General features: G+C 40.1%; 1 protein-coding gene across 1 annotated transcript; it reads right to left on the minus strand.

The window, feature by feature from the left end:
• Window positions 1–8,516: 8,516 nt before the first annotated feature.
• LOC148027924 (2-isopropylmalate synthase A-like) lies at window positions 8,517–57,780 on the minus strand. Its single transcript, XM_087689620.1, has 12 exons — window positions 56,942–57,780; window positions 48,513–48,726; window positions 48,345–48,425; window positions 37,799–37,891; window positions 37,606–37,692; window positions 37,252–37,352; window positions 37,116–37,149; window positions 10,733–10,807; window positions 10,103–10,186; window positions 9,891–10,025; window positions 9,319–9,464; window positions 8,517–9,226 (listed from the first exon to the last, which is right to left on the minus strand). The coding sequence occupies exons 1-12, from the start codon at window positions 57,640–57,642 to the stop codon at window positions 9,088–9,090; spliced, it is 1,890 nt and encodes a 629-aa protein (XP_087545746.1). The 5' UTR covers window positions 57,643–57,780; the 3' UTR covers window positions 8,517–9,087.
• Between the last annotated feature and the right edge of the window lie 14,309 nt (window positions 57,781–72,089).

Here is a 72,089-nt window from a genome sequence, read left to right on the forward strand (position 1 = left end):
TATTTTTCATTTTTTCCCATAGGAACACATTTCACCCACCTGAAATGACAAAACCATCATTTTACCCTTAAAAACTACATTTCGGGTTTTGCGGGATTTAAATAGCACATGTAAATCATTATAAAATCAGAATTTTTTTATAGACAACAATTAATCATGATGCAACCAGCACTCAAACAATTTTTCATCACATAAGAACATCATTTCCATCATAAAATATCAAAAACACTTCATTTCCTACATAAAAAATAGACATATTGTGTTTCTACGAAACCCAAGATGCATTAAATGACTGTGTGACCAGCGACGAAGCCTCCATTGCTCTCAATTCCATGCTGCACATCAATCTTCAGCATCTCCATTAATCTCCATCATCAATTTGCTTCTATCTCCTTCCCGATTCTTCCTTCAAGGTAGTGTGCATGAACAGCCCATAGAGAGGAGAGAGAGGGAGGAGAGAGATACTATTTCTGTTCTTAGCAACCAAGTAGCCATTGGATGACCAGAGAATGGCGATGGAAGGCAAAGGAAGAGTCCATTAGGCTGATAGGATCAGATTACATAGTTGTGTTGAGGCAGCAAATGGCCTATAGCCCCTTCCATCTCCAAAATTCATCGTGCAGGAAGAAGACGTCGCCATTTTTTCTCCTCCCAAAAAAAACGGCGCCCCCCTTCCCCCACGAAATCATTTTTTTGGGGGGTGGCCCCAAAGGTCGGCCACCCCCTTTCACTTGTCATTTTGGGCCCCTTCTCACCAAGTTTGGCCATTTTGCCCAGTCCGGCATCCAATTCGAGGTCCGAAAAATTTTGCGCATCCATCTCAAGGTCCGGCATTGCTTAGCACTTCCCAGAGTCTCATCTAATAGTCGAAAAATTTATAAAAATTCCCCAACCGTCGCTCAGTGGGTCTTTAAAGCACTTTTGGCAACCGCTCTGACTTGCTGCTTTAAAATCGTACTAACTACAGCTGCTGCCTTCGACGAAGTCTATTTTTCTCTTGAAATTTGGATTTTTTGGCTAATTTTAAGCACTTCTCGGAGTCAAAAATCACCGCTCACTCTTTTATGCTATTCGAGTATTCTATTGGATGTATTGGTGCATGGCATTGAAGCTCTATGCTTGGTTATGCTATTGAATGCATTTGAGCTTTCAATTGAGCTTAGCTATTTTGACATTAGTTGTCAGTTACTTCATTGGATGCTTCAGAGGTCCATGATCTTGCGGGCTTGAAGCTTTTATTGGGTCATATGCTCCTGGCTATGTACTTGATGTATCTTCGATGCTTTGATGCCATCAAATAAGGATTCGAGCTTTGATTGAGCATCTGGGATTTGACTTTTGTTCCAGTGGGAGCTGCTTATTTGACACTTAGATATTTCATTGAGCTTTGGATTTCATTTGGAGTTGAGCTTGAGCTACTTAAACTTCTGCTCATGGATGTAGTTTGTTTTGTATCAGTGATTGCCCTTGTTTAGCATTGATTTCTTCCTACTCTATCTCATTTTTTGCATTTTTTTATCGCATACTAGTGTATTATTTATGAGAATAGTCCCCTCCATTTGATGTTATTTTGGTCATAGTTTATGGGTAGCTCATTATTTGGTCCATACGTCTTGTTTTTAGCTTGTTTGGCAGTGGTTTTGGGATTGTTTGTAGGTATTACAACAGATTGTTTGGTCTATTGTGCCTCTTTTTCCTATAGCATGATTGATCGTTCAAATGATAGTGCCATCTTCAACATTGAAAAGTTGGATGGCAGTAATTATGGTTATTAGAAGATCCACATTTGGTAGGATTTGATGCAGAAATCTCAAATTAGGGCAATCAAATGCAAGATCATTAAGCCTGAAGCTCAAGATCTGGATGTATGAAATGACTTAGATGAGCTTTGCAGGTCCATGATTATCATGTCCCTCAACAAGTAGGTTTATTATAATGTTGTCACACATGGACAGTCTGCATGGGATCTTTGGGAGAAAATCCATAATCTCTATGATAAACAGAGCCCTAGTTCTCAAATGTATTGCCTAAAGTAGCTTATGGACCTTTGTATGAAGGAAGGTACCAGTGTTTCTCAACATTTAAGCAAGTTTCTATCATTGGCCAGTTGTCATCACAAGGTATTGAGTTTAAGGACAATCTTCCACCTTTGTTCTTGTTGGAGACTTGGGACACATTCCATACTATGTGTATAAATATTCCTAAGAATGGGCTAAAATTGTCTAATCTAGAGGTACAATCTTGCAACTTATGGACCTTTGTATGAAGGAAGGTACCAGTGTTTCTCAACATTTGAGCAAGTTTCATGCTATCATTGGCCAGTTGTCATCACAAGGTATTGAGTTTAAGGGCAGTCTTCCATCTTTGTTCTTGTTGGAGACTTGGGACACATTCCATACTCTATGTGTATAAATATTCTTAAGAATGGGCTGAAATTGTCGAATCTAGAGGTACACTCTTGAAGAGAGAAAAACAGGAAGAATGTAGATGCTTCTTATACTTCTCATGCTTTGATTATTCAAGGTCGCCATGATGGCAAGAGTGAGAATGACCATTGTGGTAGAGCCTCGCAGAAGTCTCATTCTAAGTCTCATGTATTATTTTGTTGTAAGTACCATGGACATAAGTTCGATTTGACATGCCATTATTGTGGGAAAGAAAGACATATCATGCTACACTGCAATAAATTGCGCTATGACAAGCACAAGGAAAAGGGCAAAGGGAAAGTGCATGACAAGTTTGATTATTGCAGCATTGTCCCTACTAAGTCCAATGTTAAGATCAAAGAGATCAATGTAGTGCAACAACCTGACTCTAATGATGATTACATACTTGTAGCTTCTTCTTTGGATGAGTCACATCTGACTGATGTCTCACCTGGTTTTACTCAGTATTGGTTGATGAATACATGGGCTTCCTTTCATGTGACTCCTCATAGAGAGTGGTTCCACTCTTATTCGCAGATGACTAGGTCTGTCCATTTGGGGAATGACTTGGCATTGCAGATAGATGGTATCGGTGATTCCCGATTGTAATTTGGTTCAAGCACTATGTTTACTTTGCATAATGTTTGACATGTACTGGCTCTCATGAAGAGTCTTATCTCTACTGGCACACTAGATAAAGACAGTTACTTTTTTTCCTTTGGGGATTCTTCTTGGAAGATCAACCCCATGGGAACCTTATTCTAGCATGTAGTGCCAAGTCTGGCACTTTATATCCCTTGGTTGTATCTAGGACCATGCATCATGCTTTGTCTGTGGGCTACAGTTCCAGGTGCATCTCTTTGGCATCGTCACCTTGGGCACATGTCCTTAAAGGGAATGAAAATGCTTACTCATTTGCAATATCTTCCATCCCTTGACCATATGTGTTTTGAGTCATGTGATCATTGTTTGTATGACAGGCAAACATGTAGTACACATAAGAAGTCTAGAACTTTGTGCATGGGTGAATCTTTGGCTCTTGTTCATTCTGATGTATGTGGACCTATGCCCTGTCAGTCATTAGGAGACGCAAAGTACTTTTTCACATTCATTGATGATTACTCAAATAAGGTCTGGGCATATCCCATAAATCTTAAATTTGATATTTTGGCTACCTTTCAGTGTTGGCTTACATTAGTTGAGAACCAGATTGGGTATACGTTGAAATGCCTACGGTCAGATAATGGGGTTGAGTATGTCTCTAAAGCCTTTGAGAAATTTTGCAATGAGAGGGGTATTAAGCGTCAATTGACTGCCCCGTACACCCCACGTTTGAGTGCATGAACAAGACAATACATGAAAGAACACAATATTAGTGAGTTTGGGAATCTCCCAATTACCATTTTTTGAATACTAAAAAGGTGGCACCCGGATAACATGCCCATAAGTTTCTCAAAACCATATGATGTGATCTATCATTGGAAAGCACTTGAAAAATGAAATCTATTGAGCTATAGACAACTCGATTTGGAGTTATAGTGTTCAAGTTATGACGAATCCAAAGATTTGACCACGTGTCCCAAACTTATGGAAAATTCCCATATTCCCTAATATGGTGTTAAAGGGTCCATAGTATGCTTAGCCATGCAGGCTTATCACCACAACAGTTTTGGGTTGAGACTGTGACTACTACAGACACTTGATCAATTGATCTCCCTACAGTACTATTAACTTTCAGGTTGCAGAGGAGATGTGGTCTAGAAAACCTCCCTTGTATGCTTATTTGTGTATCTTTTGATGTGAGGCTTTCTACCATGTACCCAAGAACAAGCGCACAAATCTAAATCCTAAGTCTATGAAATGCATCTTTCTTGGTTATGGAGATGCAGGTGAGATAGGCTATCACCTCTGGGATCCATAGGATGCTGCTCGAAAAGTCATCCATAGCCATGATGTAGTTTTCCATGAGGAAAATATGCATAAGTAGCCTGAGTGAATTTTTATGGTCATATTATGACAACTAGCCTAGGCAAAGATAGAAAAGTGCTTTCAGTCATGCCTATGGTCATATTATGACAAGCACACCTAGCATGCTATATTTTGGGATGTTGTTACATCTAAGAAGAGATGGGGTGGACTTGGGTACTGAGAAATTGAATGACAAGGGTATCCTTCTATGCCTTTATCTAATAGAATTAACCAAGTTCAAGATGCTTAAGTTTTGCATCACTTAAGCTTGTGTAAAAGGTGGCATCTAGTCTCAAATGAGGTGAGAAGATTCAGTTTGACAACGAGCATATGGAGATTCAAATTCAACAATTTGAACTAGCCCAAGGAGTGGCATGGAAGATTTCTCTTTAAGACATTAGGATTCCTAAACATTTTGGACATAGAAACAAATAGGATTTCTTGCCTAAATTCCTAATGTTTAGAATCGAAAAATGTCTTTGGAGTAGCAAGACTAGAAAGTGCCTCAACGAGCCCACAAATAGATATTTTATGCACATATGGACCTTTAAAAAGATGGAATTCCCACATTCCAAGCTGAAAACATGAAAAAAAAGGGTGAGGATAGTATGAAAGCCCACCAACTTGCATAGCTCAATCTCCTCTTCTGGAGGGTGGTCATGCTCAAGCTACCTCAAAATACAAGTTGGCCAAAAGGATGAATGCCCCCCCTCAATGCCCAATACACAAAAGGCATGTGAAAATGGCTATGCATGTCCTTTGGGGTGCCCAAAAATCAAACCCATTTGGGGCTATACTAGAAGCTGCCTAAGGGAAGCAAGTTTTTTAGATGGCCTAATGGTGTTATATTGGTCATTTGATGAGACACTAAAGGTCAATTTGATGAGGATTGTTACTCTTAGGTTCCTTTGGAGATTTAGAAATATGTTGTCATTTAGGAGAATATCCAATCATAGAACCATCATGGACAAGTAAGTCAAGTTTAAGAATGAGGTAGCTATAGCCCTTAAATGTGTTAAATTCCTAGCTCTTATTTTCAAGTTCATGAATTGAAACATAGGTTTAGCCTAGACACATCTAGATATATTTCTACAAAAAAATTGCTCTAATCCATGGGATAAACATTTTGTTGTGATGTTTTTTTATCATAGTACATTTTGTACATTATTCAAGAAATATAGAAGATAGATAGCACTTAAGCATTACCTTGGTAGCTTTGGAGTAGCTTTGCAACACATTCGTTTTGCCATAGGTACAATGGAAATAGCATTCACAGCTTTGGAACATATTGGTGGACCTCTTCCAAAATCCAAGGTATCAAATAATGTGCAACTTGCTCCTAAATAGGCTCACGCTTTTGCAAAACTAATCTTAAAAACTACCTCCTAAAAATTTTGTAAATGTTTTTTAAAAATGCAAATAAATAAATCCCTACCAATGAGCTCACGTGCAACACTTACATATTTTAAGGTGAACTTCTCGAGGATGTCGAACCATTCAAGCTAGTAAGGTTGTTACTCTAAAGCCTAAGGACTTGTCAAACACCCCTCCATCACTTCATCTCTTTGTCCTATAAACTTTTGAGACATCTACAAGGACATTAACAACTTTCTTTCTCTTTGTGTCACCATCATTCATACTTATGGACCTCTCATTTGGAGACCACCTTCATATCAAGACAAAAACATAGAAGATTTACAGGCACAAATAGAGCTTTCTAGAGGAGCCATGTACTCGTAGTGTTTTAAAAACATGGTCCAAAATGGTGGCACTATCAAATGTTTTTGAATGTAGATGCAAGGAATTAGGCAAGAGTAGGCACACACAAAATTGAGCTTCAATAGGGGATGCTCTCTAAAATTAGAAGAACTAACGAGATGTACAACTAAAAAGTATGCATGTGCTAGAAAGGCATTCCCTTAGGATTCATACGAGTCACTAGGTTCGAGTGGGGTTCTCCTAGTTAACAATGGATGATTTGACGAGGATCATCATGATGAAGTGGTAATGGCCTCTCTTTTCTAGTATTGACCCTCAAAAAACAAAGCTACCTTTTCAACTATTTCAAGAATAATAACAATAAACTATCTATGAATGCCACCTCCAAAGTCTTCTAAGATAGGTGGTGAAAGGCATAATGACTATTAAGCTAAACATTATGAGCTCACACTTGCATCATGCCTTCTTTTATGCGAATTCACTATGGGCACATAAAACTCTACCTAAAAGACTTGATAATTTTGTATGTCAGATTGGTCTACATGACTTGAAGAAACACTTTCGCATCTCATTCATCTAGTTGTGGAGTTGCAACCAAGAACAAGCTAGGGTGATGTTTACACCAAGTGCTTCTAGAGGATGGCTAGTGAGGAAACAAACTAGATATAAAACACAATTATATATACAAAGTTAATTAACAATATTGGTGCACAACTCACTAGAACCAATCTCAAAAGTGTGCTTTTACTTATTGAGAATCTTTATTTATGAGCAATTTGCATGTTGCCTTCAAAAGTGCCATTGTTGTTTATGAAGTTCCCTTGTTGGTTGCAATGATTTTCGTCTTTGAGTTCCACATAGCTCTTACTTGAAGTACTACACAAGGAATAGATCAAAGTAATGATGGCCACATTTGGGCTAAGTATAGCACTAGCTCCCAATATATTTTTCCCAATGAGGTCAAGATGAGATGTTGTGGACAACTTGGATGCTACAACATCAATGTTGCATTTGTTGATAGAATTGGATTAGTGAATGACATTCCATAGAGAGGAAAGGTGAAACAATCATCTCTTCTTGGGCCATCATATGTAGAGAATGGTAAGCTTCAACCCAAACATTAGGATCGACAACCTAAGCATCCCTTATATGATGGTTCGTCTCACAAATGTCTCAAATGCAAGGTCAAATGCAAGCTGATGACATGGTTACAGTTCAAACTCAAATGAATCCATTGCTTCCTATAACAATATTGAAGTTGTAATGGGCCAAGTTCTTATGGAGATATTATCGCATGCAAGATGTAATTTGCTTAATTACTTGTTTATTTATTTATTTATTTATTTAAGCATGTGCATCCACAAATTATTTGCATTCCAGCCTATGCAAGAATTGAGCCCTATTGTACGACATTACCAAAAAGACAAGATACAAGCTATTAAACAAAGAGGCAAGCTTACAAGATAAACTTGTGTACCTTAACTATAGCCGTCCTTAAATGTTAACATCCATCAACACTATCCAAGCCCCTTATTTGGTTTCAATTCCCCTAATATTAGAATTTTATATCCCCAATGCATGTCACAACAATGCTTCCTTTGATACACAATGCTAAACCACTCATTTAGCAAGGTTAAATGTTACAATACCAAGTGTATGAGATCAACCAATGATCAAATAGACATTACTTCCTTTAATGCCTGGTGCCAAAGGACTAACACTCATCTAGTAAGGTTAAATGTTATGATACAAGTGTAGAAGAGCATCCAATGATTGAACAGAGCCATAGCTATAGTATCAAGAGCGGCAAATGGAGCACAACACCTTTTGAATCAATGTCTCCAATTTACAAGTTACCAAAACAAGTTTATGTAAAATCCAAGCATGAAGCTTACTCCCATGCAAATTATAAACTCTTACGGGCAAGTCGCAAAGGCCTAGAGCAAAGAGCCATGGAAAATGAAAATAGGGAGAAAAGGCTAAATGAAAGGGTAGATTGGTGACCCATTCCAAACTTGTATACAAAGTCTACAATGACACAACAAAAGAATAGAACTTTAACACATTCTCATGAAGCTTGCTATCAGCCCCATGCAAAAGAAGAAAATATTCTAGCATTGCATTGACGATCTGAAAGGAGCTTGCTATCAGCCCCATGCATAAGAAGAAAATATTCTAGCATTGTATTGAAGACCTTCGGATGTGATACTCCACATGTTTTCATGTAGCATACAAGAATGAAATAATCAATGGCCCACTTTCACAAAACATGCCATATTGTAATGAATATATCAGTTGAGTACACAAGGCTTTGTTACCAGTAAAATAATTAAGTACAGAAGGCTTTCAGACCTACATAATAGAATAACAACCAAACCCAAAAATAAAGATGTTCATAGATAAAAGTTGATTCCTCTTAGTAACAGACTAGACTTTGTACTTCTTAATAAGATAAAAAAGATCTATCCTGACTCTTCTGTCCCTTTACTCTCAAAGTCAATCATTTTCAGGGTGGTTGCAAGCAGTTCTACTTCCTATGCCTCACTCATCATCAGGTTTTCAAGCTTGGTTCAGCTCTATAGCTTGTTACTCGATCTTTCACTTCTATACACCTTGCTAAGTCATCGTTCAACATTAGTTGCCTGGGCAGCTGCTAAAAAACCTCTACATGCCTCTAGTCATGTGCAAAATTGAATTCTTCAGAAATCCTTACAAAAGGAAGCATTGCTTACTTATGTTACAAGGTTTTCGAGAGTTGATCTACATCAGAAAGTTGTGCCATGAATTTCCTCAAGGACATACCTTGCAAACAAAATTGGGGCTGCACCTTTGTGTGCACATAGTAAAGACTACAACCTCTCTGTCCTCAGATGGTAAAGTTACCAGGGTGGTCAAAGCCCCCTGAAAATTTCACCAGCCAAAATGGAAAACACAGCTTTTACACCAAGGACTTTACAAATACATCTCTGTCCAACTAAACTGAGATTTTAGGTTCTTGAACAACACCACGAGAATTTTCTTTCTGAGAGCTTTTGAAACCTAACATCTTGTTGAGAGCACTGATATAAGCCCTGACACTAGAAACCACCACATCCACAGAAGCCCCTGTCCCACTGCACACAATCACATTCTGTTAGTATAGCATGCACACAAAGGTTGATTTCTTGTTGCTACTGGATGATTTGATTGAATGCAAATATATTACCTGAATGTGCGCTGCACATTTTTGCCAGTTTGTGCATGCATTGAACTATGTGCATTATCACTATGAATAACAACTCTGGTAGATGCAATAGCATCAATGCCTTCAGTCACAGCATTTAATGAGTACTCTAAAAGGGTTACAGGTATCTGCTCATCACAAAACATCAGTTCAGATATGGTTACTAGAAAATGCTGCATGTCCTAATTCAGCAAATCACCTCAAAATGCATTTGAAGCCAGCACTGAATGCGGCACAAACATTCATATGTCAATACTCTGAGACTCTGATTGAAAAGGACCACTACAAGTACCTCTTGCATGTGTGCTGTGATATAGTTAACAGTAGTAAACTAGTTAAAGACGCAAATCATAACTTGAGCATAATTAAAGCCAATGTCATTAGCATCAAACAACAATTAAATAGTACCATTGAAAAATTACATTGGATTCTACAAGGGAATGCATTCAAAACTATTAAGTATCTACAAACCTAATGACATTTGCTTTAGGATAATAATAGAAGAGCAATCATAAATTCAAAGTTGTTGACCGAGTGGAGAATTTAACCAATACCTTGACTATACTATCCACTGCCTTAAGGGCAGCATCTACTGGACCAGTTCCAACAGAGCATGCAATATGTTCAATGCCATCTGCATCCAGAAGTTTTACAGTGGCAGTTGGCAGCTCCAGTGTCCCACAGACAACCTGTAAGATATAAGAGATTCAGAAAAACAGTTCCTTTCAACACAAGACATGCTTGAGGACCACAAAATATTGGTCACCTGAAGATCCAGGAGTGACCAAACGACATGTGGTTGGAAAACTTCATCAGAAAGTAATGCTTCTAAGTCTTCATCTAACAATTTCTGGAAAAGAAAGTACAGCTGGGTTATTGCCAACACTCAAGAACTAAAGAGCCACAACTTTTTGCTAATAAAGGTTGCCTGAAGTGGAGATATCACTAGCAAAGTCCGCAACATATGTGCCATTGTGGATTCCCTCATTAAGTTCTAGCACAGATTATACAAAACACTCCTCCAAAGTCACTAAATAGCCAAAGTTTGGCAAAGGCAAAATTTTCTACTTGACAATCAGGTGTGCATACAGAGATGTCTAAACTTCGCCGGCATAGCCCTTACGGAAATTGGCTATAACTGAAACCAACATTTTCTTTATGATAGTTGGAAAGAAGAAGAGGAAGGAGGCAGAAGGGGAAGGCAGGGGGGGATGAGCAGAGAGAGATTTTAAAGAGAGTATAGAGTATCAGACACTACCTTGCTTGTCTGAATGCCATTCGTTGTATGATTTTTGCAAGAGAACGTGTGTATGTGTGCGAGTACACATAGTATGGATGGAGTTCTTTTACCTAAAATTGCCTTTGATTAACCACAAAAAGAACTTTGTAGCCTCACCTTCTTTTTCTCGGCCACAGCCTTAAACCGAGTGAAGATGTCATCAAGATCCTTTCCCTCCAAATCATAGCCAAGCTGTTCAAGTGCAATACCAGTTTAAGACTTCTCCCTCCCTCACTGATTGATTCAGACACAAACTAGCAAGTAAAAATACTCTGCATAATCCTCCAAAAAAGAAGATATGGCAATGCTCTTGTGACAAAAGTATTTCCTTATTTGATCAGAGAAACAAAATGTATTTCCTGAGAAGACCTTAAATTAGAACTCAAGAAAAGAAAAAGGTCATGCATGGATCTTTATGTTTGCATGTCATGGCCCAAGCACTGCATATGGTAAATCTTTCTTAAGCAAAAGAATGTCACTCCTTAGAAAAGCACATCTTAAAGAAAGTTGCATAGCTGCCAAAGACCTGTTATGATTTGGTTGAAACTGCAGGAAGGCAAACCAGGGGGCAAAAATAATGACCTTATGGTTTAACACAGTCTTCTGTCCCCTTTCATCTCTTCAAATGTTGGATTTGATGTGTTGGGGCAGATTTCCATAATTCCAGTTAGGATCAGAACCTGTAATTTTTACTGGACCTGCTATCTCTTTTAATGGCCACTCTGTTGTCTTTCAGGTTGCATTGTCGGAAAGGGCATACAGGCAGAAAAGAGCAAACAGAATGAGAACCTGAAGAGCTGAAGAAGGCAATGAATCTGGCAAAGAGACATAGAAGGCTGATACAATTCAGGCCACCCGGCACATGGTATAGATGTGCTTGTAGTGAGAGCACTGAGAGTGAAGAAGAATGGAAGGATGAGACGCGCAATGAACTGAGTGGATAGTTGCCCACCTGACAGGGTGTCCTCATAAGGTGCACGTGACTGAAAAAACCTCAATGAGTGTGATAGTTGTCCAGTGCTTAACATTGACTGGGGGCCAAAACTGTGGAGACTGACCAAATTTGGACCACAGTTGACATGACTGGACAGAGCTTCTAATGTCCCTCACTGACTCAGTGTACTACAGAGAACTGGACAGAGCTCCTTATGTCCTTCACTGACTCAGTGCCCTGGCTCACAATAAGAGATGATCAATGCCAATGCCCATCTCAAATCCCAAGGTGCCTAAACTAACAAGGAGCACAATTGATGAAGAGCTGATGACAATGAAAGAGCCTCCATGAAGATGACCATCGTCCATATGGGACAATACCGAAGCCCAAACTCATGATCTACGATATGCTGTTGCACATAATGGAATTGGACTCAATGTGTTTTGTGCAAGCATGAAATGCATGGTTCCTACCATGTGGCCAAAGTAGCTCTGCTTTTCACACCAAAAGACTGTCAGCTTTCTTTGTAAGAATCTGATCTCCGCTATGCTGCCACAACCATACGACAGCTTGAGAACAAACAACCTTATACTCCACCTTTGCAAAAGAAAGAATGGCAGTCAAGCTAAAGCACTTGACCCCAAGGTAAAACAAAAAGGTATAGTCAATCTTCAGGTGTCAATGTCACCTTGAAACCAGCCTTCCTCCTTAAATAGGGTGGTAAATAACATGATTAAGCACTAACAATAGCAAGCATAAAATTCAAGTAACCTGAAAATGCACACTTTACCATTTTAATCTTGGACATTGGACACCCTTTTAACCCCAAAACTAATGCCCTTTGCGGTATTTATTTATCTTATATTGCAAATGAAAGGAGTACAAGTGAGATCTTCTGATCTCCTCCGTTAATCCAAGTGTCTCTTGCTGTCAAAACTGACCAACAAGACTCCAAACCAACCTTAATTTGCTTGGTCATTGGCCTTCACCCTTATCCTTGAAAAATAAATTCAGCCCCAAATCTAATATTGGTTGTTTGACCTCTTAAGTCTCCCTAAAATTCCTCAATTTGAACTGCTAGGATTCAAGTCCTAGGCCCTCAATTTTGAGAATGCATCCCGAGGTAGTTGTCAAACCCTAATTTCTACTACAAATTAGGGTTTACAACAGAGATTGACTGAAATCTTTTCCTCTGATGGCTCAAACTACTAGAAAATGCTGAGATAACTTGAGAAAGGGCTAGGGGATGAGAAAGAATCTTGTAGAGAAAAATTTTAAAGTTTCATCGTGAGAAACGCTGAAAAGCTATTGCTGCCTTGCTCAAACAACCATGGAAGCTATCACCTAAAGCTTGGGACCACCAGAAAGACTGCTACCCCGTCCTGTATGCTGTCATTTGCACCAGAAGGATCTTGGACTACTATCAGCTACTCCTGAAGGACTTCAAATTGTTGTCACATGCTGTAGGACTGATCCCTGGTGGCTGCAAACCACATCAACAACCTCTCCTTGCTCTCTAACAGCCTCCTCTCTCACAATGGCTGGAATAGACTTCCATCAGTCCCTAAAAACGTTTTCCCTAGTTACATGGGCAAGTTTTACCAAGTAGCAACCTTCTAATCCCATTTTTTCCAACATTATCTAGCTTATTAAATTGAGATCCAACAATCAACCAATAAATTGGAAAATTTGCCCTTTGATTTTCACCCAAGACTTGCTCTAACTAGACCCCATTTGGCCAAATGTTGCCCCAAATTTGCAATGGATGGCTAGGTATCAGAAATCCCTGACAGCACAACAATGCAAGAGCTGATTTCAATATATGATGCCTTATCCTATAGACACAGGTCCCAAGGTAGCTACTAAACCCGAGTTTACAGCAAAGATCCCTCTGTTGTCCACCAAATTTGGTAGAGATCTACGCAAATTGACTAAGAAATGTTGAGATCTTTTGAGAATTGGTTGGACAATGTGAAAAAAGGCCGAGATGAGAGAGAAATATTGTTTTCTTCAAGCACATTTGATTAATATCATAATTACATATTATCGACAAGATTAGACCATCTTAAAATTTCCTGTCACCGTGAGCACTAATTATAGCAAGTATGATTCACATAAACTGAAAATGCACACTTTATCACTTTAACCTTGAATATTGGACATCCTATTGGCCATAAAATTGATGCCCCTTGCCGTATTTCTTTATCTTATATTGCAAATGAAAGGAGTACATCATGAGGACATGAAATTTTATCACTTTTCTTAGCATTTAATTAAAATTTAAACAAATGTGCTAATGTGACTTAAATATGTGAGATGCAAGTTAATTATTTCACAATATGGAACCCAAAACCCCTATTAGCGAAGTGCAAGAGGATCGAGATACATGATGCTGTGGTTTGCACAATGAGAGAGTGAGTGCAAAGTAGAAAGTCAAAGAGAAAGAGAGAGAGAGAGAGAGAGAGATAGAGAGCAGCAGTACAAGACTCGATGTGGGTACAATCTCCATGTACCACTTTAGGTTTTTGATAATATATATATATAGTACATATGTAAGGGTGCGTGTACACCCGAACACTGTAAAAGGCACGGTGACCCTTTATTCCCAACAACCTCCCACCTAGAGGCAATGTGCTTGAAAAAAGAGGAAAGAATGAATTAAGTCTATGTATATACAAAGCTAAAATAAACATATAACATCTAACCCCCATCACCTCGCAACAATGAGTAAACCGTTCTGTAGAAAGTTTATTGCCAACACCCATCTATGTGTAGAAAGGCAAATGCAATGTCAAGATGTGTAGCAACCATAGCATACATCAAGCTACCAACAACTGAGAAATAAGGAATCTTGGCCATCTCAATCTTTCCATCATCAAATGTAGAGCTATCATCTGCACTAAGTTTCACATATGGAGGTAACGATATACCAATGTGTTGAGCTAAAAATGCATTAGCTTCACTTAAACGGCCCCAAAACTTGCTTAATTAATGAAGAAACCTTGTTTATTTAAAAGAAACGAGATCCTAGAGAGTTTCTGTGTCCCATAAGCACAAACTTTCTATAAATACGTATGCTGCCCTCCATTCAGTCCTCAATCTCGTTTTTGCAAATTTGAAGTGTTTCAGCTTGCTGCCCACAACCCGTTCGCAAAGGACATCTCAGCCGAAGCTATTCATTGCTGTCTACATCAGTTGGCGCCTGATTTCCAGCCCTCTTCTCGCATTTTGGAGCTGATCCCAGCCATGCGACTGCTGTTCCTGCACAAACCTGCTGCCGTACTACCTGCCATGTCATCTGCAGCCTGCGTTTGGCAGTTTTCTCTCTCCTCCAGCTGTCACCTAGCTTCCGCAAGCTATTTCCAAGCTGTCTATTTGGCAATTTTCTCTCTTCTGCAGACTTCTGCCTACTTTTTTAGTCTTTCTCTCTCCTACAGACTGTCCTCCCTGCGTTTTTAGTATTTCTCTCTCCTCCATGTTGTCTGCATCAATCTAACTTCTCACTGCTATATTTACTGGTGTTCGACATCCAAAGGCTACTTTGCTGCGATTCGAGATCCGTTCAAAATACAACACACTCTCCAGCTCATTACCCCTACCCTGATCCTTGAGATACAAGAGTTTGAGGTTCAATATTCATTCACTGCATAGTGTGTTTGCTGCATGAGCATTGTATATTCAACAGTTATATCACTTCAATTATTTATTGTGTTCATTGTCTCTGAGTTACCCTAACCCTAATTGTGTTCTTTTATCATTCTGTGCTTTGTCGTACAATTGTTATTTGTGTTTCTGTGTCAGAGTATTTCTTTACACAATGGCTTTTTCTCCCCTCTATATTGAAATGTTACAAAACCTTAGTAACATGCTCCTGCTATGACAGATAGAGAAGACCCTTCGATCTATCCCTAAGTATACACATGCCAAGAATATGATTGGCCTCACCAAGATCCTTCATATCAAATCTACTGTGTAAGCTTTGCTTCAAGGAGTCCAAGGCATGAACATCCCTTTCTGCAATCAACATGTCATCCACACACAAAACCAAGAGAATAAGACTGCCATCTTGGTGTATAAGTAGTGATCGACTTGTTGGGTGTAAAGCCCCTTTGGGTGTAAACTCCCGCGTGTATAAACTTACGGATGTGAACACACCCTTTACTTGTACCCTAACATATAAATACATTTTTGTTCTTTGTGTACCACAAAACACACCGGTACATTCTAACACGATTCTCAAAGTTCTCTGCTCTATCTCTACTCACTCCGAGCTTGCATTCTGGTTAGCACTCAAGTGCAACAAACTGGCATTAGAGCTGATGGTGCAAGGCGGTAGCCACTGCAAACAGTGCTCTCTTCATCATTGGGATCAATAGTCAACAGCTCAAGTAACGCCTACCGCAGGCATAACAATCTGGCGGGCTGTTGAAGAGTAGGCGACACGACTGCAAGTCAATCAAAGCCCGCACAACAAGACAAGCATGTGGCACTGGGCTGACAACCAGCACGGGCGAGAGCAAACAAACGTGAGGCAAGCAGTCGACAGGGACCAGTGTAATGGGCACCAGGCGTAACTGGCCAAGCGACGGGACTGGTGAGTGACGGGCGCCAGGCGTAACTGGCTAAGCGATGGGACTACTGCATGACGGGCGACGAGGGGCTGCATGAGTGACACGCCGTCATGCGACGTGACTGCACAGACGACAAGCAAACCAACGGCCCAATATCTTTTTTTTAAATCAAAAATTTTCAATCTGATTTATTTCCCCTCATGCGGATGTTCATGCGAGCAAGCACATAGCACAAATTTGTGCCAATTTGCTCCTAAAATTTGGGCCTTTTCCCAGATTTGGTGCTTGATACATATTTCAGTGATTCTTGATCCACAAATTGCAAACATTAAGTGTACGGGCCTCGAAAATTTTGGGAATTTTCAGATGCAAGTGAAATTTTTGCTTGACTGAGCCAATTTCTTGGAAATTTGTACACTCCTCGACCCCGAAATTTGGGGCTTTTGCAAAATTCGTGAAATTTCTGTAACATTTGCCTGCACTTGATGCTCAGGATGATGTACTGATGCAATCGGTCCTAAAATGATATCTGAAATGTACATTGGAAACACTGTTGATGCAATCTTAGTGCTGTAAGCAGTGAGATTCGTTCCCACTTATGAAACATTGAAGAAATTGCAGAGCATATTACAAAGAATCTTGGTTTCTTTTGTGTATCAGAAGTATTTGGTTACATATGTATGCAATACATATGTTGGGAAGCTTCCATATTGCTGAACAGTCATTTTGCAGCAGTCTTAGTGATCATTTGCAGATCTAGGATTATTGCAGATGTACTTTTGGTGATAGTGCTGAAGTGGGAGTCACCTAGCAGTGATGTATGCTTTGAGTACGTGCTGAAATTTCAGCTATACTACTGAAAGTCATCAGTCCTACTGCTGTACATGTACTTGGACTAAACCTTGCACTCATTTTCTCAAAATCTGGGCTGAAATTAGCTGAATATTCAGCTCATTGTTTGCTGTCACAAATTGCAATATTGATTTTTGGTGCATTGCTGAAAAATGGCTGCAAATGCTTCTAGCAGCAACGACACTAAATCTCTCTTTGAAATCAAGAGGTTTGATGGCACTGGCTTTGATTTGTGGAAGGACAAGATGCAGGGCATTTTGTTTCTCAAGGACTGTGAAGATGCTCTCTTGGAAACTAAGCCTGCAACTATAGCAGATGTGGATTGGGCTAGACTCAACAAGAAGGCCATTGCATACATTAAGATGGCCGTGTCTGATGATGTACTTACAGACATTAAGTGTCTTGATACAGGTTATGCTATATGGAAAAAGTTAAAGGACACTTATGAAAATACAACTCCAGTAAATCAAGTGTATCTTATGAGCAAGCTTGTAAACATGGAGTTGGATGAGTCTAAGCCAGCAGCTGAGCATTTGAGTACTTTCACAGGGATTTTGAGTCAGTTACAGGACTCTGGTTTACCGGCCTTCGATGATAAATTAAAGGCTATTTTCTTATTGATGACTTTTTCTGATAGCTAGGAGTCTTTGGTTGTTTCACTTAGCAACAACCCTGCTTTAACCTTTGATGGTGTTAGAGGCTCTTTTCTCAATGAGGAGATAAAAAGAAAATCCAATGGTGAAAGCAGTGGCTCAACCTATCACCTTAGAGGCAGGTCAGAAAAGAAGGGTAATGCAGCAAATAAAGGCAAAAGTAGGAGTAAAAGCAAGGGCAAACAGCAAGATGTTACTTGCTATCAGTGTGGGCGTAAAGGGCATAAAAAGCCCGATTGCCGGTACTTCAAGAAAGAGCAAGAAAGAAAGAAACAACAAGGTAAGAAAAAGAAGGATGACAAGAAAGATGATGACAGCTCTTCCTCAAAAGAATTAGCAAAGGCAAATGTTGCATCAAGTGTGGTCATTGAAGATTTCTGACACTGAAGAGATACTTGTAGTAGCCTCATGTAATGATGCAGATATTATGGCAGCAGCAAGTGATATGCACATCACCAAAAATGAGGTAATTGACGACTTACTTTCAGCTCATGATGGACTGTCACAATCATGGATAGTGGATAGCGGTGCCTCTTTTCATGTTACTCCCTCTTTGGGGTCATTTTCTGAATACACTGCTAGTTGCCTAGGCAAGGTTTACTTGGGCAACAACTATCCATGTGAGATAGAGGGTGTAGGTACCATTCACTTGGCTCTTGAAAATGGCCAAGAGCTGATTTTACATAATGTCAAATATATACTTGGCATAAAGAAAAGTCTACAGTCAGTTGGGCAGCTTGATGCAAGAGGATATTTTCATACCTTTGGTGGTGGATCCTGGAACGTCCACAGAGGCTCTATGCTAATTGTTAAAGGCAGCAAAAGGGAGACTTTGTATTATTTGCATTGTAAAGCATTACCTGGCAAGTTCTTGGTTGTGGCTGAAGTCCATTCACAAATGGAACTTTGGCACAAAAGACTTACCCATATGAGCCAAAAAGGTCTTCAGGTTCTCTCCTCTTTAGGGAGATTTGATGTAAAAGGCTCTGGTCTCAAATTTTGTCATGATTGCATATATGGAAAACATGTGAAGTCTTCTTATTACTCCGGTGTCGTTAAGAGATCCAATGCTCTTGATTTAGTACACTCTGATGTGTGCACTATGCATGTTAATTTATATGGGGGTGCACGGTACTTTGTTACTTTTATTGATGATTTCAGTAGAAAGTCATGGGTGTATGTGTTAAAGAGCAAAAAGAAAGTGTTGGATGCTTTTAAAAGGTTTCATGCTTTTGTTGCCACATAGAAAGGGCTTAAGTTGAAAGCTATAAGAGCAGATAATGGGGGTGAGTATGTCTCTAATGAGTTCAAAAAGTTTTGCGAGATGCATGGTATTAAGAGGGAGTTAACAGCCCCTTATAATCCTGCATCAAATAGCATGGCTGAAAGACTTCATCGCACACTTTGTGAGAGAGTTAGATGCATGCTTTCCACAGCTAATCTCCTACAGCAATTCTAGGGAGAGGCTCTTAAAACTACACTTCATGTATGTAATCGCTCTCCCAATCGTGCATTGGAAAATGGCCTCCTAAAGAGGTTTGGTCTAGCAAATCTGCTTCATATGACCATTTACGTATCTTTGGTTGTGATGCCTTTGTACATGTACCTTTAGATCAAAGGACCAAACTAGACATGAAATCGATCAAGGGCATTTTCATGGGATATGGAGATAAGGGAGAGATGGGTTATAGAGTTTGGCTTCCTCAGGGCAAGAAGATAGTACGCAACCGAGACGTAGTATTTAATGAGGCAAAGTTGCTGAAAAATGCTACACATGGTGACCTTGACAAAAAGAAGGTCAACACAAGAGAAAGTGGGAGCTTGCTATGCAAGAAGAGATGAAGTCTTTGTATGCAAATAACACATGGGAGCTTGTAGCTTTGCCCAAGCATAGGAAAGCTATCCCTAATAAATGGGTTTACAAGGTGAAATGTATTGATGGGAAGCCCAAGTACAAGGCATGATTGGTTGCTAAGGGCTATACACAAAAGGAAGGCATAGACTTCCAGGAGGTCTTTTCACCAGTGGTGAAGATGACTACGCTCCGTGTTTTGTTTGCTCTCACTGCATTCTTGGATTTAGAGTTGGATCATATGGATGTGAAGATTGCTTTTCTTCATGGTGACCTGGATGAAGAGTTGTACATGAAACAGCCCAAAGGTTTTGAAATTCCAGGCAAAGAGCATTTGGTTTGTAAGTTGAAACGCAGCTTATATAGACTGAAACAAGCCCCTAGACAATGGTACAAAAAGTTTGATACCTTCATGCTCAGCCATGGTTTTAAACGCAGTCATGCAGATCACTGCTTATACACTAAAAAGGCTGATGATGGAAACTTATTGTGCTGGTCTTATATGTGGATGGCAAAGAGCATTTGGTTTGTAAGTTGAAACGCAACTTATATAGGCTGAAACAAGCCCCTAGACAATGGTACAAAAAGTTTGATACCTTCATGCTCAGCCATGGTTTTAAACGCAGTCATGCAGATCACTGCTTATACACTAAAAAGGCTAATGATGGAAACTTATTGTGCTGGTCTTATATGTGGATGGCATGTTGATTGCAGGAAAGCAAAAGAGTACTTTGAATGCTCTCTTAAAAAGTAGTTGGGTTTAGCCTTCTCAATGAAAGATTTGGGGACAGTTGAACACATTTTGGGCATGCGCATTAAAAGAGATAGAGGGCAGCACTTGTTGTTTCTCTCACAGGACAAGTACATTATCAAAGTACTTGACAGGTTTCATATGGTTTATGCTAAGCCTCTTGGTGTGCCTTTACCACCATATACAAAGCTTAGCAAAGTTGATTGCCCAAAAGATGATGCAGCTGCTGCTACTGCGATGAAAGGCATACCTTATATATCAAATTGTAGTTCTTTGATGTATACCATGGTTGCGACTCGTCCAAACATTGCCCATGCAGTGGGAGTTGTTAGTAGATTCATGTCTAACCCTGGCAAACCACATTGGGAAGCAATGAAATGTATCTTTAGATACTTAAAAGGTACACAATATAAATGTATATGCTATGGAAAGGGTACACTAGAGCTGCAGGGGTTTTGTGATTCAGATATGGCAAGAGATCTTGACACTAGAAAGTCTACCAATGGGTATGTATTTACTTTGGCTGGTGGAGCTATTTCTTGGTGTTCAAGGTTGTAGAAAATTGTAGCACTGAGTACTACAGAGGTTGAATATATTTCAACCACAGAATCTTCTAAGGAAGCTATTTGGCTTGGCCGTTTAGTCAAGGATTTTGGTCTTTCTTCCCGTGCTCCAGTGCTTGGTTGTGATAGCCAGAGTGCAGTATGTCTGGCTAAAAATGCCATGTTTCATGTTCGTACCAAACACATAGATATTCGATATCATTTCATTCGACAAGTCTTGGATGATGGCCTTGTCACACTGACTAAGGTCAAAACCCAAGATAACCCTGCAGATGTTCTCACTAAAAGTCTTGCAAAGGCTCAACATGAGCATTGCATTCGAGTAGTGAGAGTTGGATAGTTTACCAGCACCACTTTGGGCCTTTAAGTGGGAGGTTGTTGGGTGTAAAGCCCCTTCGGGTGTAAACTCCAGTCTCCCACGTGTATAAACTTTCAGGTGTGAACACACCCTTTACTTGCATTTTTATTCTTTGTGTACCGTGAAACACATTGGTACACTCTAACACAATTCTCTAAGCTCTTTGCTCAATCTCTGCTCTATCTCTACTCACTCCAAGCTCACATTCTGGTCAGCACTCAAGTGCAACACAACTTAAGATCTATGGAATCCTTGAGATTGCATAAATGTATTAAATTTATAATATCATTCTCGTGGTATCATGAGGATATGTATTTTTGAAACCTCACTTAATATGTGGATTAATTTTTAATCACATGGTTAAGTGAATGTTACACATGTGAGGTGTAACTAGGGTTAGAGTAGATTTACGAGCCTGGGACCCAAGGAAATCACGGGATGTCAAAGGCAAGAGTTACTATAAGTTATGCCGCACAAGTACTTGGTGGTATCTAGTGCCAGTTGGCCTAGGTCATTTATTTCGCCATAAGTGTTAATTAGTGATACTAGAAAAGTGGCATTTAATGGTACCTAATGCTAATCTGATGGTCAAAGATGGTGCAAAGAGACTCGGGAATGGAAGCTGCTTAGCCAATTTAATTATTGCTTGGTCAAATTATTTTTCTGGGCACCAAAATAATTCTTAGATTAATTTTCAGTATTTAAAGATTGAAAATTAATATTTAATTATGGATAATGCTGAAAAAACCATTTGGAAAGGCTACCACTTGTCAAAAATATCCATGCAAGACTGAAAAACGTCTTTAGAGGTTAGAGAGAGGTTCAGCGTCCTGCAACAACAGAGAGAGAGGAGATGTTGTTGGTCTAATTTGCAGCCATTGGAGGACCTTTTGAGATAGCCAAGGGTAGGAGAAGACCAATCAACAACAGATGACAAGATCTACAGGCTGTTGAGACAAGGCAGCAGCAATAAATGACAAATTTTCTTCAATTCTTTGCATCTACAAGCTGTTGAGATAGGGAAGCAACAATGAATGACAGATTTTCTTAAGTTATTTGCTCATGAAGAAAGTATGAATTTTCTCTCTCCTCAACATTCTCTCTCATCTCCCAATCTTTCTACAACCTTGCTTCAAAGATTATAGCATTGAGATCACCAAAGGTTGAGAAATTTTATAATTCTATGCTGTAAACCCTAATCTGCAGCATCTACAGGCTGTTGAGACAAGACAGCAGCAATAAATGACAAATTTTCTTCAATTCTTTGCATCCACAAGCTGTTGAGATAGGGAAGCAACAATGAATGACAGATTTTCTTAAGTTATTTGCTCATGAAGAAAGTATGAATTTTCTCTCTCCTCAACATTCTCTCTCATCTCCCAATCTTTCTACAACCTTGCTTCAAAGATTATAGCATTGAGATCACCAAAGATTGAGAAATTTTATATTTCTATACTATAAACCCTAATCTGCAGCAGAAATTAGGGTTTAGCAATAGCCTCGGGAAGTGTGCAAAAAATTGAAAGCTCCAAGACTTGGATTCAATAAGGCTAAAATTATTTTCAGTCAAATTCTGGTGGGGAGACCAACAAATCAATGAATTTAGGACATTTTCCATCTCCATCAAAGCAGGTAAAGGCCAATTGACTATCCGAATCAAGAGGCAAATCAAATCAAAGACTTGCTAATCATTTTGGACAGCAAGGAGAGTTGGAATACCGAAAGAGATTGAGAAAATCCCATTGTACATCAACTTCTTTTTCAATTAAGTTAAATAAATACTGAAAGGGACGTCAGTTTTGGGGCCACAACAGGGTATCCAATGTCCAAGATTATATGGTAAAGTGTGCATTTCAATTTTGTGAATTTGTTAATTGCTGTAAATAGTGCTTAATCAGGTTATTTACCACCCTATCCGAGGAGGAAGGCTGGTTTCACGTGGTGCATGTTTCAGCCGATACAAACTCTTGTTGAGTTTGCATACCATGTGCTCTTTCCACTTAGCAACAAAACCCTCGTGCTGCTGCATATAGATCTCCTCATGTAGATCACCATGTAAGAAAGCTGTCTTGACATCTATCTGTACGAATTCCATATCTTCAAATGCAACGAAGTCCCAAATGGATCACAAACTAGTCATTTTAACTATAGGAGAAAAGATTTCATCGAAATCAATTCCATTTTCCTACTTGTACCCTTTAGCAATCAATCGTGCCTTGTACCTTGGCAAAGAACCAAAAGTGACTTTCATTTTGTAAACCCATTTGTATGGTAGCACTTTCTATCCTTTAGGAAAATGCACCAAATCCCAAGTGCCATTTTTCATAAGAGACTTCATCTCTAACAACATAGCCTTATGACATTTCTTGTTGTCTTTTCTATCCATTGCTTCCTAGAAGCATGACGGCTCGCAACAATTCGTCAACATGGCATAATCAGCCACATAATTGACACCAATAACAAACCTATATGGCTGTCTTTGCACTTTGGTCGACCTATGGACCCAATGATCAAGATTTACTTGTTGTTCAGCCTGCAAATCTGCATTAACAGCTTATTGTTCTATAGGTTCAACATGTTGTACAGCTGGTTTTGGTTGTTCCAAAGGCATCTGTTCATACTAAATTTGTGGTACATCATGGGCAATATCTTGCTTATCATTTTCAGCATTATTCCTTGCATTTTCAGGGACATTTACAACAAGTATTTATTGTTGTCTAATGGGCATTCTTTGTTGTTGTATCAGTACATCGTCCCGAAATACAACCCTTTTGATCTCCTCTGTCTTTTCAGGCTATTTGTGCATGCGATCTTTCTGGAAGACAACATCATTGCTGCGTATTACTTTCCTTTTCTCAAGATCCCATAGTCGATACCCCATTTCACTCTCATCACTATATCCTAGAAAAATACATTTACAAGACTTTGGCTAAAGTTTGTTGCGTTTTTCCTTACAAATATGCACAAATGCCTCACATCCAAACACTCTCAAGCAAGCATACAAAGGTGGCTTGCTCGACCACACTTCTTAAGGGACTCCTCTCCCCCCCCCCTCCCCAAAAGACCTGTTTGGTGACCGATTAATGAAGTGTACGACTGTCATAACAGCCTCTGCCTAAAATCCATGAGGTAAAGCACCATGTGATAACATAGTACAAAACCCATCTTGAACGGTCCTATTTATACACTTTGCAACACCATTTTGGGGTGGATTGTGAAGGGCGGTGAGCTCCCTTTAAATCCCTTTGTTGTCACAAAAATCCTAAAAAGCTTTGGATACATATTCCCCACCATTGTCAGAGCGAAGACACTTTAATGTCTTGCTAGTCTGATTTTCAGCAGGTGCCAAGAATTCTTGAAATTTATCCAAGGCCTCATTTTTACAACAGATTGCATAAACCCATACTTTGCATGTGGCATCATCAACAAAAGTAATGAAATACTTCTCCCCCCCCCAAGAGATAACCCTAGTATCTCACATGCATCTAAATGTACCAACTCAAGGGTAAAGACTTTAGAGAAAGAGATTTTTTATGTGACATTTGAGCATGCTTACCATAAATACAATGATCACATTATTCAAAATCACCATACCTTAAATACAGCAAATAACCCAAACAAGAAAGCACTTTCATTCCAACTGGCTGTGCCACAAAGAAACACTTGGCTACTCGGTTATGACGATTACATGGTCATGCAAGCTAGATACATACAAAGAATACAAAGTATCACTTTTAGATCCCTTGGCAACAATACAAGAGCCCTTACAATTTGCTATCCCCAAAGGTGGTATGATAGCCTTTGTCATCTAGTTGCCCTGTGCTTATCAAGCTCTTCTTGAGCTAAGATACATGTCTCACATTATGCAAAACAAACACGGAGCCATGCTGAAATTCCTATTTTCTACTACCAATACTTGCAATTTGACATACGTAGTTATCCCCCAAGTGGAAAACACCACGTGCACCACCATTGTAATCAGAAAACCACTCATGATGTGGTGTGACATGAAAAAATGCACCTGAGTCAAGTATCCAAGCGTACATGTCATCATCAGAATCTGCAATCAATAGATGTGCAATCAAAGAAGAAGCAAGGAGTACATCACCATCACTATCATTCTCATGAGCAACTACATTTACCTCCTATATCTTCACACGGTTTTTCTTTGCGGGTTAGTTGTCCTTTTTCTCAACCTTGTTATCTTCAACCTTTCTCTTCCTTCAATTGAAAACAATCCTGTTTGTAGTATCCTTTCCTGCCACAATGATGACACTCCACATTTTTGCCACGAGACTTGTTGCGTGCTCTATTTTCAAAACTGCCCTTTTGATGAAATCTACCCTTAGCATGCAATGCTAGAAGACTTGTTTGCTGAATTATTTTGCATGTTGAGTTCTTCCATCAGCAAAAAATTCTCCACATTAGAATATAACAGCTGAGCATTTGAGTTACTCAAAGTTGTCCTGAAAGTATCCCAACTTCCAAGCAAAGTGCATAGCAAGAAAGTACCCTTGAACTCATCATCAATGTGGAAATCCAAAGCAATCAGCTGACTAAAAATTGAGTTGAACCCATTCAAATGTACAAACATGGTTGTACCTTCCTTTTTTATGCAAAGGTCCATCAACTTTTTCAGCCAATAAACCTTGCCATTGACCATACTTTTCTCGGCATACAATTCTTCAAGTCTTTGCCACATTGCATATACTGAATTCAACTTCTCAATGTTAAAGAGCAAGCTGTCTAACATTGAGGGCTCAATGGTAGAGCGTGCAAGCTCATCCAAATCATCCCACTCTTCTTCTTCCATACCTACTAGTTTTATTCCCTTCACTTTGATGGGCTTCACTTGTTTCTTCTGCACCAAGACATTGTAGCACCATTTTTGCCATATTGCAAAATTGTGTGCACCTTCAAGCTTCTCGATGTGCAAAAGGTTGCTGCTGTCACTATTCCCAGCCATGACTTGCAACACTAAATTGACTCAAAAGTCAACAAATGCAAGCCCAAATGTCACACAAATGACCACAGTACACTGGAAGTACCAACCAGCAATGAAAATCAAGAAATTGCAAAAATTTCAGATCTGCAAATTGATTTTCAGTATTAGAGAGTGTCTGCTACTACACTCCACAAGCAATTACAGACACATTAGAGACCAAGGCACCAATTACATGTGAAATCCCCAAAATTCGAATGCAATTTCTGCTCGAGAAGCATTTTTGGGCACAAATTTGACTATTTTGGTCAAAACCCCCAAATTTTTAAAAAGGAAATCCATCCAGATGGCATCAATACATGTACCCAAGTGCATATCCAAGCAATTCTTGCACAAATTGAAGAAATCCTGCAAAAGCCCCAATTTTCTTGAATCCAGTGTGCACAAATTTAAATGAAATTCAAAAATTAAAAAATGTGAAAAGCCCCAAAATTTCTTGGGCAAACGTGCACTAATTTTGCAATTTCTCAGTCAGATTGTCCTCTTCTGCATCCAAGTCCCCAAATCTAGGAAAAGCCCTAATTTTTTGGTTCAAGATTACACATTGAGCTTGAGCATGTGAGTGCCCAATAATGAGAGAAAGAAAAATTGCAAGAAATAATTAAAAATTGGCACAAATAATCTATCATGTGCTGCCCATCTGCGTTGACCTGCCTTGTTGCCTGCGACCTGATGTCCATCATATCCGCCAGATTGTGCCGCTTGCCTCTCGTCTGCCTAGTCACGTGTCACCTAGTCGCTTGCTTGCTACACCCCCATTAACTATTGGATCTGTGCCTGCCGGTCCGATTGCCTTCATCAGGCAGTCGTCTGCTCACGTGCTGCCCACCTAGTCACGTCGACCTGCTCCACCAGCTATCCACTCAATAGTTGCATGTGTCAATTGACCAACTGTCAAGCTCCTTCTTGCCGACACTGATACTATTGAGAATAGCAAATGATGCTTGATATGTATGCCCATAGAGGTTGGATGTGTGCCCAAAAGAGGCTTGCCCATAAATGGCTTTATATGGGAGATAGGCAACCATACATCTGTACTATCTCTGGCATACATAGAATAGGCCAATTTTGCCAAAATAGAGCAATTTCAATAAAACCCCCAAATTTTTTGAAGTGCTAGATGTCCAAATTGCATGAAATTAAACCCGTATGTACATAAAATGACCAAATGGAGCACAAATTTTGCCCAAACAGCAAAAGCCCCAAGTTGCACGGTATCCAATGTGCATCAATGTCAAGAAATTTGGTAAATTTCAGCCCAATTCTTGCATGTACATGAAAAGCCCAAAAAGTTGAAGGCAAAATGGCACAAATTCATGCAAATTCTGAGACAAATATCATTGTTGTGTCTTGCTCGCATCAAAACTGGACAAATCCCCAAATTTTTTGGCACAAATCTGCCCAAAATTTTGAACTATGCTTACATGCACGAACACCTGCCAATGAGCAAAGGGCTTGCTTGCAGGGAACCTTTGAAAAAATAAAAATTTTGCAAAAGAAAAGTGATGAATTTGCCTCGGTTACAGTCGCCAGCCCGTCACCTGCTCGCGTGACTTGCTCGTGACGTGGAAAAACAACCTTTGACCTGCGTCTGACTGCACGAGTGATGTTTTGACCTGCACGAGTGACGTTTTGACGTTTTGACCTGCGCCTGACTACACGAGTGACCTTTTGACCTGCTCGCAACTTGAAACTATCGCTTGAATAAAAACATGGAAGAACAATGATGAGCTGACCTGCACGGACTCCGAGAAGTGCAAACACCTTAGCCACAACTCTGATACCAGTTTGAAGTGAGCGATGCGCACTGGCGATGCAATGTCCGGCGATGAAAATTTCAGATAAAGAGCAAAACGTGAGCAAGAGTAGCGAGTGAGAGTCAGAGATAGAGATGCATGATGTTCTTGGGTACAATTCTTGTTGTATTGTACCTCTTTAGGTTTTAGATAGATATATATAAAAGTACAAATGTACTAAGGGTATGTTCACACCCGTGCACATATAAAAGGCACAATGGCCCTTTATTCCCAACACAATGCATCCGAAGGTGGTTGTCTGACCCTAATTTCTGCTGCAAATTAGAGTTTACAATAAAGATTGACTAAAATCTCTTCTTCTGATGGCTCAAGCTGCTAGAAAATGCCGAGATAACTTGAGAGATGGCTGGGAGATGAGAGAGAATGATGTAGAGAGAGAAATTTTAGAGTTTCATCGTGAGAAACGCTGAAAAGCTACTGCTGCTCTACTCAAACAACTATGAAAGCTATCAGCTACTATAGCTTAAGACCACCAGAAATACTACTACCCCCCCTATATGTTGTCATCTGCACCAAAAGGAACTTGGACAACTATCACCTACTCCTAGAGGGCTCCAAATTGTTGTCACATGCTGTAGAATTGATCCCTGGTAGCTGCAAATCACATCAACGACCTCTCCTTGCTCTGTAACAGCCTCCTTCTCTCTCACAATGACTGGAATAGACTTCCACCAACCCCTAAAAACGTTTTCCCTACTTGCATGGTTAGTTTTGCCAAGTAGCAGCCTTCATCACATTTCCTAGCATTATCTAGCTTATTAAATTTATTTTTAGAATATTAATTAAAAGTTTAATAACTATTCTAGTGCTCAAAAATTTAATTTCACCAACCGATAAGTAAATTGACTTGACCAATTTGTCTTGCAAGCATAGCAGCTAAGAAACGCGTTTCTTTGAATTTGAAACTTACAAAACGTTTCTTAAAGTACGAAATCTTTCTAAGAGTAAAAAACCGGGGTTTTTTTTTTTTTTGTGAGTTGGAACCCAAAACGTGGTTTTTTTTACAAAAACTATTGAGCAATGTTAAACATGATGATGATGATATGTAATGACGTGTGAGGGCTCAAGATTTTGAACAAGAGATGATTTTTTTGTGATTTTGTTTAGTTATTAGACTTTGTCAATCTAATATCTATTCTTGTCTTGAGAGTTGAATATTATAGGACTTTAACCTCATTTATAAGTTATTGATGATATATTATAATTCACTCTCAATTTTGACATTTTGTCAATTTGTTTTGAAATGAGAATCATGATGTTGCAACTTGACTCAATCCATATTGTAGATAGGCTATTTACATATTAATTTCAACTTTATTTGTATGATATATATGAATCATAATGTTTGAGTTCTAAACCATAGTATAGCTTGTCCAAAGACTAACTTTGACATAAGTGACAAGTCAATAATGGATCATGGATATGTAACATATTGTTCTCGATTGACTCTATTATCACTCAAGCTCAATTGGCCATTCTTTGTTTAAGAGAGAGTTCCATAGAGGTTTAGAATCTCTTTCCTTAGTCAAAACTATTAAAATTTTCTATATTAAAAAACCCGTGTTTCTTATTTTACCCCCTCTTGAAAGAAACTTGCGAATCACATTTCTGATGTTCCGTTTCTAAACGTTTCTGGCCGCTATGCTTGCAAGTATCCCCAAGCAGTTATTAGCGCTCTAATTGGCATTAATTAATTAATTAATTAAATTAATGCCTAGTCTCTAATGTCACCACTAACATTAGTGGCCAATAAATTGGTCTAGGCCCAAATTTGACACCGGATACCACCTAGTACTCATCAAACGTAACTTATTATAACTTTTGACTTTGGCACCAATTGATATCTAGGGGTCCTAGGCCCCACACTGTGAAATAATTGACTTACACCTCATAGGTGCAAGTCACATTAGCACATTTGATTAACTTTTAAAGAAATGCTAAGCAAAGTAATAAAATTTCATGTTCTCATGACACACCTACCTAATTTGATTATGTCAAACCTTCTTAGTGAAGCAAGATATCTAATCCCAAGGTGAAACAAAAAGCTATATTAAATCCTCGGGCGGAACGTTGTCGGAGCGCGTAGGGTGGAAGGTCACCACAAGGGTTTGGCAAGAAAATTGAACAAGATAGATGGAGATGTGTCTTCAAGAGATAAGTTGATCCCAGTGAATGTTAAGGGTTCAAGGGGAGCTTCACGGTCAAACACAGGGGTTTGAGAGAGAAGAATGTATGCAGGTTCAAGATCTTAGACTCCGAAGATGGTAGAGATAAGAGAAGGGTTGAAGGTTTCAAGCCAAGTTCTCAAAGATGTTAATAGAGCTTTCAATTGCATGCTTTTAGCAAAGATCACAAGAGTATTACCTCATAAGATCTTACTCAAATCAAGCTTGTTTTATTGACTGTAAGAGCAATCACGAGATATGTATTTAAGTACAATATGTTGTCATATATTATAAACAACTCTGCATCCCATCAATCATACATGATGCCAAAGCATGAGTCAACTTTGCATGATTACATTTAATGTAGACTGATAATAACAAAAGATTATGAGTCAAATACAAGCTTGTAGAGCAAAAGAGACTTGCTTCAAGATAGCTTCAAATAGAGTTCCTGATAAGAATAGGTTACTTTAGCCAAGAAATAAAGGGAAAAAGCTCCTCTTAATCCAACTCAAAGCATCTATGAATGATCTACAAACATTGCCCTGCCATAGGGGCACATAAGCTAAGTGTATAAGGAGGTTGGGTGAGTTTTGAGGGTCATGAAGGACGCCGTCAATTGTGAGATGGGTTGTTCTTTGACATCAAATACCTTCCTCACATGTGTCAAATGATCTTGTAGTGATTTGTTGTAGATGAGTATATAATCAAAGAATACCAATGAGTATGCGCTGAAGGTAAGGAGCATTGCAGATGCCTTGGCAACGATTGATGCAATGCCTGATGATGATGATTTGGTGTTGTCTACCTTGGGTGGACTTAACAATGAAAAGGCTTGGAAGTCTTTTGTAACTTCTGTATATGTCAAAAAGCCATTTCCAGATTTCGATGAGTTGGTCTCCCTTATGATCACTGAAGAGATCAAGATGCAGAGTGAGACATCTGAAAAAAGTGGTGAACAGGTCCAAGCTTTCTACTCCAAGTTGGTATTGTTATTATCAAGGCAGGGAACCCCATCATTGTTACATCATGTCACAAGCTAGTGGAATTACGCGACTTAGGGTATTAAAGTAAGCAAATCATCTTGTATCATGTCTGAGTTAGAAGCTACAATGAGCTATATGTAGAGAATAAAAGTTTTATTTTTAGACCATGGGCGGAGAACCTCATGACAACGTCACCTGCCTAATTTGATTATGTGCAACCTTGTTAGTGAGACCCCTTCTCCATACATAATCGAATGTTCCAAGTGACCTATCAGTATGGAATACTTGTCAGGGGACCTACAAATGAGAAATCTCTAGCCCAAGGAAACAATGGGGTAGGCCAAAAACTGTCATCTCAAAATCCCTATTCATCATCTCTCACAGATGATCAATGTAGTCACCATGACTATTCAGATCATCTACATGATGATAAAGGTCACTAAACAATCTGCCAACTTGTACTAGAGGTTGGTGTCAAGCTTGACCCCCAAAAGCTGTGGTGATAAAAGCTGTCAGTCTGTTGATATCCAGCTCCAGATTTGCCTATTTCAGGCCATAGAGAGCCTTAGTAAGCAGTAGACACAACCTAGGAAATTGAATCCTCATGGCTGTTCTACACAGATCTCCTTCTTAACAGCACATTACCGCTAGACAATTGTCATGGACTCTTAACACCACTTTCTCAGCCTCAATCTTATCTTTGAAGCTTTGAAACTCCTCATGGCAATACCACATCTTTGACAAAATCACTTACTTTATATTGAAAGGTGCATTGAACATTTTCCGTGCATTGTCAAAGAAATAAGTTCTAGCCATATAAAGAAAAGAAAACAGTTTCTTAGATGGTGATTCCTTTGCATTGACAATAGTTTCTTTTGCATTATCCTAGATCTCTAAGGCTTCTGTACTTACAACACTCTTGGCAGGTGTCAGGGACCAGGGTCCTCTGATGTTTGAACATCAACAATATCCTCTTCTCTGATGTCCAGACCCTGAATCATACCCTGCACCCCTTGTGTTTGCTTTCAGCACCCATCTCCCCTGCCTTTCAACCTGTTGCGCCCTGATCTCATCCACCAGCCCTGCCTCAATAAAATCGTCCAACAGCCCAGTCTGCTCAAAAGGATCAATGATGGATGACAATAGAGAGAGGGCAGGCTACCTATATATAGGCAAACTAGGGCCACAACTGGTAATAAAGGGGCTAGGCCCATAATGTGGGCACCCAAGACAGCCTACAATGCCCAAAAAGAAATGCATTAATGTGCCCTCCATCTAAAGTGCCTAAAGCGCATAAAATGAGAGACAAAAACAATGTCAGAACTCCTTACATCCTTGTCTAACTCGATTCCTTGATGATCCCTTTGACTTTATATTTTTCTAGAATTTTTTGTAGTCCTTTTGTGGCATTCTCCATTCCAGGTTAATAACTTTTGTGTCTCCTAGCATGACCTTCTACTACTAATACCTAGGGCTTTTTGATGGTTAGTAACATTATCTGCCATTGCATTTGTTGATAAGGTATATCAACTACTCACCTCATCCAAAACCACAACTCACATGCAAGAGACAATACAAGACACACATGCTTGCAAACGACCCCAGACCCTTTCTTCGTCATATAAGAGGGTAGCAAGCTAGCCTAGGATAGAAGGCAACAGGTCCCAACCTTCATTGGAAGAGAATCCATGTCATTGGGCTGCAAGGGAAGCCATGGGAGCTAGGCCCAAAACTTGCTTGATGGGACAATCATGAATAGCAACTATGAATGTTGAAGAGTTAAGCCTTGAACAAGTGGGGCTAGGATCCACTATGGTGGAGCCAGCCAACTTCATTTTACAGACTTCAGCAAGTTCCTTCGCTTACACGGCACAAATCATTAGACATGTACTAATGCAGGATGATATGGATTCGGTCCCCCAACTAGCCGACATTGGGCAAGAGAGAGCATCACTAAGCCCTTCAAAAGTACCATCTTCAAATGACTATGGTACAGCTGGCAGCTGAGAAGGGTATCCTTCCGTCCTTTCCTCTATGGCTGGTCACCCCTGGAGATTGTGCAATAGGCAACTAGTTGGTAGAAATACAGCAAGATGGGGTCTGCCAACATTACACGTGACACTGGATGGAGACCTCAAAGCCATGTGAGGCAAGAAATTGGTGTGAAGAGGGCCTTGCATGATCCTCCACCAAGTAGAGCCCATACTCAAGTGTATTACCTAGAGAGTTTTCTATTGGCAGTCTGTTGGATACCAATGCCATCTACTCTATGAGGTGGAGATACATGACACACTCATCATTGAGGTTGGTTCATCTATTGGGTGGGAATGGATACCTTGCCCAACTAGCAAGTACTAGAGCCCTTAGCATTGCAATTGGAGATGTGAAAGCTCGTTGAGAATCTCATAGAGTGGCACATTTGGAAGGCCCACTATCAACTAATCTTCATACTGAAGAGAACCTCATTGTACATGCAACCTTGAAAGAGAGTTGGTTTTCCATCGTCTACTCCCTTCAAGACCATTGGAAGTGAATTCACAAGGATAATTAGCAATGAGAGAGCTTTGACAGTCGTTCCTTCATAACTAAGGCTACCATTGCCTGTTTTTCCCATGAGGGGATGATACCCTAGTGATGTTACAACCCCCAAACTTGGCTTTTATCACGAGGACATGTATTTTTGAAACCTCACTTAACATTAACATGTTGATTAATTTTTAATCACATGGTTAAGTAAATGTTACATATGTGAGGTGTAACCGGCATTAGAGTAAATTTGCAAGCATGGGACCTGAGGAAATCATGGGATATTAAAGGCAAAAGTTGCTATAAGTTATGCGACACAAGTACTTGATGGTATCTAGTGCCAATTGTTGGCCTAGGTCATTCATTTGGCCATAAGTGTCAATTGAAAACACTAGAGAAGTGGCGTTTAATAGTACCTAACGCCAATCTGATGGTCAAAGATAGCGCAAAGACACTCGGGAATGAAAGTTGCCTAGGCAATTTAATTATTGGCATGTTAGATTATTTTTCTTGGCGCCGAAATGATTATTAGATTAATTTTCAGTATTTAAAAACTGAAAATCAATATTCAATTATGGATAATGATGGAAAAACCATTTAGAAAGGCTGCCACTTGTCAAAAATGCCCATGCAAAACTGAAAAACGTCTTTAGAGACTGGAGAGAGACATTTTTAAATCAGCCTACAAGAGAGGAAGGAGATGATACTGGTCTGATCTACAACCATTGGAGAACCTTCTACGGCAGCCAGGGGCAAGGGAAGACCAATCAACAGTAGGTGACAGCATCAACAGGCTGTCGAGACATGGCAACAACAATAAATACTAATTTTCTTCAGTTCTTCACGAAGAAAGTCCGAATTTTCTCTCCCCTCTCATCTATCAGGCTTTCTATAACCTTGCTCCGAAGTTTACAATATTGAGATCATGAGAAGTTGCAAAATTTCAAATTTCTTTATTGTAAACCCTTATGTACAATAGAAATTAGGGTTTACCAGCAACTTCGGGAAGCGTGCCAAAAATTCAAAGCTCCAAGACTTAGATTCTACAAGGTTGAAGCTGTTTTCAATCAAATTTAAGTGGATGGACTAGCAAATCAATGAATTTGGGGCATTTTCCATCTCCATCAAAGCAAGTAAAGGCCAATTGATTGCCCAAATCAAGAGGCAAATTAGATTGACGACTTGTTGGTCATCTTGGACAACAACGAGTTGGAATACTAAAAGGGATTGGGAAAATACCATTATACATCTTCTTCTTCTTCGATTAAGTTAAAGAAATACCAAAAGGGGGCGCCAATTTTGGAGCCAATATGGTGTCCATTGTCCAAGATTGTAAGTCAATTTGTATTTCTCAGTTTTGTAATGAATGTTGTTGCTCTAACCAGATTGTAATTAGGGAATTACCACCCATCCACGAAAGGAAGGCTGGTTTCAACTTCTCTCCCCGCCGCCTTGTATTCATTTGATTCAGTTTTTATTTTGCTCAAGCTAGACTATCAAGCATTTGTACTTCCTTGAGTTTCTTCTAAATAATATAATTAGGCACTTCATTTTGCCCAAAAAAGAAGTAAAGAAAGAAAGTCATGGATTCCATTCTCATAGTTTAGATTAGGAACCAGCTGAAAAGGCTCTATCATATTCCAAAGAAGAGTCCAAATGGGCATGTAATGACGCAAAGTGAACATCCATTGAGCTTGGGAAAAACTCATAACAGTATGCTGAGGAGAGAGTCATCAACCACTCTGAAAATGCCTCTCATTGACAAAAAATAAGCCCTTCTCAGTTCAGCAATAGCCAAAAGAGAATCAAAAAAATAAAAGCACATATATACACGCATGCACTCATATTATCAAGAGGGTCATGATATACCTACTGCTGGACCAGAATGCATCCTACAGTGGAGAGACTTACAGGACATTTCTTTGGGCCTCATATGAGGAATCACACTCATATGTACATGAAGCAATCTGTTGCTTGCCAGACTCGAAATTAGATATAAGGCGCATTCTAGGCTTGCCTGGATAGAATTTCTTCATAGACTTTGTTATGACACTGCCTAAGTGCAGGATATTCCATACTGATGGTGTCAGAACTGAGGTAGACAGGTTAACAAACAAACAGACACATTTGATTAACATGTAGATGCTCCAAAATTGTCTGTTCAATCAAAATATCATCAAGCTTAATGGGTTGTCTCAAAAACTAGTATCTAATCAGTCCTTAGGCTGGCAAAATCAAATGGAGAGCATGAATAAGATCATGATCACCATACTCCATTGGTTCTATCACGATAATAAAGTGCTTGAGAGGAGTTATTTTCACTGGTGAAGCAAGTCATCAATGACACAGTTTAGGCATCTATGAAGCTCACACCGTCTGATTGTTTGTGTGTGTACAGGAGTAAGGAGAATGCCATTGAGTTCTCTAGTTGCAGCTATATTAGTCTCTGGCACTCAGCAGGAGGGCAGGATTCCTCAGGACAGGAAGGAGGACATGGTTTAACAGATATGAGCTGCCCTGCTTCAGCGACAATACAGCCAATTGAATCTCAGTCTTATTCCATGCATTGAGTTTTCAAATCCCAGGTCTCAACCTATCAACAGCTAAGGTCAGATTAACATTAACCATCATTTCAGGGTATATCTTTGATATTTTACTGTTCATGTGTGCTTCACAGGCAACCATAGTGATTTTGTACTACCTTTCTTTTCCAACATCAGCAAATCCCAAAAACCATAAAACTGAGCTTTCTTACCCCGATACAGCAAGGCTAGATCTATGTATGGCTCATAAGTTGAAAGACTCAGTAAAATTGTACATGGCATAATCAAGAGAGCAATGGCAGGGCCACCCGACTGGCAAATGTTACATTAACCATGGGTGCATGGTAGCAAGCAGCAGCAAAGGAACATGCTGTTATTGTCACCAGAATCCAGACAGGCAAATGCCTGCTAGCACTGAGCAGTCACAGGCAGTATATGCCTGCAAATGCACACCGTAGATCTTGTTCAAGGAGGATTCTTCATCTTACTGATCAAAAGCATTTGAAGTTTGCAAAACTTGTGTTTCTCCTAATTTCCCAGCCTTTATTTAGGTCAAGTCGATATTTGGAATGCCACCCACTAACAATATTGTTCATATTCAATACTCATTAGCTAAAAAGTAATGTCAGATAAGCTATACATCTTCTCATCCCTCTAGCACTACATCTCCAAAGCTTACATTCACTATGTCTGGAAACAATGGCCCGAGCAGCACCCAAATAACAATAACTAATCAGTGTAAAAGTATGAAGTCACGAACATAAGCCATCCTAAAACTTTAGAAGTAAAAGTACCCGAACTGTATTTTCCATTATTAACAGTATCAAAAGTTTTGAAAACACAATTGTCCTTGTTCGTATAAACCACACATATTTAAGACAACTGGAGTATTGAAAAACAGATATTGTACACCAGTTTAGACATTACCTGTGATAAGCGAGACTTCAACGCATGACGCCCACTGGGAGACAATGCGGGAAACAGAGTTAGATAGAAATCAAGAAGCATGTTTTTTGCTACTAAAATCAAGAAACAAATCAGTGGAAGCATGCACAAGACACACCTGTGTTTTCCTAAAACAATGCCTGATTCATCCGCCCGGGCAAGCCCAATATCTTCCGGTGCAAGTATTTCATATGTGCCTTTGAATTTTAACATTCCATCCTGTATAAAGCCCCAACAGCATTCAGTTAAATGCCAATATATATTTTAACAGTAAGCTGCTAGATACCTTCATAGAATGCTTTGCAATGCACACCGCTAACTATTGCGTTACAGTGGTACAAAAGGGGATCACTAGCAGATTAAACAAGCCAGTTAGCTATTAGATACCTACATGAACTGCTTTGGGACACACGCAGGTGGCAGAAGAGATAATACAAGGGATCTGTCAAAACATACACAAAAAGATAATTACCTGATGAATGCCACTTTCATGAGCAAAAGCATTGGCACCAACTATTGCTTTGTGAGGCTGCACCACCATGCCAGTGTAATCTGCAACCTAATCACAGAAACAATGGTCAATGCTTCATCAGTAAATGCTATAGCAGCAGTCTAGCACTAGCATAAAACCAGTTACGCCTACACTGGTCAAAACAGGTTCAAACCATTTTGCTTGTTGCGGCTATGTGCTTTGCCTCTATGCCCGTATAGAGCCCACCCATTTGTTCTTGCCCACGACATTTGATAGCCATGACAACCTGAAGATGGAACATTAAGCACATTAAGCTTCTTGGCAGAGAAAAGAACTCAATAATGAAACACTCATTGATAAGTAAAACAAAGCAATACACACATCAAATAATCCCACAATAAACTGACAGAACACTCAGATAAACTAAACTCAGAAAACAAAGTCATCTTAGAAGTGTCACACCATCTAAGCACACCGTAGGTGCATTAATGAGGATAAAGTTATTAGGTAATCACGGAGTTTGTAACTTGCAAATATATATTTTTCATCATCTGGTAAATAAATACTCTTACAAGTACTTTTCTCATTTTCCTCGAGTGCTCCCTAACCTCATTTTCCTAGCGGAGCTACCCATCCATTACATGTGCATGTCACAACTCTATAGAAACAGAATTTGTATCCTTTTTCATTAATTTGTCTATATAATGATTTATTAAATTTATTTCCTTTGCACTAATTAGATATAAAGAAAAGTGCATTGGAGCTGGCCACTGATGAGTGGTCACAGGTTATGGTGGTCCCACGCGGTGGGTTAGAGAAAAGATAGTTCACACTTCCACCTATATGACCCGATTGGGCGCCTGTGACTAGAACTCACGCATATCAGGGTTAGACTCGCACACAGAAAGGATTGATGCCTTGAAGTGTGGGCTAGATCCACCATAACAAACAGTTACAATCAACAAGATGGCATGATCATGAAATGCTTGTATAATGTGCATGTGTGGGCTGAAAGCTTGAAATGCACATTTCTTTGCATAGGAAAGTCACATGAAGATTCGGATACCATTTTTGCGATGTACACGGAAAAAGCTTTCATATGACACCCATATTGGGGGGGTCCCTAAATTTTAGGAGGTCCCTAAAATTTAGGAGCCTCAAATTAGCCTAAAAATGCTAGTCCTAAAAAATAGGGATGTCATTCTAAAAATAGTAAGTTCTGTACTCTAATTGTGCTTACTAAATTTGGTTGTTTCTATTCTTAACAGTATTCAACCCAAAAAGGAAGGCCATAGAGAAGAGACAAGTCTTGTCACACAAGTTTCCAAGTGTCCCACCACTTCTCACATCTCATGACATGTGGCTAGACACTTGTCTTGTGCTACTCCACTTTCCCCTTTTGTACTAGCTCTCCCCTCTCCTATAAATAAGAGCTCGTTTTTCTTCATTCACCATCATTTTTCTTTGCTGCAAACTCATGTACAGCACCCACAGATAGCCAGAAACTGGCCCCATCCATCCCCATCATCATCCCCCACTTCTCCATTATCAAATTCCTCCATATTCCCTCTTCTATCACTGTTTTTTTTACAAGACAGCAAGCCTGTAAATTCATTACAGCACCTCCTTCTCGAGCTCTTTCTTCCATTTTAGCTACAAGAAGCAAGCCCTATCCATGTACTGCTGATCAACGATGGAGAAAGGCTGAATTCCCCTTTTTCTTCTCTCATACTGTAAAGAAATCAGTTCTTATCATTGCATAATAAATAATGCATGTGTGTTTGTACATCTTTGCATGATCTTGTGAGAGTGAGAATTACTTCTTCTCACTCTCAGGTTGATTGTAACTGAGCTCTTCCCTAAGGGACTTGGGTTGAGCAGAAATACATTCCTTCAGGGGGGGGGGAAGGGGGGGGGGGTTGCCCATCTTCAACCCTCAATCTTGTCTCCATTATTTTTACATTTTCATGGCTGTAATTTTGTGAGTAATTTTCATTTTCAGCTTTAAGTGTTCAGTCTCTTTTATATTAAATCTCGAAAACAAGCGAATATCGTAATTGTTAAGCATACTACGTTGTTTCTGGGCGTTTACAGTGGTATCAGAGCTTTGGCTCGGTCCTCACCCCCAACACTGGTAGTGCTTACAACTATAAGTTTGTTTGTTTTCAGCCCTTGCATTGAGTGTTTGAGCATATATTTTTTTTCTTTAGTCTCAATGGATCAATCGAGTGCTATCCTTCAAGCCATTCAAAGTCTTAGAGAGGAGAATCAGCAAATTCGTGAGCAACTTCTCAAACTAGAAAAAGTTGAGAATCCCAAAGAATTCAAGGAAAGAAGCCCCTCTACTTCAAGGAGACAAAGCCATACCAATGAAAGGAGCCGATCAAGAAGTCCAACTACTTCTAAGAGGAAGTCCCATTCTACTTCAATAAAGAGATCGCATCGAAGCTCATCCTCTTCTTCAAAGTCATCTGGCGCCTATTCTGATGGATCCTCTTCTAGTAATGAAGAGTCACACCCTTCTCGTGGAAGACCTCATCATCGTCAAAGGCGTCGACATTCTTCACCCTCGTCTCCATCTTCATCCCCATCAAGCACTTCATCATCTTCAACCTCAAGATCCGAGCATGGACGAAGGCATAAGAAGAAGAAGAAGACTAAGTCACTATCTCAACTTGAAAAGAAGATCAAGTTCAGTATGTATGATGGTTCCCGAAATCCTGATCTTCTTCTAAAGTTTATTCGTCAATTTCAAATTTTGTATGGTCGTGACAAGTATAAAGAAAAAGAAAATATTAAGTTTGCAGCTTTACATTTAACCGACTTAGCCCATACTTGGTGGACGGGGTTGGAATATGATCATGCTGCCCCAAAATCATGGCGGTCCTTTGTTCGCCTGATACAAAGCCAATTTCTTCCTGTTCATTTCAAAAGAGATGTAAAAATGGAATGGGATCGGCTTTGGCAAAGGAAAAATGAGTCACTTGGTGACTATACCAAGAGATTTTGGGAGCTACTTTTGAAGGTCCAACATTTCAAGAAGATCAGCAGTTCGGAAAAGCTTAGGAAGTTTCAAGGAGGTTTGCATTTTAAACTTCGTACTGCTCTTAATCATTATCATTGTTCTAGTCTCAGGGAACTCATTGACCATGCTGAGACATGGGAAATTGAGCACAATGGCAACAAATCATTCCAAAAGAATGATAAGAAGAGAGTAGTTGATGATGAGGAGTATTCAGCCCCAAATGAAGGACAAAAACAGTGGCAAAAGCAGCCATCAAATCAAAAGAAAATGAAGCCCTATGCACCTCCTAATGCTCCTCAATTTCGCTCCAATCTATACCCACAAGCAAAGCAACTTTCCGAAGAAGAAAAGCAACGCTTCATGAAAGAAGGAAAGTGCTTTAAATGTGGACAAACAGGCCACATAGCGAAGCAATGTCCAAACAAGGGACAAAGCAAGGTTTCTGACAACAAGCCTAAGTCGCCAGTGAAAATCAATGCTATCAGTGATGTAGTTGCAAACACAACTCACACTCCAGAGACGCGCAAATTATTAAAAGCTTGGGGACAGTTGCAAGGTAAGCAAGCACTATTCTTGATAGATCTTGGGGCGAATGAAAATATCATTTCCTTGCAATTAGCTAAAGAGCTTGGATTAAAGAACGAAGAGATGGACACTCCGGCAGAAGTTCGCCAAGCTTTAAATGCTGATGAAGGTGACACAGTGAAGACTGTGATACCCTACATTGGCAAGCTCAAGTTTCAAATTCAAGGCTACAGTGATGAAGATACCTTCTGTATCGGAGACCTTGATGGTTGCGATGTGATTCTTGGCATGCCCTGGAATCATAGAGTAGATTCAACCATCTTCTCTCAGAAAAAGAAGGTAGAACTCACCAACAAAGGCAAGAAGTACGAGATCCAAGCTGGAGTTTCTGGAGACACCATACCTATGGTAAGCCATATGCAAGTCTCTAGAGCAATTAAGGATTGTGTTCAATGTTGTCTGCTTTATGTCACTGATGTAAAAGATAATATGAATGCTGAAAACCAAGAGCAACTTCAGCTCTTGGAAAAGTATAAAGATTGTTTTTCGGAAGATCTTCCTTATTAGCTTCCCCCAGAAAGGCCAGAAGACCATCATATTGATATTATTCCGGGCAGTTCTCCTCCTAATATAGCACCCTACCGTGTGAGCCGTCCTCAACAAGAAGAAATCAGAAAGCAAGTCGAAGACCTACTCAACCGTGGGCTAATTAGGCCAAGTAGCTTACCATTTTGTTCACCTGTTCTTCTTGTTCAAAAGAAAGATGGCACATTCAGGATGTGCATTGATTATCGAGCCCTCAACAAAATCACTGTGAAGAATCGGTTTCCTATTCCCAGAATTGACGACATTTTGGATCGTCTAGGAGGCTCAAAGGTTTTCAGCCGCATTGATCTAAAGAGTGGTTATCATCAAATTAGGGTAATACCACAAGATGTACACAAAACTGCTTTCCGCACTTCATACGGTCTTTATGAATTCTTGGTGGTTCCTTTCGGATTAACCAATGCACCAGCCACCTTTAATCGAATGATGGAGCGCATCTTTAGAGAGCATCGACAATATGTTGGTACTTTCTTTGATGATATTCTTGTCTTTAGCAAGAATGAAGAGGAGCATCATCAACACTTGGAAATTGTTCTACAATTACTACAACAAAATCAACTCTTGATAAATGGTAAAAAGAGTGAATTTTTCATGCATAAAATAAATTACCTTGGGCATGTCATCTCTTCTGAAGGGATTCAGATGGATCCTGAAAAGATAAGGATAATCCAAGAATGGCCTCATCTTCGTGATGTACATGAGGTCCGATCGTTTCTTGGCTTATGTTCTTATTACCGTCGCTTCATCAAGCATTTTGCACATATGGCTTCTCCACTTCATGACCTTACAAAGAAGAAGATCTCTTTCCAATGGAAGGAAAAAGAGAAGGCAGCCTTCACAAGGCTGAAAGCAGCTCTTACTTCTGGACCTGTTCTTATCATTCCAGATCTGGTAAAACCATTTGTGGTGGAAGTAGATGCTTGCGGTGATTGTATTGGTGCAGTGCTAAATCAAGAAGGCCATGCCGTAGCCTTTGAAAGCCGCCGTCTAAATGATGTGGAGAAAAGGTACGACATTTATGAAAAGGAGCTCTTAGCAGTGGTTCATGCTTTAAAGATATGGAAACATTATCTTTTAGGCAATGAATTCCTTATTAAAACAGATCATCAAAGCTTGAAGTATTTCAAGACTCAAAAGCATTTGCAGGAGAAACATGCAAGATGGGAAATTTTCTTGTCTATGTTTCATTTTCAAATTATGTACACTCCAGGGAAACAAAATGTAGTTGCTGATGCACTTTCTAGAGTGCCTCGCATTGCAACTATTACAGTGGCTCATCATGAAGATTTTCAAACGATGAAGAATACTTATGATGAAGATACTGATTTTGCAGCAATTTGGTCAAATTTACAGCAAGGAGGTTCTCATCCAGATTATTCCATCAAAGACGGTTACCTTCTCATGAACAATCGCCTTTGTGTCACTCTTCCTATTCGACAAAAGGTGCTTAAAGAAAGTCATGAACCCCCTTATGCAGGGCATAGAGGGAGGGCAGCCACTCTAAGTGCAATTGAGCGCTACTTTTATTGGCCAACATTACGAAAAGATACACATAACTTCATTGAGGCTTGTCTGGTATGCCAAAAATCCAAATATGATAGGCAGAAGATTCCAGGATTGTTGCAACCTCTTCCAGTGCCCAAAGATCCATGGGAATCTATCACAATGGATTTCATCTCAAGTATTCCAAGAACACCTCAAGGTCATGATATGATTTGGGTCATAATTGATAGATTCAGCAAACAATCACATTTTATTCCATGTCATAAAACATTGAAATCCGCACAAGCTGCAAGACTTTTCATTCAACATATCTTCAGATTACATGGTATGCCTTCTGAGATCATTTCAGATAGAGACTCCAAATTCACAAGTAACTTTTGGCATGCTTTATTTGAGAATTTGGGAACCACTTTAAAGTTCTCTTCAGCTTTTCATCCTCAAACTGACGGCCAAACAGAGGTGATGAATCTCACTCTTTTGGATATGTTGAAAGCTTATGTTAGTGAACATAAGTCACAATGGGAGAAATATCTTCCATTATTGGAGTTTGCTTACAACAATACAGTGCACTCATCCACAGGAAAGCTCCAAATGAAATAGTACAGGGTAAAGTGATTCCTCCTCCAATTATTCGCACTAAAGATAAAATTTTTGCTGCTGATGAGTTTGCTTCAGATTTAAAAACAACAATGGATCAAGTTCGAGCCACTATCAAAGTGGCCCAAGAGCAACAAAAGAAGCAAGCAGATAAACGAAGAAGACATTTGGCTTTTGAAAAAGGTCAATATGTCTTGCTAAAGTTTGATAAAAGCAGGCTCAAACAAGGTTCTGGTCAAAATTCATCTTTTCCAAAGCTCTCCAGTAGATACTTTGGACCCTTCAAAGTGATTGAGAAAATAAATGAAGTTTCTTATTGACTTGAGCTTCCTACTCATTGGAAAATACACAATGCTTTTCATGTAAGTTTGCTAAAACCTTACATAGGACCAGAACCAAAGGAACCCATTACTGAAGATCCCCCAGAATTTGAAGAAACAGAGCAACTCTTGGAACCTGAAAAGATTTTGTTTCTCAAGGATCGAACCACGAGAAGTGGCCTTGTGACACGAAAATTCTTACTAAAATTCAAGAATCTACCCACAACAGATGCACAGTGGGTAGATGAAAAATTCATGAGGGATTACCCAAATATTCTACAGCAATATCAAGAAGCTTTTCAGCTGAGGACAGCTGAATAAAAGCCAGAGGGATGTCACAACTCTATAGAAACAGAATTTGTATCCTTTTTCATTAATTTGTCTATATAATGATTTATTAAATTTATTTCCTTTGCACTAATTAGATATAAAGAAAAGTGCATTGGAGCTGGCCACTGATGAGTGGTCACAGGTTATGGTGGACCCACGCGGTGGGTTAGAGAAAAGATAGTTCACACTTCCACCTATATGACCCGATTGGGCGCCTGTGACTAGAACTCACGCATATCAGGGTTAGACTCGCACACAGAAAGGATTGATGCCTTGAAGTGTGGGCTAAATCCACCATAACAAACAGTTACAATCAACAAGATGGCATGATCATGAAATGCTTGTATAATGTGCATGTGTGGGCTGAAAGCTTGAAATGCACATTTCTTTGCATAGGAAAGTCACATGAAGATTCGGATACCATTTTTGCGATGTACACGGAAAAAGCTTTCATATGATACCCATATTGGGGGGGGTCCCTAAATTTTAGGAGGTCCCTAAAATTTAGGAGCCTCAAATTAGCCTAAAAATGCTAGTCCTAAAAAATAGGGATGTCATTCTAAAAATAGTAAGTTCTGTACTCTAATTGTGCTTACTAAATTTGGTTGTTTCTATTCTTAACAGTATTCAACCCAAAAAGGAAGGCCATAGAGAAGAGACAAGTCTTGTCACACAAGTTTCCAAGTGTCCCACCACTTCTCACATCTCATGACATGTGGCTAGACACTTGTCTTGTGCTACTCCACTTTCCCCTTTTGTACTAGCTCTCCCCTCTCCTATAAATAAGAGCTCGTTTTTCTTCATTCACCATCATTTTTCTTTGCTGCAAACTCATGTACAGCACCCACAGATAGCCAGAAACTGGCCCCATCCATCCCCATCATCATCCCCCACTTCTCCATTATCAAATTCCTCCATATTCCCTCTTCTATCACTGTTTTTTTTACAAGACAGCAAGCCTGTAAATTCATTACAGCACCTCCTTCTCGAGCTCTTTCTTCCATTTTAGCTACAAGAAGCAAGCCCTATCCATGTACTGCTGATCAACGATGGAGAAAGGCTGAATTCCCCTTTTTCTTCTCTCATACTGTAAAGAAATCAGTTCTTATCATTGCATAATAAATAATGCATGTGTGTTTGTACATCTTTGCATGATCTTGTGAGAGTGAGAATTATTTCTTCTCACTCTCAGGTTGATTGTAACTGAGCTCTTCCCTAAGGGACTTGGGTTGAGCAGAAATACATTCCTTCAGGGGGGGGGGAAGGGGGGGGGGAAGGGGGGAAGGGGGGGGGGGAAGGGGGGGGGGGTTGCCCATCTTCAACCCTCAATCTTGTCTCCATTATTTTTACATTTTCATGGCTGTAATTTTGTGAGTAATTTTCATTTTCAGCTTTAAGTGTTCAGTCTCTTTTATATTAAATCTCGAAAACAAGCGAATATCGTAATTGTTAAGCATACTACGTTGTTTCTGGGCGTTTACAGTGCATGTGTCAGGTGGACCCTCGAGGGTGTCCTTCCAGGCCTCCCCCAAGCATAAATAGCTCTTGCAAGCTAACCTCCACTAGTATCTAACATCCCAGTTGCTATGGCCAAGATTGCCTTCAGCAATAAAACTCGCTTCATTGGTTCTAATTATGCTTCCTAGTCAGATCTTAAAGCTCCAAGAAGACTACTTGAAGGTATTGACTCTGATTCTATGAGAGCTGGCAAACGTTATAAATTATCTGAAAGGTACTACAAACCTTTCTGAATCACCAACATGCTGTCATCCCAGATATCTGCTGCTCTACCATAAAGAAAGCAGGAAATGAATGACATGCTGTCGACTGCCTGAAATAAGCCTGACTGTCCCTTAAAAATTTATATACCCTGCCCTGAAATATGCCAACCTGTCCGCCGATGATGTCAATTGGCCTCTGATGGTGGAAAACCCTGACAACCTGCTGCAACAGATGTAATGCCAGTTAGGGCGTGCCACTTGTCAGGCTGGACAGAGCATGGGCAGGTCCAGGAAGGAATGGGCAGATCTGAGATCCTCCGTCTGATGTGCCTACAATGAACATTGCTAAAATACACAGACTAACTGAAAGACAGTGCCAGAACCCCCTGTTGAACACCCACAACCAGGAGATGATGAACATTGATAAAATACACAGACTGACAGACAGAAAGTGCCACAGTCCCCCTGCTGAATGCTCACGACCAGGAGATGGACACAAAGAAAGACAAGTAAAGACATGTCTGCTGACAGATGAGCCACATATTGGAGATTTAAAAAGGGTAACTTGGTGCTACAGTGTGAGAGGGTAATTTGTGGTCGCTCTTATGGTGCTTGGGATTGTAGACTTGGTAACTGTTCAGGTTTCACATTAAGCATGCTTGATAGTTTCCTCATGTAAAGCATGTACAATAAGCAAAGTGCAAATATACATGGCCTTGGTGACAATACATCATGGAAGGATTTTGATCATGGGCCCTCTCTATGTAGAGGCCAATAGCAATAGTCAGATGTAGATAGCTTACAAGACAAATCAACACAAGTTAGACAACGAGCTTTTCACAACTTGTGTGACTTCAATGTGTCATAAATTAATAAGCTTCCTCCTATCTTTTGGCACATTGATAATACATTGCCTTGCCAGCATTTGGATTCATGGCATGACTTACGATGTGGGCCCTCTCTATAGTAGAGGCTTGTAGCAATAGCGAGATGTAGGTAGCTTACAAGAGGAATCAACACAAGTTAGACAACAAGCTTGTCACAACTTGTGTGACCTCAATGTGTCATAAATAATAAGCTTCCTCCTCTCTTTTGGCACATGGCATGACTTACCAAGGTGTATCCAATGGAGTGTGTGATACTAGAGAGCCCTAATGTTCTCAAAGGTGTTAAGAGCTTAGTTGGCACCTCTGAGATGAGAAAGGGTGTTAAGAGCTCATATTGGCACCCTCGTATATGTTATACTAGTTGGACTATGGTCCTTCGAGTTGTGAGCTCGTTCACTTGAGTGAATAGGCTAGTCCTAGGCTCCATACTTCTACACTCATACCTTGGCATTTTATTATGGAGATCCCAAACATGAGAGCCATTGTTCTTAGTGTGGATGAGAGGCCACCACTGTCGCTCCTCTTCACTCTCATGATACCATATCTCATGGAGATCTTAAAAAATATTGTATCTAATTATGGAGAACTTAAACATGAGAGCCATGTTCTTGGTGTGGATGGGACACCACCATTGATGCTCCTCTTCACTCTGGTTATACCATATTGTATCTTGTCATTTTGCACATTAGTGGATTCCCTTTGTTGATTTTTTATGTTCTTTGTGTTTACACTTTCATGTTTCATCTATACTCGTTTGGTCTTAGTTCCTGTGTATCATTCTAACAGTTCTCAAGAATGTACAACCAAGTGAACAGCCCACGATAAGAAAAAACCCAAAACCGTGTAGTGTTAGACAAAAGTAAAAGCAAGAACATGTTTACTCAATCGAAAATATTTAATAGAAAGAGGTTACTTAAAATGATGTAACACCAGCAGCCAATTTTAGGTAGCAAAGTAGAAGTAGTTTACTGTAATTGGTGCAGTATATCCTTGTATCAGAACATGTTAAGTAGCTCATTTGTTCTAAATGATTTGTTAAATGATCCAACAAAGTTATTGGTGTAAACATGAGGTTTTGGTCCTGAAGTTTTGTATTAATTAGGAAGACTATATTAGCCATGTCAGAGTTTTCACAATGCCTTGCATTTGCTTCCATATGAAACCCCGAATTGACTGCTTAAAGCCAAACCAAAAATATATGAATGCTTATGAAAAAGAAGAAGACCTCTTCCAATGATGCATTTCCTGCACGCTCTCCAATACCATTAAGAGTAACTTCTAATTGCCTTGCACCATTTACTGCACCCTGCAGTTTGGAAAAGTATCACCATTAATTGAAAGTCATCTCAAATCCACTATGCAATAATGTTTGTGAAAGCTTTTTGCTACTCACAGCAAGAGTATTTGCAGTTGCAAGTCCAAGATCATTCTGACAATGAGTTGATATGATAACTCTCTCTGCACCAGGTGTATTGGCTGTTATCTTAGCTATCAATTGACCAAATTCTTCAGGGAGAGTATAACCCACTGTATCGGGAATATTTAGAGTGGTTGCACCTGCCTCAATCACCTCTTGAAGTATATGATACAAAAACTCTGGATTAGACCTGTGATGAAGAAATAAACTCAAAGAGAAGCCAACATAGACAACTACCTCTACAAAATCTGAATTTTAAAAGGAGAAATCATTGAGTTCCATGATTTAACTATAAAGTATTAATCATCTCCTGTCCTCCCTTTGCCTCTCAACCTCTCAAGCCTGTCCTCAACCTGCATATTACCAACCCACTCCCTGTTATGATCTGTATGTCCTGCTCATGTGAAGGTGCCAATAGCCACTAGCAGTGTAGCACGTGTATCTTGACTGAATCTTAGTATATGCTCCACTCTGCACTGTGCTGTGCTCTCCCTCTCTCCACCTGGAAGCAATCATGAATGTAGGATGTGTATCTGATGAATGGCTGAATCGATATGTGAGGAGGAGGGAGACTGCCAATAAATATGCAGAAATATGCCAACAATAATGACCAGTTAGCCAGCCTAAAAGCAAGCACCAACATTTTGCTACTCCCGTGTATAAATTTATTGGGTGTAAAGGCCCTTTCGCTACTCCCGTGTATAAATTTACTTGTACATGTGGCCACACCCTTGAGAGTATAAGTGTACCATATCCTAAGTATAAATACATTCCTTCATTCTTTATGTGTACCACACTAGTACACACCCAATTCAAGTCTCCACTCTATTGCTGAACACACCTCATTCTCTCTGCACACACCACCTAGGCACTCACATTCCCCTTCAGCATTCTTATGCATACAAGGATTTTCACATAATTAATATGCAAATTGCAAAGAAAGAACATCTAACAATAAAATATTAATAACACTTCAAGCACATGACAATTAAAAAGTATAAAAAACATGAGATTAATAACGCTTTAAATGCTACGATTAAAGCATAAAGAAGATAACTATTAATAATGCTATGCTTAACAAGCATAAAGAACATGATGATTAATAACGCTAAGTTTAAAGTATAAAGAATATATTATGTTTTGCTAAAAACGTTTCAAGATTGTTGGGGAACGGGTAAAACCAAAACATTCAAAGCGTTTCAAACATGGAAACATGTTTTCAATCTTCCTCGTCACATTTCAGTATTTGGAGTCTTGTAAAGGGGCATCTCAAGGCATTCCCCACTTCTATGCTTGGTGATCATTTGTATTTTGTTACATTTATTGATGGTACACTTGGGTATATGGTTTGAAGACAAAATTAGATGTATTTATGCACTTCAAACACTTGGTTGCAAAATTGAAAGCAAAAACAAGCCTAAAGGTGCAAACTCTACGCACAGATAGAGGGGGGGAGTATATATCTCGTGCATTTGAGATATTTTTGCTTGAGCATGGCATTATGCATCAAGCCACTTGGATATATGGTTTGAAGGCAAAATCAGATGTATTTATGCACTTCAAACACTTGGTGGGAAATTTGAAAGCAAAAACAAGCCTAAAGGTGCCGACTCTACGCACAAATAGAGAGGGGGAGTATATATCTCGTGCATTTGAGATATTTTTGCTTGAGCATGGCATTATGCATCAAGCCACTATGAGGATGACACCTCAATAGAATGGAGTAGCCGAAAGAAAAAATCGCACTCCTAGAGATTACCAAATGCATGCTTAAGAGCAAAGGGTTGCCACACAAGTTTTGGTTAGAGGGACTTCAGTATGCAAATCATGCTTTGAATCAACACCTATAAAGGCACTAAAGATTACCATGCCATTTGACGCTTGGTATGGCAAGAAACTGAAGGTTGAATATTTTTCGAGTGTTTGGATGCATAGCTTATACGCATGTATCAAAGGAGCTTTGTGGCAAGCTTGATGACAAGGCCATAAAATGCATTTTTATTGGCTATAGTTCGGAAACCAAAGGCTATCGTTAGTATGATCCATGCACAAAGAAAGTGTTTGTCAGTAGGGATGTGAGCTTTGCTGAAAATGCAGCCTTTTCACATGATCAATTTGAAATGCCAGTCATCTATGACTTGGGTGATGTATTTGAAGGCCTCCTACCACTTTCTTTGGGGTCCAAGCATGCTGAAAATGGCCAGACAAATTTATTACCGCAAGTTGTTGCTGCACCACATGCTCCCAAAGAGCAGGGATTTGATGAGGCTCTACTTCCAGCAATAGAACATGTAGTACAGCAAGAAAGGGCTGTTATAAATGCAGCAAAAACAGTCCCAAGATGGTTGTTATAGACTCTCCAAAAGAATAAAATGGATGCTCCCTTACTTCAACGCACTACATGAAATCTTATTGAGTTGCCCCACGGCAAGAAGGCCATTGGAACCAAATGGGTCTATAAACTAAAGTGCAAGGGTGATGGTACTATGGACAAGTATAAAGCACGTTTAGTAGCCAAGGGATATGCACAAAAAAAGGGCATTGATTATTAGGAGACATTTGGTCCTACATCCCATATGAGTATAGTTAGGTGTGCTACTACAATGGCTGCAAATTATGGAAGAAAGATGCATCAGTTGGACATCAACACGGCATTCTTGAATGGTGACCTACATGAGGATGTTCATGTGTCACACAACCCCCAAGGTTTGTGGTGAACGGCAAAGAGCACATGGTTTGCAAGTTGCATAGAGCTCCTTATGGTTTAAAACAAGCTCCTCTTGCATGGTATGCTAAGATTGATGCTTATTTGGCCAGCATTGAGTTCACAAATAATCTAACTGCACCAACTCTCTACACTAAGAATGAAAAAATGAACCCGTTGATTATCATTCTATACGTAGATGATATGCTACTTATCGAACCCAAAGAGCATAAAATTGTAGATTTCAAGGCTGAACTGAAACATCCTTTTACTATGTCAGATGTGGATTGTTTACACTACTATTTGGGGATTCGATTCACCCAAAATCAGCATGGCATCATCATGTCATTGCAGTATGTGGATAAGCTTTTGCATAGGTTTAATATGCAAGATTGCAAGCCTATGTGCACTTCTATTGAGCCAGCACTCAAGCTGTCCATGCATGATGGTGAAGAGATGTCTGATCTTGCAATTTACAACAAGGCTTTTGGTTGTCTTATCTATCTTTGTAACACATGTCTAGACATTTAGTATGTAGTATCTCAAGTGAGCAGGTTTATGCACAGCCCATGGGCAGTACATAGACAAGCTATCAAGCGGATCTTCAAATATTTGCAAGGTACCAAGGGGGAGGCTTGCACTTACAAGCTTACATCGATTCAAAATGGGCTAGTGATTCAGACACTAGAAAGTCTACTAGTGGACATTGTTTCTTTCTGGGCCATTTGTGCATTTCATGGCTAAGTAAGAAACGACCTACAGTGGCTACCTCATCTTGTGAGGCTAAGTATAGGGCAACCTTCATCACAACAATGGAATGTGTATGGCTGCGTTAATTGTTGGTTAATCTATAGATTTCTTTGGAGGGTCCTAGACACATTCTTTCTGACAACCGGAATGCTATTGCAATGGCACAAAATCCTACGTTTCATGCTCACACAAAACACATTGAGATACATTACCATGTCAAAGAGAGATGCTACGCATGAAAGATTAGTTTCATGTATATCCCTACACAAGTGAATGTTGTAGACATTTTCACCAAAGTACTTTCTCATGAGAAGTTTTGGGCTTTTGAAAAGTCCTTGAACTTACTACCCTTTGGTGATTGATCTTCTTCTACTTCTACCACATCAGCAATGTAGGGGATGTTAGAATTTCCCAATTCTATGGGCAATACCCAATGTTTTAGTTAGTTGGTTTGTAGTGCAAACACAACTATGTTAATACATTGTGTCACCACTTCTAGAGTTAGTTCTAGAGTTAGCTAACTTGAGTTAAGTTTAGGGTTTTATCTACCTTAGACCTAAGGTTTTACTTTCCCTTTATTACTTTTGGTTCACCAAGTATAATCTATTATTTTCATCTCACATTGTCTACTCTCCCTCTCCCTCCATGCATTTCGAATACTTCTTGTTGTCATTCTTCCCCTTCTATTGAGAAGATTGTCCTGTCAAGACCTCCGACTTAGGGGCCTTCTGACCTTTGAGTTGTTCCTCTTGGTTTAAGACCATCAAAACCAACTCCTCCCAATTAAGGGTACCTATCTGCCCTGAAGCAATCAAGGCGAAATAGAATGCACTAAATCAGAGCACAACTGTGAAAGAAGAGTTATTGCCATGTCCTCTGAGGTAATCACCTTCCCTGAATTTTCGACTTGCATCAGCAATTACCGAAGCTTGTTGGCATAACCCCGCATGGAAGAAGACTTCTTGGGACCCAAAACTCCGTATCTAAGCCTACAGAGGCAGCCACTTCATAGCGAACATCTAATTATGCATTTGATCCAACTCCAACCATATCTCCCGAGCCACGATCAAGTACTCAATGTGAGCAATAACAACAGGAGTGCAAGAGAGAAAGAGGAAATAGCAGATATAGACATTCAGCTTATCCCAACATGCTTATACCTTGAGCAACTCAACTTTCTCATCAACAAAAAGCTTGGAGGGATCACAAGCTCCATAGTAGCCTAAAACTTCACATCGAGCTTGAAAGACATTTTTACCTAAATAACATGCACAAAAACAAGGGCAACCCCCTCTGACTCCACAAACAATGCTTGTGTGAAGAAAACTGCTAGGGTTTGCACTGAGGACACACAGAGTGTATGACTACGATAGAAACACAAGGAGACAGACACAGACACAGAGGGCAAAACTCAAACCCTAAACACAAAACTCAAAACTCAAACCCTAAATGCAAAACTCAAAACTCAAAGACAGAAATTCAAACACAAACAGAAGAAGGGAGAGAGAACACACAACTCTGAAGTGAATGAATGCTGTAAATGAATGTAAGAGTGTACAGTGTGCTCAAGGGTAGAGCAATATCAAGAGTGTGACATGCACTGAAGACGGATCCCAAGTCTATGACCACCAATCAAAGTGTAGGAGTGTTGAATAGTGAATGGCAGCAGGCTAGTCACCAAAACGCAGCAGTCTGGAGGTTGGAAATTGGTAAACGCAGCAATGTACCGCCGATCGGAGGCTAGAAACTGCGCACAGTCTGCTGTAAACAGCAAACTGAAACAGTGTTCAATGTGGTTGGCGATGACTGGATGACCGGATCGCAGCAGATGATGATGTCGCCACAGCTGACGTCAGCATGGATGAAGGCGCCAGCAACAGGAGCAGACACGAAAGGAGTGGCAACAGTCTCGAGGATTGGACAGCCACGTGGGAGGAGGTTGATGGCTGAAATCTGCACATGGAATGAGAAACCTTCACAGACGGAATGAGGCTGAATGGGGGCAGCCTATCTATTTACAGATATGGAAGGGCGCCCCAAAAATTAGGGTTTCCACTGAACTCTCTCGAACTACTCCCCATTTTAGGGTTTTACTCTAAAAGAGCTTTTTTTAGTGTGTTTTGGGGCTATTCTAATCAGCAAGTAATGCATATTTTGGCTCAACATGCTAGGTCTTCCTCCCCTCATATTGAACGTGTATCAACTGATAGAGGCAATGAAAACTCAAAATATGCTCCAAAAGGCTGAAAACACGACACTTTCTCCTTCACAAATAGCAAAAGCCTGCAAAAATAGTAGCTTTGCTCTTTTCCCACACTAAACCTTTTTTCGTCAGCCTTCGAATGCTGAAAAAGCAAACTTTTGTCACACTGAAATCTCTTGTTCAGGTCTACTCACGATCAATCAGCCCTTCAAAGCTGCTCTGATACCATGTCAAAGTGCAACAAATGCGGAGGCATATGGACAAGACTGAAAGAATAGACACGACAGAAGAGGGGCAGAGAAAAGAGACCGTAGAAAACAGAAATCTGCAGTAGACAAATGCTGAAACGAAGAAGGCGGATGTACAAACAGGCTGTTGAAGTATCTCCGTGGGCAGATCTCTCTACACCTAAAAACGAGTGAAGTGACCAAAGCAAGAAACCTATAAATAGGCAGAAATAAAAGGCATAAAATAATCAGGTCAACCAGTTTTAAACTGGCCAACTGCTGCCATAATGCAATCGCCAAATAAAAAATGCAGGAAAATGCTGTGCAATAATATCAGCTACCACGTTGCAACCTGCTGAACCTGCTCGATTGCCCGGTGAAGCTGGTAATCGCCTGTAGACTGAATAGAATTATCCGACCTGATAAATAGGAAATGTGTAAGTATGCCTGAGAGAACTACCTGTACAAAAGTAGCCTACCAATGCCTAGCCAAGGGATGAATAAATCTCTGACACAAGGCTCAAGAGTAGTACAAGTATGGGCTGAGGACAGCCAACAGAGTGCAGCAGTCTCCCTCTCTCTACCGAAAGCAATGTGCTTGTATCTTATGAATGAATGAGAGGTAGCCTATAAATAGGCAAGAATAATACAAGAATTATGGCCAGTCAGCCAGCATTTAATGTGGTCAAAAACACCAATCAGCCACATCTAATGCACGTAACTTAAACACAAAATGTACTTTGACAAGAGGTCCTAGCATCCAAGATATGCCCTCTAGCACCCAAGATGTGTATATTGATAACAAATTATTCAAGCTCTTCACAGTAGTGCTCTTCTAGGAATAGTTTCGAGGCTAAATTTTGCATTCTCAGCATATGATATTGTGTTTGATAGATGTATTCTTGGGTATAGAATTTTCAAGGATCTCCTGAGGAACATAATAGTATTGAGGTGAAGCTAGTTGTAAGGAGCATTATCTTCATCAAATTATCTTGTTTTTCATTGTTTGTCATTAGTGAGAACTTTGGAAGGAAGTTGCCTATCATCATAATTTGGAAAGCTAAGAGGGAGATAGTATCTCTCTTGCCAATGAGGGAAGCTAAGAGGGAGATAGTTTCTCTCTTCTCGATAAGGGAAATAAGCACGTCCCACCTTAGTGCCTTGTGTCTTTGCTAACCGAATATTTTCCTTGCAATACATGTGTTACTGATTACATGTGATTGAGAATGATAAATTATCCTGCCCATTTCACAGCAATGGGGCAATCTAAACTAAGGGAGAAGACAGAGAGAAAATTGCCTCACTACTGTCCTAAGACGGAATTGCAGTAACTATAAGGTAGGTCTTAGGTTGGCAATCCACTACCATGGCACCCTATTTGAAGGACTGCCAAAAACATGGCCTTTCTAAGATTGACAATCCTAAGAGAGCAAGCCCAAACCATTGCCTGCCAGTTGCTATCCTTTTTGCCTCTACAATGCCCTTAGCCCCATTATGCACACAAGAGTGAATGGACTAGACAATACAAAAGTCAAAGCATGACTCACACTTAAAACAATAAAACAAAACATAATGCCCTACAAATGTGGCAAGGATCTCGAAACTTGAGAGCCTCTCAATTTGGTGCATGGTAAACAATCCCACGAGCTAGGAAAAAGACTGAAATTCTAGGATTAAAGGACAAGCCTGAAGACTATGGCAATTAATTGACCAGCTAACTAATTGAGGAGATCCCTAACAAGGGGACTAGAAAAACATGAATATGCTAGAATGTACAGCCACACAATGCCCATGGAATGACATATACTGGTTGTGAATTATAAATAATTGGTGGGATCTAAACCTCCCGAGGTCACTCAATGATATATAAACCTATCACAATTTAAAAGAAGGGATTTTTAATCTTCCCTTTTCAAACATTATTTACATACAAATGGGTGTCATTTAAGGGGTATATTCACAAATTGACTAGGAAAAAAGTGCCCTCTATTCATAAAGAATTTCACAAATAAGGGTTTTTTTAAATAGGCCTTGAATAGGCATGATAGGTAGGGTTTACATGTACTGAACCCTTTGAGAACTGATCGATGTCTAGAAAAATCCTTAAAATAATTAAAATGTCTAGAAAAATATAGCTATGGGTCAAGTGTTAAGTTTTAACCTTAAAACCAAATGTATCTACTCTACCTCTTGCTTTTATGACTGGCTTAAAAAAACTGGGTCGTTAAAATTTGCAAAAGGACTAAGGTTATCAAATTTTGCACTTAAGTGCCTTTATTGACATCGTATAGACTTTGCCTTACTGATTGACCACATATAAACCCTTCTTGAAACCTTAAAAGGTCAAGAAAGACCCTACTTTTAGAGTCTTCTGGAACATTTTGGCACTGGCGAGTTTCACTGTGTGGTACTAGTGAAAAATTGGTGTCTAAAAATGTGAACTTTGTTTTGGTGGTCATCCAGCTTTCGTGGGATTCAAAAGGAAGACCACAGGATCACATGGTTTTCAGTCACCTGTTACCTGCCAGCATCTTCAGGGCTAAATTCAATATCTTGGCAACCAAGGCTTCGTGCATATGCTACCATTTCTCTTGCAATGCGCACCACCTCTTCGGGGGACTTGCGCAGCTTGTACTGCATGTGTATGTCGCTTGTCGCAATGAATGTGTGTATCCTTGGTCTCAGTGCCTGCCGAACACCTTCCCAAGCCGCATCGATGTCTGCCTTGTTGCACCTGGAGAGGCCGCAAATGACTGGCACATATCCATCCTCAGCCACATCATTGCCTACCTCCTTGGCAATAAGCTTAACTGCCTCCAGATCGTCTGGAGAAGCAATGGGGAAGCCTGCTTCAATGATGTCAACTCTGAGCTTGGCAAGCTGCTTGGCAATGTCAAGCTTCTCCTTGCTGGTCAAAGTCGCGCCGGGGGACTGCTCGCCGTCCCGCAGAGTCGTGTCGAAGATGCGCACGTAGTTAGGGTCATGTATTCTGTTAGGGATGTACGGAGGCCGTGTGCGGGCGGTGGCATTGCATTGGGAACCGAGGGACCATTTCCTAGTGAGGACGCGGCTGAAGGAGCTGTGGAGGAACCTGTGTTGATGCAGGGAGGGAGTATGGAAGGAAGAAAGGAGGCGTAGGGTAGGGGATGTCTGCGGGATGGCATTGGGGGCATAAGGAGGGGAGAAGCACGCCTGGATGCATGCATGCGCCATTCCTTCCATCTCCTTGTGTGATCACAGGAACCTCAGCTGTGTCTATCTTCGATGAGATGGCCGCTGGGTCCAGAGCTCTCTTCGTGCGTGTCTCTTCCTGTTCGCAGAAATGTCGCAGAATTTAGCCTCGATCGAACTTTAGGCTTCCTTCGAATGCACGTAAGCTTTTGGGGTATTCTTTTTCCGTTGGTAAATTTTCAACAGGATCATGTCATTCCTTGGCCACAAGGGTAAAAGAGCCACAAGTGTGAGAGAGACACTAGTGTCCTTTGTTATACTATGAGGAGACCATTTGCAATGTCCTATCTATCACTGGGTTCAATAAGCTTACCTATGGCATGGGAACCCTACTATCCCTTGTTTGATATAGACAATGACCAACATGCAAAGACCAATCAATAGTGTACTAATTACCACTAGGGTAAAGGAGCTAGTAATGTGTCAAGGACAATAGTATTACTTATTTGATAAGGACAACAACCAATTACATTCCTATGGTAGAATAGCCGATAGAGCAATGTGGAGATGATAGATTACTTGTTTGGTATAGGCAATGACCAATTAGTGGTGTGATAATTACCACCAAGGACAAGGATAGTAGTATCACTTGTGTTGTAGAAGTAATGACCAAATGCATCACTTAGGTAAAAGAGCCAATAGTGTGACAAGGACAATACCATCAATTGTTTAGTATTGGTAAACATCAAATAGTGGTGAGATGATTTGCACTAGATAAAGAGGTTAACAATGTGCCGTGATAATAATGTCACTTTTTTGGCATAGACAATGGCCCATTACATCGCTAGGGTGAAAGAGTTAGTAATATGAGGGGGACAATAACATCACTTGTTTGGTAGTACATGATGCACAAATAGTGGTGTGATAATTACCACTACAAGAAACTCACCAATAGTGTGTCAAGGACAATAGCCTCTTTGTAATAAAGCTAAATTCCACAGCAAGCTTTTAAACTAAAAATACAAGAAATAGACATAAAATGCCAAGAAGCCATAGCTAAGGTAGCTTGGCAAGAAATGGTATTACCAATATTGGTTGAGAATCAAATGATGAGAGGCTGCAACAAGGTATGCACCCTATGCTATGGTGGCCAAGTGTATTCACCCTCTTAGATGGTGGGAGGTTGAGACCTCAAACAAGTAATGTTTGTAAAATGGCAAAAAGATCCTACACATGTTACACCTCCACCTTTTATACTTACCCTAGACTAAGGCATTTATGCTAGGCATTTATGCTTTATTACAAGCCATCCTGGCCTAAAAGAGATTTGTCCTCAAAGTTGGAATTGGGACAATTGATGAAGAAAGATTACAATAATAGCTTGTAAGTGATGAATCCATGCTGTAATGAAACTCCAAGCTGAAGAAGATCTCATATATCAATGAAGTATAGGTATGAAATTTGAATATACTGCTGGAAACTGTCAAAAACAGGCTGCTGCACAAGAATGGCCATAACTTGAAGGAAGAATGTCCAATCATCATGTATGAGCTATAGAAATGTAGAGGACAATTCCTAGTATCTAACCATGCCATAAAAATCCAATGTTGATGACCATAAAGCAATTATTTTTATGATAGAAATTTAATATAGCAAGCTGTCATGTTCAGATATTACTTTATTTCCTGCAAAAGCCATGGAAAAGAATCAAGGTATGATGATGGTTTCCAAGTAGACTCCTCCATAGGCAAACCTTGCCATTTAATAAGGTATTCCAGCAACGAACGGTTCCTTAAAACCTTTTCTCTTTTGCCAATAACCTTTTCACGATCATAAATGATAAGACCATCTTCATCCATGGGATGTAACTTTTCTAAAACATTTATGGATGGACCCATATATTTCTTAAGTTGGGAAACATGGAAGGTAGAATGAATCCTTGTTGAAGAAGGCAAATCAAGCTTGAAACATGCAAGCTCACCAACTCATTTGAGGATTTGATAAGGCCCATAGTAACGATGAGCCAACTTATTATGACCTTCTTTGAGAGAAGCCTACCTAGATTTAGGCACTTTGAGGAATACCCAATCTCCTTCTTCAAACTCCAAAGGTGTCCGCTTTTCATCAGCATAAGCCTTCATAACATCTTGTGCCTTCCAAATGTTTTCCTTGCATTGATGTAGAAGAGCTTCCATTTTCTCAACTTCAGCCTTAGCTTGTGGGATTCACATCTTCATGAAAAAGGACTGAAGGTATTTGCACTTTGTATCCATAAAGCGCTTCAAACGGTGACATGCCAATGCTCATATGATGAGTGTTATTATAGCAAAATTTAACAAAATCTAACCAATGATCCCACAAAGCTTGAGTGTCATGGCGAAAATGATGAAGATAGACTTTCAACCATTTATTGACACGTTCTGTTTGGCCATCAGTTTGGGGATGATAAGTAGTACTAGGAGTCAAAATTGTTTGTTCCCATAGAAGTGAATAAACTCCTCCAAAAGCTTCCCATGAACTTAGTATCATGATCGGATACTATTTTCAATGACATACCATGAAGCTTAAAAACACATTCCATGAACTATTCAGCCATTTGCTTTGTTGTAAATTGAACCTTGGTAGGGACAAAATGAGTTGATTTAGTCAATCGGTCCACCACCACATAAATGCTATTCCACCCATGCTTTGTTGTAGGTAAGCCCACAATAAAATCCATTGTAATATCAATTCACTTACCTTGAGGAATAGGAAGTGGCTGAAGTAAACCACCGGGTAGAAGAGAGAAATCTTTATTTTGTTAACATGGAAGACATTGCATAACATGATCCTTAACATCCCTCCAAATGCCCTTCTAATAGAAACTCTTATGGATATTGTCAAATGTTTTGAACAACCCATGGTGTCCCGCTAAGGGTAAAGAGTGCATCTCATGCAAAATACGGTCTTTGAAATAAGATTGTGGTGTCAAGAATACTCTACCACGATACTATAAAAGACCGTTGTGCCATTTGAAATTTTTATACTCTTCTCCTTTGCCTTGCTGAAATTCCTTCATCATCTTTGATGCTTGCTCATCAAGCAAATACTCCTCTTGAATATCATGGATCCAATCCTTATACACGGTTGAAATGGTAGAAATGGAACATGCCCACATTCTTGATAAGGCATCCGCCACCACATTGTCTTTTCCAACCATATAAGATATTTCAAAGTCATATCCTTGAAGAGTAGCTAACCATCTTCGTTGCTTGGGGAGATAAATTTGGTTGTGAAAGAAAATATTTCAGCACACACGATGATCGCTTTTGACCTTGAAATGACTGCCATAAATGTAATGATGCCGCTTTTTGATAGCATGCAATATTTTGACTTTGCTGAATTAAGCCCATTTGCAGCAATTCCTTGACTTGACGCTCCACTTCTTCCCTTTCAAACTTGGACAAGCGATAGAGAGGTTTGTTGATGGGTTTTGTATTGGGCAACAAGTCAATAGGATGGTCAACCTCTTGCTTTGGAGGTAAAGATTATGGTGGCTAAAATAAATCCTTGTATTCCTCCAATAGCTCTTCTAATATTGGATCCCTTTCCTTTGAAGAAGAAGATGGCTGATTTGTTGATTGTCCTTCATCTACTTTCGCAAGCAAAAGAGTGAAGATGCATGACTTTGCATTGATTTCTTTTTGCAATTTCTTCATGGAGATGAGTTTTATATGTTTGTGGTCTATGCCTTTCAACTCTATGTGTTGTCCTTACCAATAAAATTTCATTTTTATTTGCTCCAAGTCCAAGGTAAATTTGCCAAGTGTTTTTAGCCAATTACAACCAATGACAATGTCAATAGGCCCCATATCCAAAGTAATCAAGTCTACTTTTATTATGCAAGAGGGCGATAACTCAATTGAAGTACATGGACACACTTCTTTACTACACTCATATGCACCGTTGGCAACTTGTATCCACAAGGAAGAATCCATATCAATGGGTAGCAACTTCAGCCCATTCAAAGATTTGGTGTTGACGAAGCTATGAGTGCTGCCCGTATCTACTAGAATGTGTGCAACCTTGCCATTAATGAAACCTTTGAGTCTAAGTGTATTTTCCCCTTTGCAACCGGTCCATGCATCATGTGAGTTGGTATACAAGGAAACATGAGAATCATGATTACCACATGGATCAAAAGGAAATCCATCCATGGGATCATAGAATTCTTTGTTGGTGGCATGCTCTTCTTCATGAATCTCTTCGACCATTGGGTATGCATTTTCAACCCAAAGCTCTTCTTCATGAATCTCTTCGTCCCAAAGCTTGTCTGAGGAAGGAAGTTGCTGTTAGAACTGTTTTGGGTCAGTTTAGGAGCATTTTCAACTCTTGAAAAAGTACTTCTTGGCTCAGCCACATTTTTGAAAGTTTGCCCTTGATTTTGTACAAAAAATTGTGGGTAATATTGGCACTTTGCTGTTATAACTGTTTAAACTGTTATAACCTCAGTTTTCTTGTCTAAAAGAGTCTATTGATTGGCTGAAAACTTGCCCATACTTTGTAGGTTGATTGGAAGCATTATTACCCATACTTATTTGCTGAAAATTTCCTGCATCTCTTTTGTACTTCAAAGAGTATCTTTCAGCCAATTGTATGGCCTCATGTAATGTTTTTGGTCGTTGAGCTCCTATCTCCGATGATAGGGCAGGGTCAAGACCAAAAATGTATTTATTTAGCTTAGCAAAATCTGAAATACCTTCAACATACATGGAAAGATTCAAGTAGGCATTGGAAGAGTCTCTAACAGACATTCCTCCTTGAGCGCACGCATACCATCTTCTTTGAAGCCTTTCTTTTTCCAAAGGAGACACAAAGACATCAATCATCGCTTGCTTAAACTCCTCCCAAGAGTCAAATTTTACCCAATCTTTTGCATGTAATGCCACCAAGTATGGGCATAACCTTCAAGATGAAGAGCCACAAAATAAATTTTGGCCTCTTCACTTCTAGGGCAAAGGGTGAAGTACAATTCAAGCTTATTGATCCACTCCTCCCATTCCGAAGGTGAAGCATTATCTCCTTTGAAATTAGTGATATTGATCTTCTCTTTATATTCTTTTTCATTGTAAAATGGTTGCCCATGAGATTGTTGTCTCCATGAATCTTTATTCCATGAAATTTGTCTAAAAGTAGGTGGCCCAAAACCATGAGATGAGGGTTGTCCATTTGAAACACGCTCTTGGTTTGGGATGTCATGGGCTGATCTTCGCTCATCATACCTTCCACCTTCATGAACTTGATTGTTGACTACATTTCCTTTTTGTGCATTTGAGGGCTGATGATAAAAATTCTTGTAGAAAGGGTCACATCCATGATAATCACTATCCCATCGAGTGTTATCCTATTCCCTTTCATGTCTATGATTAACCTTTGGACTGCTAAATTGGGGCTTGGGGTATGAATACCATGAATTTGTGAAGGATGATGGTTGCCCCTCACTCTAGATGGCTCTCCCCTTTCAAAGGTGTGCATTATTGGTTAAGACTTTTCTTTGCTTGGATGGGAAGGATTACCAACCAAAGGAATTGCATGGGAGTCTTCAATATTTTGAGGTTCACTTTGTGGTTTGCTTCTGATTTCCTTTATGGCTGAGATGAGCTCTTGGAATAAGGATTTATTGCTTTGCTGCAATTCAGAGATTCCTTGGTTTACCTGTGACATCCCTTGCAACAAACCTTGATTCATACGGGGTTAAACCTTCATTCAAAGCCTTAAAATCCTTAGAAAGGCCTTAATTGACATGTCCCAGCTCTTTTGGCAGTAGGAGATAATCATTCCCTGCATGCTCTTCATGTATGTCTTGATGTCCTTGATGCGTGCTATAAGCAATCCCAATACTTAATTCTTCATCTACTTGATCAACATTATGGGCTTCAGTTGTGTAATTTTGATCCTCTTAGAATTCTCTGACACCATCATTCAATGCCTTAGTAATAGGGTCATTCTTCTTATTCCTGGCCATTAAGAAACAGTGTTGTAGTAGTAGACATTTTGTCACTTAACCCCTTGTTTCTCTTTGAATATGGCACCAATTCCAATGCTTAATAGCTCTATGGAAAGCTTATTATATGGGGATATACCATATTTAGTAATATCTCAGCTTGAAATAAGGTATATGGGTAGAATGAACTCAAACACTATATTCCAGATAGCCTGTTTAGGTGCAATCATATAGACCTCCTGTCAGTAAATTGGCCATAACTTTTGCTCACGATGTCGAATCAACAAATTTTTTAATCCAAATCGAAGCTTAGGATCCCCTCTTCAAATCAATATATTAAGATCCCAAATTATATCACTACATAATTTTCGGTAATAGGAACTGTGTACCTGTCCAGATAATTCCTGCAACCTGTTAACACCCTGTGGAAACCCTGTTTGACCCTGTAGGAATACCCTGAGTGAAGGAAACCCTTGTAAACCACTGTAGTAACCAAGAAAGGGTTATGGGGCAGCTGTAAGGCTCAAGAACAACCTATAGATGGGTATATACCTGCTGTTTTATCTGTCAAACACCTGTAGGTGTCCTAAAAATAGGAGATGCTCTGTCCCTCTTCCAATGGTTCACCAACCACTTATGGAACCTTGATTATTGCTGATCAATGATGTACTTGTGCCAAAATTTGATAATGGAAATGTACCTGCACCTAAATTTGAAAATAGCATGGGCTCCGAGACAAGAGGGGTGTGCAAAGTTCCACCTCAAGCCGGGTTGTGCACCCCTTCAGTGTCTTAATCGAGAAGGGAGGGTCACCTCTCTTTTGTCTTCTCGACTCACCTGGCATCCGCTTTTCCTCACAGGAACCAACATGGCAAGTACATTCTAATGGCTAATCAAACAAGGATGCTATGATTGACTGAAAAAGCCTTTGAACTTTTAATGAAATGCAAGTGGGTATTGGGAAATGACTAAATTGAAAAGGGCTATGGATAGGGCATTACCCTTTTTGCAATGACTCACTGCTTTTTAAATGTTCCCACTTACCATTTTCATCATTGTTTCAGTCCTATAGCATCAATGCTCAACCATCAAACAAAAATCCAAGTCAAGTAGGTAGTGATTAGCATTTATGCAATCAATTGAGCTTCAACATTTGAATGGGCAGAAAAAAACTCATCAAGCAATCATAATTAGTCCTGGGTTGAATTCTACGTGCCTTCAATAGGAATTAAGAGGTTGTACTACACTTAATCTCTCTTATGAACAATAGGACTGGTTCAACAATTGGATAAAAGAGAGATTAAGCTGAAAGTACTAGAATTATCTCTTTAATACTGATGGAAAGTAGTGGATGAATCCAATCAATCAACCTTCAACATAAGACACCATCAATAAACCAATATTTTAATCAATAAGACCAATCTTCAAGAAGGATTTGTCCAATATGATTGCTCCCAAGTAATCTTCAACTCCCAATCAGTAAGATTTCTCCAATGCAATCAAAAGAAGTCAATGACTTGATAGAAATCCATAATAGCTTGTTGGAGAAAATCCTTTGAGCTTTGATGCATGTAATTTCTCATTAGAATCATGGATTCCATGAATTTTCAGACATTGCCATGTTCAAGGGGCTAAAAATGCTTTCAAACTTTAAGAATTCCTTCAATGTAAACCAAATCGTTGAAAAATACCTTCAATTGAACCTTCCCAGGGTTGTAGACAACAAAAGCCCCATGAAATTGAAGAAGATAATCCAAGAATTGGATTCTTGAAGCTTGTTTCCCTATTTTGACTCCATAGCCACCATATTTTGAAGCTTCACGTCCAAGAAGGCTTCAATGTTGGTCCCTTGAGTGTTGAAGAAGCTCCAGAATACTTGTTAGAGTAAAAGCCCTTTGATTCTTTGAAGAAATTCCAAGAAAATCATTGTTGTCCTGAATTTGCCATAGCTAGGGTTTGAGAGCTCAAGAATGCTCAAGAGGATGGGCTTTAGTAGAGTATGCTAGGTTGGAGACTTAGAGATTGATGATTATGGATTGTACAAGCCATAGATGATGCCATTGAGACTGCTGGAAACGTGGAGAAGATGAGCAAGGAATTTAGGGCAAAATGCGCTGATTTAGCCTACTGTCCAGGCTGATCATACTCATCAAATGTGAGTACTATGCTACTCAATCTGAAGCTCTTGACACAAAGAATCAGGCTATGATGTCTCTTCAGAGGAAAATGTCTCTTAGAAAAAGATTTCAGCAATTGACTCCATGGATTCTTGGAGAAAGCTTGAAAGGAAGAAGAGAGAGAAACTGTCCCCAAAAAGTAATCTCAGTTTAACCATGGTAACCCCACTTAGACTTCAGTTAGGGTCAAAAGCCTTCAAAATGAACCTCCATTTGACCACATCCTGCTATTTCGGCCAAGAATCTCCATCTTCCTCAAGATCTTCTTCAAGAAGCCTTCAAAATTAGCCTCGACTTGTTACAGAGAACTCTAACTAGTCACGGTTTGAACTGTACCAAACCCTGTGACCAAATCTTGGTGCTCTAGTTAACTGATTCCTGTCCCAATGACTAAATTCTCCAAGAAAATGACACTTCCCATGGATCAAAGTCCATCCTCTGATACCAATGTAATAAAGCTAAATTCCACAGCAAGCTTTTAAACTGAAAATATAAGAAATAGATATAAAATACCAAGAAGCCATAGCCAAGGTGGCTTGGCAAGAAATGGTATTACCAATATTGGTTGAGAATCAAATGATGAGAGGCTACAACAAGGTATGCACCCCAAGCTATGGTGGCCAAGAGTATTCACCCTCTTAGATGGTGGAAGGTTGAGACCTCAAACAAGGTATGCACCCCAAGCTATGGTGGCCAAGAGTATTCACCCTTTTAGATGGTGGAAGGTTGAGACCTCAAACAAGTAATGCTTGTAAAATGGCAAAAAGATCCTACACATGTTACACCTCCACCTCTTATACTTACCCTAGACTAATGCATTTATGCTTTATTACACTCTTTTGTTTGGTATAGATGATCAATGACAAATAACATGACTAATTATGTCGCTATGATAAAAAAGATGATAGTGTGACTTGAACAATAACATCACTATTTTGGTATAGGTGAAGACCAATTAGTGGTGTGATGATTACTACCAAAGCGAATGAGCTAGTAATGTGATCGAGTTAGTACCTTCACTTGTTTGCCATAAGCAATTGACAAATTGCATGACAAGAATGGCCTAATGGATAGTAGGGAGTTTAAAACCTTTGGGCCGAAGACATGGGTTGAATAATTGTCACCCTACTAGTCCCACAATACAAACATTCAAAGACTTCTATCTCTCATCTTAAAGCCAAGTAGAATTGTTGCATTAGTTTTTTGTAGGGTTGTTGTAGTCCCACAATACAAACATTCATCTCTCATCTTAAAGCCAAGAAGTATTGTTGCATTGGTCTTTTGTAGGGCTGTTTCTCTTGAAGGATAAAAAAATACTAGAATAGAAATGATAATGAAACAAAACTCAAAAAATGTTAAAACATGTTGCGAGTAATAAGTTATCTATTTGTGACTGCGAATTTTAGGCATCGAAACGTGCCTAAAAATAGCGGAAAAATGTGGAAAAGCTGGGAAAAATATTTGATCGCGAAGGCGGCGGCTCGATCCAGGACGATTTTAAGCGTCAAGTGCTTGACGGGCGCCCATGAGACGCTCTGTGAATTTTTGTAATTTTTTCGAGTGTCTGTGGTGGTCAGTGAAGATGCCAGGCAGCGCGGGACGCGAAGAGGAAGTCACATAAATTTTCAGAACACAGTTCGGAGTTCGCACGCGAGAGTTGGCCCAAAACCGGCCGGCCGGGACCTAATATGGCCAAATATGAAAAGGCATGAAGGAGGGGGGCCATTGGGGGTGCCCTTTGGCTCCCCCCAAAATTTTTTTTCGTATCATCCAAGGTAGTGTCATGGCGGCCGCGCGCAGGAAAAAAACGGCCGCCCCCCCCCCCCCCCCCCCCCCCCCCCCCCCCCCCCCCACCCCCCAAATGCAAAATCCAAGATGAGAGAGACAGGAAGAGATGAAGACACAGCCCGACTTCTGATTTCTTTCGCCTCCAATCGCTTGTCTTCACGCATGAAATAGCTGCCCGTGGAAGAAGAGGGGAAACCAGTCTTTCTCTCTCCTCCCTCTCTCTCCTCTTAAGCCTAGTTCGCGTATGCAAGAAGGAGATGGAGAATGCTTGATGGATGACGGCCCGGATGAAGGGGGATCGCTCCAACACCCATGATGAAGATAATTTACTGATTTCGGGCTGAAGGCATGGCTGGAAATCAGTCTCGGTGTGCGCAATTGAAAACCCGCAACCCGAAAAAAAACCGGTAATAAGAATTTTATGAAGAAAATGATGGTTTTTATGCAAAATGCTTTGCCAAAATGTGTTCCTATGGAGTATGATTAGAAGATAAATTTGGTTCTTGTTGTTTTCTTGCTGTTCATAAAAGGAAAAGAAAAAAATCAGAGAAATACGCATTTTATGGTCGTAAACATTCAAACAATACACGCAAAAGCATAGAAAAATGGGAAAAATGGGATTTTTTGAGCATATAAATGGGGAAAACCGTCGATACACATCAACTAATATTTCAATTTTGTTGCAAATGAACTAAGGGCCACAGCCCACAAACTGGTTTTCATTTTCAGCAATTTAAAAAATACAAGAAAATGAAGAAAATGGCGGAAAAATGATAAAAAAAACCTTCGAAAAATAGGGGAAAAATACATTTGGGGCTACGAAAAATATAGAAAAATAGGATTTATGTTTGTTGATGTATAGCAAGGCTGGGGCATGAAGTTATGCTTCAGTTCAGCCTTGTTTATATGTTTTAGTGCGTGTTTCCTTCCTTTCTCCACATAAAATGACAAGGAAACCCTAAAAGAAATGAATGCAATGATGCACTATCAAAACGGGGAAGGGTAGAGTTGTGGAAAAAATGGTTAAATGCCGCTGAGCATGAGGAATAATTTGCTGATTTTATATGCATCGCATCTAGGACGGAATAATAATGATAAAAATTAAAACCTAGTAGCACGAAGATCACTTCGGTGCTAGGTGTCGCAGCGACGCACAAAGCGGTTAGAAAGAAAAGCATGAAAGAGATGTTTTGCACTTGCACGCTGCTGGTTTTTTTAAAATGTTTGAGCACTAGGCATCCACCTCTTTGCATGATCATTTAGAGGAAATTAAAAGTATTAGAGTCAGCTCCTGGATACGCATAGAAATTGTTTTCAGTAGGCCCTTGACCCATCGTTGAGAGCGTGAGGTTCCTATGCTGTAGGCTAGTCGGGGGATCCTAAAGGGGAAATCAAGTAAGGACAATGGTACGTTCCTGGATACGCTTATTTGGTACCTTGAGCGACGTTTGTGCGAAATGTCTAAATGTTGAGCGACGCATCGAGGGGCCAATCCCCAAGGTGTAGGAGAGTCGCAGAGGGTTGACGGCATTCAGCCGTAGGAGGAACCCCATGTGTATGTGATTCGAGCCTTTTGGCTATGTGAAAGGGACTCCCTCTGAGGAGTAATATTGGGTTAGGATCAGTTGGACTACAACGTATTACAAACGTAATGTGTAGGAAGGCAGAGATTTTGATCGACGCTCCTGGCCGCGAGGCCGAGGGGTTGTCTTGTGCATAGTGACGAGGTCCGGCTAGTGCATGAGCCAGTGCCGGCCCGTTTTTAGGTCCATCAGTGGTGCGTCTGCCGGGAGCCGCTTAAAAGTGGCGGTTCTCGAATCCTGGTTGTTTAGGGACCAACTAGCAGTTTATGCCAAAGGATACTGAGATTGATCCGTTATCTATTGATAAGCATCGTCTAGCAGAAATCCAAAAGCAAGAAAGGGACGAAAGAGCTAGGCGACGTGCTGAAATTTTTAGGAGATATTCTCCTAAGCGTAGCGGCGCTGAACCCTTACGAGAAAGTGGATCTAGTGGTCTTAGAACCACAAGCAGTAAGTTAGGAGAAGGTGGAAGCTCTAGTGCCCCCCTTCCTTCGATAAGCCAGTCCACGTCAAGTACGGGAGGTGTAACCCCACCGTTCCCTATTCCTAGTGCAAATCCAATCCTCGTCATGGCGCAGCCTATTGCAATTCCAGCAGGAACGACGGATTTGCCAGCTCTAGGTTACCCGCTACCCATTTTTAATGGGCTAGTTGAGGAAGATGCAGAACTCCACATTAGGGAGTTTCAAAAGCTGATGTTTAATTGTCGCATCCAAGAAGAAGGACATTTAATGATGTTCTTCAACATGACTCTCAAAGGAAGAGCCGCTATATGGTATCATGGTTTAGAAGCCGGAACCATATTGAACATTGATGCATTTTATGGAGCTTTTCGAAGGGAGTTTGCCCCTGAAAGGGGTGGGCAATATTGGTTGCATGTACTCAACGTGACCCGCCAAGAACCACACGAGGATATTCGTGCTTATGTGAAGAAGATAAAAGAGGTTTTCCGTAAGTTGGACACCTCTATTCCTATCCCTGCAGCTGCCCAATTGCAATATTTCCTACATGGGTTGGACTTCAATATCTAATTGCAGTTGAGTAGTGTCCCCTTGGGGGATATAGATACTGCCATTACACGAGCACAAGAGGTGGAATCCCGACTACAAGCAGCCTATGCTTCTAGAGGCAATTCGAACATGGGTTTAGTATTGGGAAACAATATGGCAATAGCCAATGGCAGTAGTGGCCAAGGGATAGCGATGGCTAACCCTAATGGGAGAGGGAACATGATACAGAATGTCCCTTTATTACCAGCTCCCCCTAGCATGTCGATGCCGACGGGCAGTCAAATGGCTCCAAATGGTGGAGGCCAGGCGGTCAATCCTAATACCATGCCCGTGACTCAACAACCTGTGCCTAATCGAATTGTTAGGCCGATGGAGCGACATGGTAATGACCAAGGCTATGAGTCGAGTTCTTCCAATGTTCTTGGCGAGGTTAAGGACATGATGAAGCATTATACCGACATGATTACGGAGCAGTATCGACAAATAGCTATTGATGTCAACTTCCTTAAAAAACAACAAAATTTGATAGGAAGTAGATACCCGGAGGAGGGTGCACCGTCGAGGTTTAGTTGCAAATGGTGTGGCGGGCAGCACTATCCAAGAAATTGCCCAAATGTTAAGTGCGACATTTGTGGAAAATCTGGCCATTTAGCAGCTACTTGCTGGAGTAAGATTAGTTCCCTCCAGCGAGGTAGTCGGCAACCCGGGCCTGTTAATCATCGTGCCCAAGGAAATGATTCCCAGCGAGAGGACGGGCCTAAACAAATACTTCAACGACCAAAGACTACAGTGGAGGAGCTACCAAGTGGTAGTGGGGTTAGTTTGATTGAGGCTGTACGCGTTAATGATGCTGAAACCTCTAATCTACGAGCTGTCCTTACAAGAGGTAAAAAGGGTAGAGAAGCCGACATGGATAAGCCTGTCGACGGAAACCCTAAACAAGGTGACAAAGGAACGCAAGTTTTGGATCCTGCCCTAGAAGGGGGATCTTTGAAGCCCGTAGAGAGTAAAGCCGATAAGGAAGCACCAAAGAAGAAGGTGAAAGTTAAGAAAGAGGCAATAAAGCCAGTTCAGCGACCTAAAGAGCGGATGGTTTGGCGTGAAAAGCGAGCTCTATCGAACTATCATGAATTCGATTTGGCGGGCTCTCTTTGCGAAGTCAAGCCGGATGTGAATCTTTTACAGCTTATTAAGCTTTCCCCAGGAGTACGCAATGAATTTAGAAAGATCCTACGTACCGGGTATATTGTAGAACCTTTGGGTATCGCGCGAGTTGGTGATGACTGGTTTGAGCATGCTGAGAAGCATTGCCCAAGGGTTGTAGCCTATGTCGATGGGATATTAGTAGATTATGCCATTGTCGACACGGGATCATCTATTAACATTATGAGTTCTGAACTGATGGAAAGGTTAGGTCTTGCGATTCAGAAAGATACCTCCACAATTCTCAGAATGGCAGATGACAGTTTGAGACAGCCGGAATGCTGCATTACTAAGGTCCATGTCACTGTTGCAAATGTAGAATGCATGTTGGACTTTAGGGTGATTCGTTTTGCAGGGCGGCCAAGTTACCAAGTATTACTTGGACGACCTTGGATCTTGCAAGCGGATTGCCAAGTGGATATACCCGCTGGTCGATTGATATTCGGCAGAGGTGCCCAGCGTGTGGTGGTTGATGCTTATCCTGAGTCCCCGCAGAGTGAGAGAGCTCCTCTATCTTCTACAAAATTGGAGACATTAGAAGATTTATCTGGCAGTGAGACATCATCGAGTGATGAGTCCAAGGAAGGATCCACCACAGAGGACATCTATCAGATCACTTTGAACGAGCCGATAGAGGCCCAAGATCGTATAAGAGATGCAGATGTTATCGAGCTAGACCTTGGTACGCCTGATGATTGGCGGCCAATCAAATTAGGTTCTATGCTTAGTTCAGCAGAAAGGGAGGACTATGTGG

Source organism: Lygodium microphyllum, chromosome 12 (assembly GCF_053477565.2).
Source record: "Lygodium microphyllum isolate KBCC chromosome 12, Lygodium_microphyllum_v1.1.10, whole genome shotgun sequence".
Classification (NCBI taxonomy): domain Eukaryota; kingdom Viridiplantae; phylum Streptophyta; class Polypodiopsida; order Schizaeales; family Lygodiaceae; genus Lygodium; species Lygodium microphyllum.

Bases quoted from the DNA above. Each gene is read 5' to 3' on its own strand.
- LOC148027924 (XM_087689620.1), bottom strand. From the start codon at position 57,642: ATGGAAGGAATGGCGCATGCATGCATCCAGGCGTGCTTCTCCCCTCCT. The intron at 37,150-37,251 runs GTGTGTCTTGTG...ATTGTCTCCCAG, and splicing joins ATTGTTTTAGGAAAACACAG to TGGGCGTCATGCGTTGAAGT. The intron at 10,026-10,102 runs GTGACCAATATT...TATATCTTACAG, and splicing joins GGTCACTCCTGGATCTTCAG to GTTGTCTGTGGGACACTGGA.